The sequence below is a fragment of the Castor canadensis genome, chromosome 4 (genome assembly GCF_047511655.1).
Source record: "Castor canadensis chromosome 4, mCasCan1.hap1v2, whole genome shotgun sequence".
NCBI lineage: Eukaryota > Metazoa > Chordata > Mammalia > Rodentia > Castoridae > Castor > Castor canadensis.
This window is the reverse complement of record NC_133389.1, coordinates 169836671-169908759: the sequence shown is the minus strand read 5'-3', so window position 1 is coordinate 169908759 and position 72089 is coordinate 169836671. Positions and strand designations below refer to the sequence as shown.

Below are 72089 nucleotides of genomic sequence, written 5' to 3'. Positions count from 1 at the left end.
ACTCTACTCAGCAAAGCTGTAATTCAAAATTGAAGAAGGAATAAAAACTTTCCATTATAAACAGAAACTAAAACAATACATGAACAGTAAACCAGCAGTCCAAAAGTTTCTGAAAGGAAACCTACACACAGATGATGAAAATAAACATAGCCATGAAAGGATGGAAATTATTAGATTTCAAGATCAGACAAGTAATTAGAGAGTAGCATACAATTAGTTGCACACACACAAACCCTTACACAACAGAATCAACTAAATGGCAAGAATCATCACATACCTCTCAACATTAACACTGAATTGTCAAGGGCCTCCATTCTCTCATGAAAAGACATTGATTGGCAAACTGGATTAAAAAGGAAGAACTAACAATTTGTTGTTTATAAGAAACCCACCTGACAGACAGAAACAAACATTGGCTTAAGGTAAAAGGGTAAAAAAAATATTTACCAAGCTAATGGTGCCTGAAAACAGGCAGGAGTAGCTATACTTATATCAGATAAAGCAAACTTTAAACTTAAATTAGTCAGAAGAGACAAACAAAGTCTCTTCTTCATACTAATAAAAGGAGAAACACATCAAGAGGAAATAATAATTGTTAACTTATATGCACCCAATGTCAGTGCACCCAACTTCATTAAACATATACTACTGGACTTAAAAACATGGATAGACCCCAAAACAGTGGTAGGGAGAGATTTCATTACTCCTCTATCACCTATACATAGGTCATTCAGACAAAAAAATCAACAAAGAAATTCTAAAATTGAATGACACCATAGATCAAATGGACCTGACAGAGTCTACAGAGTATTTCATCCTGGGAAAGCACAATATACATTCTTCTCAGCAGCCCATGGAGCTTTCTCCAAAATGGACCATATTTTAAGTCACAAAGCAAGTCTTAACAAACATAAGAAAATTGTATACTGTCTAATCACAACACAATAAAACTAGAACTCAACAAAAAGGAAATAGCAGAAAATACACAAACACCTGGAGATTGAACAACACTTTGCTCCATGATCAATGGGTCATTGAAGAAATAAGGGAGGAAATCAAAAAGTTCCTAGAATTTAATGAAAATGAAAGTACAACTTAACAGAACCTATGGGACACAGTGAAAGCAGTGATAAGGGGAAAGTTTATAGGCATGAATGCATATATTAAAAACACAGAAAGATCTCAAATAAATGACCTAATTCTGCATCTCAAACTCCTAGAAAAACAAGAACAAGCTTAACCCAAAACTTGCAAAAGGAGAAAAATAATAAAAATAAAGGCTGAAATCAACAAAATAGAGACCAAAAAAACCATACCAAGTATCAGCAAAACAAAAAAGCTGGTTCTTTGAGACAATAAATAGACTCGATAAACTCTTAGCAAATCTGACTAAAATGAGAAGGTAAAACACCTAAATTAATAAAATTATAAACAAATAAAGGGGAGATCACCACAAACACCAAAGGAATCATTAGGGACTACTTTGAAAACCTATAAACAATTTGTAAAATCTAGAAAATATGGACAAATTTCTAGACATTTATCACCATCCAAAATGGAACTGAGGGAACTTGGGGTGTAGTTCAGTGGTTAAGTGTTTGCCTAGCATACACAAGGCCCTGGGTTCAATCTTCAGTACTGGAGGAGATTGAACTGGAGCCATGGTTTAAGTGGCAGAGAACCTTTCCAGCAAGCACAAGGCCCTGAGTTTAACCCCTAGCACCACCCAAAATTGAACTGAGAGGTTATAAATCCCCTGACTATATCTATAAAAAACAATGAAATTGAAGCAGCAAAAAAGAATCTCCCAAAAATATCCTGATTGATTTACTGCTGAACTCTACCAGACCCTTAAAGAACTAATAACCAACACTCCTCAAAATTTTCCATGAAATAGAAAGGGAAGGAACACTGCCTAACTCATTTTATGAGGGGTATTACACTCATGCCAAAACCCAACAAGGACACAACAAAAAGAATTACGCCAATCTCCTTAATGAACATTGATGCAAAAATCCTCATAAAATAATGGCAAACCAAATTCAACAGCATATCTAAAAGATCATACACCATGATCAAGTTGGTTTCATCCCAGGGATGCAGGAATGGCTCAACACACACAAATCATTAAATGTAATACAGAATATTAACAGAAGCAAAGACAAAAACCACCTAATCATCTCAATAGATGCAGAAAAAGCTCTTGACAGAATTCAAAATCCTTTCATGACAGAAGCTCTGATGAAACTACAAATAGAAGGAATGCACCTCAACATAATAAAGGCTATACATGACAAACCTATAGCCAACATTATAGTAAATGTGGAAAAGTTGAAACCATTTCCTCAAAAGTCAAGAATGAGACAAGGGTGTCCACTCTCTCCACACTTATTCAACATAGGCTTAGAATTCCTAGCCAGAGCAATGAGACAGGAAGAATAAAAAATAGCATATGAATAAGAAAAGAAGAATCAAACTATCCTTAATTGTAAATGACATGATCTTATACCTAAATGACCCAAAAAACTCCACCAAAAAATTCTTACATCATAAACACCTTCAGCAAAGTAGCAGGATACAAAATCAATTTATAAAAATCAGTAGCCTTTCAATATGCCAACAATGAACAGACTGAGAAAGAATGTAGGAAAATAATTTCATTTACAATATCCTCAAAAAAATAAAATACCTACACAATACACACGCACATACACACACACACACACACACACACACACACACACACACACACACACATACTTAATATAGGAAGGGAAAGACCTCTACCATGAAAACTATAAATCATTGAAGAAAGAAATCAAAGAAAACCACAGAAGAAGGAACGATCTACCATGCTCATGGGTTGGCAGAACCAATATTGTGAAAAAGGTCATATATTGCCAAAAGCAATCGACATGTTCAATGTGATCCCCATCAAAATTTCAATGACATTCATCACAGAGATGATGAACCCTAAAGTTCATTTGGAAGCACAAAGACTGTGAATAGCCAAGGCAATACTGAGCAAAAACAGCAATGCTGGAGGTATCACAATACCCAGCTTCAAACTATACTACAGATCCATAGCAATAAAAACAGCATGGTACTGGCACAAAAACAGACATGAAGACCACTGGAAAAGAATAGAAGATCCAGGTATGAATCCAGGCAGCTAAACCCATCTTATTTTTGACAAAGGTGTCAAAAACATATGATGGAGAAAAGATGGTCTCTTCAACAAATGTTGCTGGGGGAACTGAATTTCTGCATGCAGAAAACTGAAACTAAATCCATGTATTTCACCCTGCACAAGTATCAACTCAAGGTGGATTAAGGACCTTAATATAAGACCTGAAACTCTGAAGCTAGCACAGGAAAGAGCAGGGAATAAACTGGAATTAATAGACGTAGGTGATGACTTCCTAAATAGAACTCAAATGGCTCAGCAACTAAGAGAAAGGATTGACAAATGGGACTGCATGAAAATAAAAGGCTTCTGTGCAACATGAAGAAATGGTCACCAGATTGAAGAGGCAACCCACAGAAAGGGAGAAAATCTTTGCCAATAGTTTAATAACCAGAATATAAAGGGAGTGCAGACTCAATAAAAAAATGGGCAAATGAACTGAACAGAAATTTTTCAAGAAATACAAATTGCCAAAAAATGAAGAAATGCTTAACAGCCCTGGCCATAAGAGAAATACAAATCAAAATCACATTAAGATTCCACCTCACTCCTGTTGTTAAAATGGCTATCATCAAGAACACAACAATAAATGTTGGTGAGGTTATTAGGTGGAAAAGGAAACCTTTACACTGCTGGAGGGAATGTAAATGACTGCAACCACTATGGAGAACTAGTATACTATCCAGCAATACCACTTTTAGATATATACCCAAAGGAATGTAAGTCAGGATATAATGAGGACACTTGCCCACCCATGTTTATTGCAGAATTTTCACAATAGCCAAGCTATGGAAACAGCCCAGATGCCCTATACTAATGAATGGATTTTAAAATGTGATATAGATAGATAGATAGATAGACAGACATGAAATATTATTCAGTCATAAAGAAGAATAAAATTTTGTCATTCAAAGGTAAATAGATGGAATTGGAGAATATCATGTTACGTGAAGTAAACCAGGTTCAGAAAGACAATGGTCACGTTTTCTCCCATATGTGGAAGATAGATCCAAACACAAATACAAGCATTATCATGTGTGTGTGTGTGTGTGTGTGTGTGTGTGTGTGTGTGTGTGTATAGAACATGTTTCCAATAGTGGGACTGTTAGAGGATACTAGGGGAGGAGGAAAAGAAGAGAATGATAGAGAATGAAAGCTACCAAATACTGTTTGAAAAAGGGAGGAGGACAGGAGATATGAGAATATAACAGAGGGGAACTTGTGCAAAGTATACTGTATGCATCTATGGAAATATCACAATAACAGCCCCAAACTATTAATGAATGCTAATTTTTAAAATCCTGAAAGGAAAAACAAAGGACTGTGCTTGTGAGGTTTCAGATTAGAATAAAAATTCTATTAGGAATTAGATGTCAATCCAATCATGTTACATTCTGGTAAAGAATTTCTTACATTTTTTTCTGAATCCTGTGACTTTGTGGGAGACTGAGTTTAGAGGTGATGGACTAAATAACATGGCAGAGGAAATTTCAAAGCAGCCCAGCATTCAGGCTACTGTCTGGGTATTGCTAGCTGATTTTAGCCAGATTTACAATGAGAATCATGAGAAAAAAAGCAGAGTTGGAAGGTTTTAAAAACTTGCAGTTTGCCTATTTAAAAAGAAGCCAAGTCCTTTACACTGGAACAATAGTCAAGATGACTTGAGTATATCTCAGGAATCAGTAAGACCCCACTCGTCTTAGGCTGAATGGAGTAAAAGTGGAAACTGATTTAAAAGAATTTCCCTTGAGAAGAGAGCACCAGAACACCCTACTCACATAGGGTCATCTTGGAGTTGTTTTCCCAGACTCTAACCATGCTCAGCTGCCTAGCCATTCAGAGGCTTCTGCAGCTATGGTCCGAGGGACTCAGCCACTCCTTCAGTTGCTGGCAGACTTTGTCATGATCTATATGATGCTGGTTTTGTAGACATGCAGAATGCAAGACTTACGGGGTCATGCAGGCTTCCACTCAGATTTCAATGGAAAGCCTGGTAATGTGTGACAGCCTTGGAGTTCATTCAGGCATTCCCTGAGAAAGAAATGCATGAAGGTGTAAGGATGAATCCTAAGCTGTAATGGAGTTCCAAGAAATTAGAGATGCCAGGAACACAGACTTTCTGCCTAGGAAAATTGTGGACAGTGAGCAAATTTAACCCAGGAGAGAGATGGTGTAGGCTGTAGCCAGCAAGGCTGTAGGCTGGAGCTACCCAAGCCCTTTGCAGCTTACATCATACTACCACATGCCCCAGATCTCAGACATGGAACTACAGAATTTAATGTTTGTCTTGCTTGCTTTGGTTCCATCCTCCTTTTTAGGCACCCATTCTTCCCATTTGTAATATGAAGGTTTACTTTTTGGGCCATTGTATCTTGAAAGTATCAACATGTTTTTTATTTACAGGAGATTACAGATAAAGAGTTTGCTTTGAGCCTCAGAGTAGACTTTGAACTTGGATTTTTGAATTATCTTGAAACTGTTAAGGCTGGGGGTACTCATAGAGATGGACTAAATACATTTTGCACTTTGAAATGGACATGAGATTTTTGGAGTGCCAAGCTGGTACAGGCTGGTTTAGGAAGATGTGTTCATATGTTAAATTCACAAAGGGGTGGACTTAATTTGATTATCAACTTAATTGGATTGAGAGACATAGGAGATTAGTAAAACACACTTCTGGGTGTGTCTGTGAGTTAGGACATTTCAAGAGATGATTCACTAAGAACAGAAGGCCCACCCTGAATGTGGGAAGCATATCTAATAGGTAAGGCCCCCAGATGGAAGAAAAGAGAAAGAAGGAAGAAGCTGGTGAGCACAGGCATATTCTCTTTCTCTGCCTGGTCACCATGAGGTGAGCTTCTCTGCTCCACTGTGCCCTACCCATCATGGTGGACTAAAATCCCTAAAACTGAGCCAAAATGACCAAAATAAATTCTTCCTCCAAGTTATTTTGTTCAAGTATTTTGTCATAGCAATGAGAAACTGACTAATGCACTTTCCAAATTCTATAGCCTGATAAATTACCAAAATGATAAACTACCAAGATCAATAAACAGACTGATAAAACTCCTAAGCTACAAATGTGTATTATCCTTTATGAAAAAGGAGGGATGTTTCTTGTTTGAAAGCAGTAAGCCCAGAGTATGGTGCTATTTCTCAGAACACTAGAATAATACTCAAGTGGTAACAGTTTTCTAAAAGGTGGAAATTATATAAATACTGCTTTGGAGGCAAAGAAGCACATTCAGTTTTAATTAGAGTAATACATTCTATGTAATACAATCTACAAACCAAGGTCTTGACTTCAGTAATATAGTAGTAAAATTCACTTTGCCTTATAAAAATCTTGTATTTCTCCATAGTCCAATGTATACTATGTATTTTTAAAGACACAAAATTTGTCTAATTGATATTCTATTCTATTTATTTAATGAGCTAGATATTCATAATTTTATTAAAAAGACTAATACTTTTCAGGGTTTAATAGAACACTGTTCTCCTGGTATCTTTAGCTTATCTGGGTAAGATATGAACCTTGCTTATAGGAATTAATATTTCCTATTTCTCTATGAAGCTGACCCCAGAACCAAGCAAACTGACAGCAAGCCTTGTCTACTTCCAGTTATGAGCTTATACTAAATGATTTTAAAGTAACTTTAAACACCTCCTGAAAAATATTCTGAAGAAAGAGGTATAACTAAGGTCTGTCAGAGAGAAGCGAGCAAGGAATTCTAATTTTAAAAACAGTTTATTAAATATATATATAGTTCATGGTGGCTGGATCTTATATTGGTGGCTCTTTTTTAGTTATTATTATGGAACTCAAAGGCCAAACTCAAAGAAGAGATATTAGCTTAATTTGAATCACTCATATTCATATGCCAATGGACATGAATAAATCCAGTTTTCTAAGAATGACAGTAACTCACCAGGCTGTTTCTCATCGTAAAGAAAATAAAACCAACATCCTCCCAAAGAAGAGGAGTTTGGGAATATTTTTCTCTATAGCAGGAAGATATTCTGATCATTGATAAACTTAACAAAACCTGAAACTGTGTGTTACTCCCTCACACACAATCATCAGCTGAAGGGGAAAGGCTTAGGCCTGTACTATATGGATATGCTAATGAGATAGGGACACACAAAGAAGACGAAATAAAGAAATTCAAATATACTTTCCAAGGACTAAAATAGAACTTCTCCAAAAGATGGAAAGCATTTCTTCATCTCAGGGAGAGGCAGTGGTCCGTGGCATTGCCTACTTTGTGGGCTTGAGGAAATAACTCTAGCCTATTGTAACGTACCATGTAATCTGGCTCATTTCCCATACTGCTCTGTGATCTTAACTGTTCAAGTCAAAGGAAACCTGGATTCAGTGGTTCAATGTCATCTGATGCAGCCTTTCACATTTCCAAACGCACCTCAGTAACTTGCTTTTCTTTCCCCCCTTTTATAAAGTAGAGTCAATGATAATAAAATCAGCAAAAATGAATGCTGTAAGAAACATGTCACCCCAGTACCCCAAGACCTTTGGTTCCTTAGAGTGAGAAGCAGGTTCCTGACCCTTGAAAGCATAACTTCCAGTCTGCTTTTGTGGGATGCTTTACTCGGATCCTTTCTTGTTCGTAAACACTTCCCTTTCAATTACTTCTTCTTGTACTCTGTTTCTCTCTAAATTCTCCAGACCTTTTGCAGCCTTTCTGGTTTTGGTCAGGGTTCTTTCTGCCTCTCTCCTTTTCTCAGCCCCCACAGTGGCTTGTATTGCAAAGCCTCTAGTATCAAGGTTAGCGATGACTTACTTTTGGCTTTAACAGAAGGTCATTTTCAACAAAGGAGTTCTGGTTTGTGTTTATGGATGACATAGCTCTGCTTAGGAACACACACGGTTTGTTAGTCATGTGATGCCTCCCAGCTATGTGGTGCTCCATTTCGGTACACTAAACCTTGGCAGAAGGGGATCACAAAATCAAAAATGACCTCTAGGAATGGTGTCTGTCCCCGACAGGCTGTGACCTTGGCCACAGTCTTATCTTTGTAAATAAGAGAAAGGACTGAGGTGATTTCTAAAGCTGTCTACCTGGTGTTTCTATCTATTTTAGAGACTACCTCAGGCATAAGGGTGTCAAAAGAAAAAAATAAGTAGCGATGCTTCCGTGGAATGGAGATAGTGACTGTACCTATCCTCCCCCCTCAAAATTTTCCACGAATACTTTCCATAACTAAGTCAAAGCATTTTCATCAACCATGATTTGTCTGTTGTTATAATTTAGACGTTAGTCTGAGTCTTTATGGGAATAGGTGATTAGCAGAATTTCCAATCTCACTTTTAGAAGTTTAAAAAGTAATTCACTTCTGAGCTCTAAACTAGAGGTGCATAGGATATAGTCTCTAGATAGCAATACTAAAATGAGTGTTCCTATGAGATTTAATTGGAAAAATGTATTATTAAAAGATTGCTTTATATCATTTCCTGCCCTTAGAAGGACCTTCTATATCAAGACTGAAAAAATGTTGTATGTACTTGAATTAATTGCAAAAGAATTCCATTTTAAAAAAAGAGTCTGCATCACATATTTTGTCTCTTCATCAACATAAACTGCAGCCCCAAATCACTTTCCAGATTCAATTACAAGAGTCAGGACTGGATCCAGCTCTAATTGACTCCAGGAATATTTTATTGTTTCATTTACAAGATAATTTAATTCACTGCCATATGTTTACTGGGATGGTTCTCTGATCATGGTTCTGATGTTCCTCTCCTCACTACCAGGTGTGGTTTTCAAGGAACTCGGAAACTTACACTTTGCTCTCATCCCCACCATTTTTCCTGGCTTAATCTTCTTTTTCAGAACAGCATATATTCTTCTGTGGTTTTCCCCTCCAGTGTCTTTCTCTTTTTTGTAATCATTGAAGTATTCACGCTTGAATTGAAATAGTGAAGTCAGCTTTTAATGCTAGATCAAAAATATCAGAGAGAAGCTACCAATTTCATGGTTCACAAAATAATGGTATCAATCTGGACTGCTTAAGAGATACCAGAATCTTCTGACCCAAATGTAAACTCTGTTGGCCTTGAAGTAATTTTACTCATATCTGATGACTGAGGAGCCATTTAAGGTTTTGCTTAGAATTTTTCAGGCCAATGACTGACATCACTGACTTTTGTCCTTAAAGACGTAGAATTTGGGGATTGTAAGAGAACACTCATTTGAGTTTCAGAAGATTCAGGATTATATTTTTCTGAGAAAACAAAATGCTCTCACCAATCTTTTGAGAGCCCATGAAGCTTACCTTACAGAAATAGGATGGCTGTCTTTAGTTTAGGCATTAGATTCATCTTCCCTGCTGTGTCAGCCAGCTATTGTTTGTATGACAAACCATCCCAAAACCTAATGGCTTAACTAACAGCTATTTATTGCTTCTCTTGAATCTGTGAGTTGGCTCAGTGGTTCTGGGGATCTGGGCTGGGCTTGTTCTTGTGCCTGTGGTCAGCTGGCTGGTTGGTTAGGGGACTGGCTGGTCTAGGATGGCCTCAGCTAAAGACTTGCTTCTCCAAACATGTCACATATATTCCTCCAGTGGTCTAGCTCAAGCTCTAGTATGGTTTCTTTTTTTAGTGGGGGGGACAGTATGGGGTTTGAACTTAGGACCTTGCCTCTACCACTTGAGCCATGCCTCTGGTTCTTTTTGCTTTAGTTATTTTTCAGATAGGGTCTTATACTTTTTTCCCTGGCTGGCCTTGGGTCAACATCCTCCTACTTGTGTCTCCCAAGTAATAGGATTCTAGGTGTGTACCACCACAGGTATGATTTTTTTAAATAAGCCTGTATTAATTGTACAAAAGGGTTTTATTGCGATATTTTCATGCATGTATATAATGTGCTATGATCAAATTCAGCCCCTCTGTTACTCTTTCTTATCCTTCTTTCCCCCATTTTAAACAGTTTTAACAGATTCCATTTTTCTATGATCATACATGCATTTAAAGTACTTTGATCACCTTTTCCTTTTTGTTTCACCTTCCCCCATCATTGATTCTGACCCCTCAAACAGTTTCTATTTTATACTCTTGTCATTCTTTTTCTTTCTTTCTTTTTTTGTGGTACTAGGTTTAAAGTCAGGGCCTGTACCTTGAGCCACTCCATCAGCCCCCATTCTTGTGTGATTTTTTTTTTTTCGAGATAGGGTCTCACAAATTATTTGCCCAGGCTGGCTTCAAACCTCAGTCCTCCTGATCTCTGCCTCCTAAGTAGGTAGGATTACAGGAGAGAGTCACTGACACCCAGCTCCTGCCATTCTTTTTTAAAGTCCAGATTTTTCCTGTGAGACAGAAGAACATTGTGATATTTGTCTTTCTGAGTCTGGCTTATTTCACTTACTTTGATGATCTCCAGTTCCATCCACTTTCCTGCAAAAGACATAATTTCATTCTTCTTTATGGCTCAATAATACTCCATTGTATGTGTATGTATAGCATATTTTCTTGACCCATTAATCTGTTCATGGGAACTTAGGCTGATTCCATAGTTTGGCTATTGTGAACGGTGCTGCTATGAACATGGTATGTAAGTATCTCTATGCTAACCTACATTCCTTCGGATATAAGCCCAGGAGTGGTGCAGCAGGTTCTCGTAGTAGTTCTATTCTTAGTTTCTTGAGGAGCCTTCATACTGATTTCCATAGTGTCTGCACTAATTTGCATTTCACCAGCACTGAATAAAGGATTCATTTTCCCCCACGTCCTTACCAGCCTTTGTTGTTTATTTTTATGATGACGGCCGTTCTGACTGGGCTCAGAAGGAATCTTAGTGTTGTTTTGATTTGTGTTTCCTCTGTGGCTGAGGATGTTGAACATTTCTTCAAATATCTATCATCCATTGGGACTTCTTTTTTTGAGAACTGTCTTTCAGTTCATTTGCCCATTTATTAATTAGATTGTTTGTTCTTTTGGTATTTCATTTTGGGCACTCTTTGTAGGTTCTTGATATTAATCCTTTATCTGATGAATAGCTGGCAAAGATTCTCTTCCATTCTGTAGGGGTTTGTTTGATTGTCATAATTGTTTTCTTTGATGCAAAGAAGTTTTTAATTTGATGCAATCCCATTTGTTAATTCTTGTTATTATTTCCTGAGCAATTGGAGTTCTATTCAGAAAGCAATTACCCATGCCTGTGTCTTCAAGGGTTTTCCCCTAGCAATTTCAACATTTTAGCTCTTACATTAAGAGCTTTGATCCACTTTGAATTAATTTTTGTAGAGAGTAAGATATAGGGTCTATATCAGTCTTCTACAAGTGGATATCCAGGTTTCCGAGAAATTTTTGTTGAAAAGGCTGTTTTCTCTAGTGTATGCTTTTGGTGTCTTTGTCAAAAATCAGATGGTTGTAGCTATGTAGGGTTATTTCTGGATCTTTGGTCTCTGTGTCTGTTGTGCCAACAACATGCTGTTTTTGTTATGATAACTGCAGTGTAATTTGAAGCGTGGTGTCATGATACCTCCAGCATTGCTCTTTTTGCTCAGGATTACTTTGACTATTCTGGGCCTTTTGTGCTTCAAAATGAATTTTAGAATTGATTTTTCTATTTCTGTGAAAAATAATGGAATTTGATGGGGATTGCATTTATTGTGTAGATTGCTTTTAGAAGTGCTGTCATTTTCACAATTATTAATTCTACTGATCCATGAACAAGGGAGGTCTTTCCATCTTCTCGTGTCTTCTGTTTCTTTCTTCAAGCTTTTATAGTTTTCATTGCAGAGGTCTTTCATCTCCTTTGTTACGTTAATGCCTAGGGTTTTAATGTTTTTGAGGCTATTGTGAATAGAATTGTTTTCATGATTTCTTTCTCAGTCTGTTCATTGTTGGTGTACAGAAAAGCTACTGATTTTTATATATCGATTTTGTATTCTGCTACTTTGTCAAAAATGTTTATCAGATTTAAGAGTTTTCTGGTGAAGTCTTTAAGAACAAGATCATATCATTTGCAAATAGTGATAGTTTTTGCTTCCCTATTTGTATCCCTTTTATTTCTTTCTCTTGCCTTATTGCTCTGGCCAACAATTCTGGTACTATATTGAATAAGAGTGGTGAGAGTGGACACCCTTGTCTCTTTCCTGACTTTAGAGGAAATTATTTCAGTTTTTTCCTCATCTAATATGATGTTGGCTATACGTTTATCATACATGTCTTTATTGTATTGAATTATGTTCCTTCTATTCCTAATTTCTTCCAGGTTTACCTTGATGGGATAAAGGCTTTCTCTGAATCTACTGATATGCTCATGAGATTTTTGTCCTTTGCTGTGTTCATTGATTTGCATATGAAAAGCCATATGTGCATCCTTGGGATGAAACCAACTTTAGCACGGTATATGATCTTTTAATGTGTTGTTGAAATCAGTTTGTAAAAACACTGAAGAAAGAAATCAACAAAGACTACAGAAGGTGGAGAGATCTCCCATGCTCGTAGATTGGCAGAATCAACATAGTAAAATAGCTATACTCCCAAAAGCAATCTACATGTTCAATGCAATTCCCACCAAAATCCCAATGATATTTACCACAGAGATTGAAAAATCCACCCTAAAGTTCATTTGGAAACACAAGAGAGTGCAGATAGCCAAGGCAATACTTAGCAAAAAGAGCAATGCTGGAGGTATCACAATACCTGACTTCAAACTATATTACAAAGCCATAGCAATAAAAACAGCATGGTACTGGCACAAAAACAGACATGAAGACCAGTGGAACAGAATAGAGGACCCAGATAAGAAGCCACACAGCTACATCCACCTTATTTTTGAAAAAGGCACCAAAAACACACAATGGAAAAAAGATGGCCTCTTCAACAAAAGTTGCTGGGGAAAGTGGTTGTCTGCCTGCAGAAAACTGAAACTAGATCCATGCCTGTCACCCTGTCCTAGTATCAACTCAATGTGGATTAAGGACTTTAACATCAGACCTGAAACCTTTCATTCAGGCAGGAAAGAGCAGGGAATTCTCTGGAAGCAATAGGCATAGGCAATCACTTCCTCAGTAAAACTCAAGCGGCTCAGCAACTAAGAGAAAGGATGGACAAATGGGACTACATGAAATTAAAAAGCTTCTGCACAACAAAAGAAATGGTCTCTAAATTGAAGAGACCACCCACAGAGTGGGAGAAAATCTTTGCTAACTATACATCAGACAAGGGACTGATAACCAGAATATACAGAGAGCTCAAAAAACTAAACTCCCCAAAAATCAATGAACCAATGAAGAAGTGGGCAAATGAACTAAACTGAACTTTCTCAAAGGAAGAATTCCAAATGGCTAAAAAACACATGAAAAAATGCTCACCATCCCTGACCATAAAGGAAATGCAAATCAAAACCACACTAAGATTCCACCTCACTCCTGTTAGAATAGCTATCATCAAAAACACCACCACCAACATCTTGGCAAGGATGGAGAAAAAGGAACCCTCAAACACTGCTGTTAGGAGTGTAAGCTAGTGCAACCACTTTGGAAAACAATATGGAGGTTTCTTAAAAAAGTAAACATAGATCTGCCATATGATCCAGCAATCCCACTCCTAAGGATATACCTGAAGGAATGTGACTCAGGTTATTCCAAAGGAAACTGCACACCCATGTTTATTGTGGCACTATTCACAAGAGCCAAGCTATGGAAATAGCCAAGATGCCCCAATACTAACAAATGGATTAAGAAAATGTGGTATTTATACACAATGGAATTTTATTCAGCCACAAAGAAGAATGAAATTTTGTCATTCATAAGTAAATGGATGGAACTGGAGAACATCATCTTAAGAGAAGTTAATGAGGCTCAAAAGGCCAGAAGTCACATGTTCTCCCTCATGTGTGGATTATAGACCTGAAACAAATGCAGTAATATTACTGGACATGGGTCACCCACTAAGGGGAGAACGCACATAGGAGGAATAGGAAAAGGGAAGGAAACCTAAAACTTGAATGTGGTTGATGTGCTCACTGTAGAGGAGCAAATATAGTAATCTTAAACTGGCTGAGGCCACTGTGGAAAGGGGACCAGGAAGTAGTGAAGAGGACTGGCGGAGATGAAATAACATGGGTTGCAACACACAAGGACATGAAAGCAATGCTAGGAATCCCTCTGTATAACTATATTTAATCTCAAACTAGCAAAAATGCTATGTCCTTCTTATTATCTCTTATGTTTTCTCTTCAACAAAAATCAGAGAGAATAAGAGGGCAGAACAGGTTCTGCTTGGAGGTGGGATGTGAGGTTGGGGGGGGTGGCCCAAACAATATATACATGTGAGTAAATGCAAAAATGATAAAAAGTAATTTTAAAAAATCAGTTTGTAAGTATTTTATTGGGAATTTTTGAGTCTGTGTTTCCCAAGGAAAAGGGCCTACAATTTTCTTTTTTTGTCATGTCCTTACCAGGTTTTGTTATCAGGGTAATACTGGCTTCATAGAATGAGTTTGGTAGTGTTCTTTCCCTTTCTGTTTTTTAGACTTGTTTGAGAAACATTGGTGTTAGCTTTTTCAAGGTTTGGTAGAATTCAGCAGTGAACCTATCTGGTTCTGGATTCTTCTTTTTTGGAAGAATGTTTATTACTGCTTCAATTTCATTGTCTGTTACAGAATTCTTTATGCAGTTTATATACTCCTGGTTTAATTTTGAGGCCATAGTCACCTAGAAGTGTAATCATTTCTTGTGGATTTTCCAGTCTGCTAGAATATAGATTTTTTATGTACTCCCTAATGAGCCTCTAAATTTCATTAGTATTTGTTGTAGCATCTCCTTTTTCATCTCTAATTTTATTAATTTGGGTCCTCTCCTTCTTTCTTATGGTTAGTTTCACTAAGAGTTATATATCTTATTTATCTTTTCAAAGAAATAATTTTTTGTTTTACTGATTCTTTGTATTATTGTATTATTCTTTTAGTCTTTCTGCCCTGATTTTATTTATTTATTTATTTATTGTGGTACTGGGACTTGAACTCAGGGCCTACATGTTGAGGCACCCCATCAGCCTGTTTTCTTTGTGTGTTGGGGGGAGTTGTGATGGGTTTTTTCAAGATAGGGTCTCTTGAACTATTTGTCTGGGCTGGCTTCAAACAGCAGTCCTCCTGATCTCTGCCTCCTAAGTAGCTAGGATCACAGGTGTGAGCCACCAGCACCCTGATCTTTATTACTTCCTTCAATCTACTGCTTTTATGTTTGGTTTGTTCTTGTTTTTCTAAGAGTTTGAGGTGTATCATTAGGTAATTTATTTAAGATCTCTGATTTTTTAATGTAGACTCTCATAGCTATAAACCTTCCTTTTAGCAGTGCCTTCACTATGGCACAAAGGTTATGGTATATTGTGTTTTCATTTTCTTTTGATTCTATAATTCTTTGGTGCCCTCCTATTTCTTTGAGACCTACTAATCATTCAAAATCAAATTGCTTAGTCTCCATATGTTTGAGTATTTTCTGCAATTGATTTCTAGCTTTATTCTATTGTGGTCTGATATAATACAGGAATTTCTTTCTGTTTTCTCATATTTATTAAGACTTGCTTTATGTCCTAAAATATGATCAGTTGGGAGAAAATTTCATGGGCTGCAGACAAAAACGTGTATTCTGAAGCTTTTGAGTGAAATATTCTGTGGCTGTCTGTTAAGTCCATTTGATCTACATTGCTGTTTAGTTCTGAAGTATCCCTGTTGATTTTTTTTTTTTTTTTTGGTCTAGGTGGCCTATCTATTGGTTGAAAGTGGTTATTGAAGTCACCCATCGTTATGGTGTTAGTGTCTGAGATTTTATGTCCAGTAATGTTTCTTTAATGAAATTGGGTGTTTTGATGTTTGGTGTGTATATCTTTACAATTGTAATATGTTCCTGTTGGATTATTCCTTTTATCACTGTGAAGTGACTTTCTTTTCCCTCTTTCAACTAATTTTGTTTTAAAGTCTACTTTGTCAGATATATGCTTGCTTTGGAGCCACATTTTCTTGAAAAATCTTTTTCCATTCTTTCAACTATAGACTTATGCTTTTATTTGCCAATGAGGTGCACTTCTTATAGACAACAAATGGTTGAATCGTGTGGGGTTTTTTTTTTTTTTTTGGCAGCACTGGGGTTTGAACTCAGTGCCTCACACTTGCTAGGACGGTGCTCTTACCTCTTGAGTCACTCCAGCAGCCCTTTTTTTGTGATGACTTTTTTTGAGGTAGAGTCCAGCCCCAGGACTGGATTCAAACCACAATCCTCCTGATCTCTGCCTCCTGAGCATCTAGGATTACAGGCGTGGGCCACTGGTGCCCGGTCAGTTTTATTTTTTAATCTGGTCCACCAGTCTGCACATTTTGATTGGAGAATTGAGACAATGAATGTTCAGAGGTATTACTGAAGACCAAGTAGTAATTCCTGCCATTCTGTGGTTTTTGTGGTGTTTGATTCTTTCATTTGCTCATCTACTCATCTGGTGAGATTTGCTCTTTTCTGTATTTTCACTGCTGCATTTCTTCCTCTTCCATGTGTAGGATCTTGTTAAGTATCGCCTACAGTGCTGTAGTGGTCATGAACTGCTTTAGCTTTTGTTTATCATGGAAGGTTTTATTTCTCCTTTAATTGTGAAGGATAGCTTTGCCGGGTACAGTAGCATAGGTTGGTAATTGTCTTCTTTCAGGGCGTGAGTCCACACCTTCATTGCTTTAAAAGGTTCTGTTGAGAAATATGCTGTTATTCTGATGGGTTTTTCTTTACAAATGAGTTGCCACTTCTCTCTTACAGCCTTCCATGTTCTTTCCTTGTTCTGCGAACTTAATGTTTTAACTGTAATATGACATGGAGAGTCTCTATTTTGGTCTTATCTGTCTGGAGTCGTAAAAGCCTCCTGTAGCAGGATGAGTGTCTCTTTTCAGAAAGCTTTGGGAAGTTTTCTGCTATTACATTTTGAATATGTTTTCCATGACTTTCTACGACTTGCACCTGTTCTTCTCCTATACCAGGACTGGGAAGTAAAAGAATGGATATACCATTTCTTTCCACTGGTCTGGGGGTATAACTCAGCAATAACAAATTCAGCAGTTCAAAATCAAATCAGATATTTTCATGATGTAAAAGACAATTTGAGCCATCATCTACACCCAGTAACATATATGAAAGGGACTAGGGTTCTTACATGGTCTAGGGGGTTATGAAAGTTATTATGGGTGTAGGATTTAAAATTAAGTAGTAAAAATAAGGGTGTGAGGTAATTAAAAAGGAAGAAGGAAGGAGAAGAAAAGGAGGATGAACTGTGCAGGATAAAGGTAAACAAAATAATAGTGTGAGGAGTATAGTTTAATTATTGCAGAGAAAGATGTTATAATCAAAGATTACAAAAGGATAGAACAAGAATTTTTTTTAAAAAGACAAAAACCAAAACAAAACCAAAAAATGAGATAGAATAAAGTTTGAACAGAAAAATTTGTAAAGGAGAAATTTAAAAAACGAAGGTCAGTATTTGTCTCTTATTGGGGAGTGTGTGCCAGCTGGACTCCATCGGTGCAGTAGAGGTCCTCATCCGATCTGTGGTGCTTAGCATTCTGTCTGTGGCTCTCCTGCTGTGTTTACTCAAGTATCTCCTTTGGTCCCGGAATAACCTGGGCTTCTCAGCTGGGTGCAGCCTGGGTGCAGTGTTCTGTGGTTGGTTAAGGCTCTGACATTGGCTTGAGTGAGGTAGGACAGGTCCTGTGAGTAGCAGCAATTCCCAGGGGCTGGGCAATTGGGGGGCAGGGCAACTATGTCCCACTACATGGGTTCTTGTGGGGATGGAGCAGCTCCAGGCATGTGAGGGAGCAGCTGGGGGGATGAGATGGAAGGGACTCCTGGGCACAGCTAGCAGGTCAGGGGTCACTCTGCCAAATGTGCCCACTCTCAAAGCCTGGGCCTTGCCCTGCAGGGGGATCTAGCACAGCTCTGGCTTGTCCCCAGTCAGCCTTTTCCCTCCACCCAGGCCTCTGGTTTGATGTTCTGTTTGCAGAGTGGCAGGTGAATAGCTTTTACCACACATATGTACACTGGGGTGTTAGGTTTAAGAATGCAGACAGTGTTCTGTGCCTGCCCTCTGTTCTGGGTGGGGACCCAGGCACCGAGTGTCTTCCACCCAACCAGAGCAAGGCTTAGCAGCCTCAGATCAGCCCACGATGCAGAGAGACTCTCAGGCAGCCATCCATATACAGGGCTGGACCATGGGTTTAGGGATGTAGCCAATTATGGGGGACTCTGCTAGGCTTACTCATTTCTAATTCACCTTTTTCCCTGGATAGGTGACAAGTCTCAGTTGACTTCTTTCTGTCTGGGTAAGGCTTACTGGCTTGAGCTTAGGTGGCTCTTGCCACAAATGCACTGGCAGTGAATCTGGGGAAGTAGGTCAGGTCCTGTTTTCATGGGGCCACTCGGCTTCACCTAAGCAGTTTTCCCTTTGTTTTGTTGTTTCTCAGGTGACCTCCTGGGACTTGGGAAGACCACCAGGTTGCCTAAGAAGGGGTGAAATTGCCCATGTTAGAAACCAATCAGGTCAATTCAGGCTGACCTGATCAATAGTGGAATGGCACCTACCTTTTAAAAATGAACAAACAAACAAGCAACAAATAAATCTGGAAATGCAAATTCAAGTCATTTGGTCAAACAAGGGTCCAACAGCAAAATTGATCAAGGAAACCTTCATAAAGGTCATTTTACCCATGTTTGGAAGAACATGTGGGTACAAAATATTTGCAAATTAAAGGACATGTGGGGCGTAAGCTATATTAAGCTACCATTAAGAGAATTCAACACTGCCTAGGCGCTGGTGGCTCATGCCTGTCATCCTAGCGAAGATTACAGGGGAAGCTGAGATCGGAAGAATCACTGTTCCAGGCCAGCCTGGGCAAATAGTTCATAAGGCCCTTACTCCAAAATAAGAGAAAAATGGACTGGAGGTGTGGCTCAAGTAGTAGAGTGCCTACTTTGCAAGTTGAAAGCCCTGAGTTCAAACCCCAGTCCTACCTCCACCCCCTCTAAATAGAAGCGAATTAAGTTCCAGCACGTATTTGTGATCCCCAGCTATTCAGGAGGTAGAGGTCAGGAGGACTGAGGTTGCAGGCCAGCCCAGACAAAAAGTTAGCAAAGACCTCCACATGCACGGGTGGCAGTGGCATTGTAATCACAGCTATGCGGGAGGTATAGGTAGGAGGACTGCAGTCTGACTTTGGCCCAGGGAAAACAGAAGATTCTGTTGGAAAATAACTAAAACAAAAAAGGTCCAAGAGTGGGGCTTAAGTGGTATTGTGACTTCCTATCAAGGAAGCTCGATTTTCTCTGTCAAGAAGGGAATCTACACAACTCCCAAACAGGGTAGAACAAAGTCCTTAGAATAAACAATCCCATGTACAGTTTTAAGGTGGTACAATAACTTCCTCCTATTGATAAGTGCTGTGGCTGTCATTGGGCATGGGTAGATCTGAACTTGTAGGAGGGACATCTTCACTTGTCACCATTAGTGTCCTACAAACCCTAATGACTAAAGGATGACCTCACTCTAAATTCCAGATTAGATGCTAACTTGGGGGAGGATTAAGCAGGTGTCTATCTTAATCCACATCTTACCAGGTTTAAAAGTCAACCTTCTATTATGAACCTTCAGTTGTGACGTGATAACAGTACACAGATCATCTAAGAAGTGCCCTTGGTAAGACATTTCATCTTAGTTTAGTCATTTGTCTGTATTTCCTTTAGTTGTGTTTGTTGCAGAATTTCATGTTTTAGAACAATGGCCCTTCATTCTTCCTGATATGATCTTCTGGTCTGGGTCAACTGCATGGTTGAGATGGCTTCATTATCATATCAGTTGAAAGGAGGGGATGGCTTGACCACGTGGCTCTCCTTAACTAGCAGGTTACAGGGCTCTTGAGAGCACAAAAGTGGGCGAGCCCCAGTGCACAGCACATTTCAATCTTTTGTGTCACGTTGCTGATATCCTATAGGCCAAGGCAAGCCATATGTCCATACCCAGAGTTAAGGGGAGGATAAAGAGGTTGAACCATGTGGTAGGACAAATATTTTCAGTTTTGCAGTCTGACCACAGCATCTAACTTCTAGTTTATATAAGCACAGTTTGGAGAGGAAGCAGTCAAGTGATATCCTAAGGAAATAATTAGACAAATCCAAAATGTAAAACATCCTCTAGATGACTTGCTATTGCTTTCAAAAGCCTAACTTCATACGGAAAAAAAAAAATGTGATCTGAGGAGGGGCTTTTTAAAAGACTAGAAAAAAAATCATACCCAAATTCAACATATGAATTTTACTAGATTACTAGTCAGGAAAATTATAAAAACCATAAAAAATTTTATAGCTGTAGAAAATTAAATATGGATTAAATACACACATACATTTTCTTTTAGAGATCAAGAAAGTTTATTAGCAAAGCAAAGCAAGGATAGAAATGTAATACACAATGCAGACATGGGTGTGGAAACAGCTGATGATTACAGGTACAAATAGTGCTGTAACAACAAGGCTATTGTGAAAAAAGTGGGTTGGGGCTCAACTTTACCTCAGGATAAGTGCTCCCCTTTGTTCCGACGCCGGCATATTTTATCTTATCATTTTTGCTGTTACACTGTTTTATCATTTGGTCCCAGAGATTTCAAAGGATGCTCCTTTCACACAGTGTGTGTCTTTACAAATACTTCCTGTGCCCAGGGAAGTCATCTTCCCAGGTATTCTTTTCTAGGATAAGTCTCTTTCTTTAAGTCATCCTGGCTTAGTTTCCAGAGCACCCTAATTATTTGGGCAAAGCAGGCAAGGTGAGAGGGAGAGAACTACTCTTTTTTTTTCCTCATTTCTTTTTTATTAAGTGTTGCAGTTTGTGAAATTTAAAGCAAAGAAGCCTTGGTTTTAATCAAACTACTCATTAGTACAATGCTTATCTATAAATTCTTGCCTGCTGTTTCCCAAGCCTCATTTTCCTTGATCTATCCTGCCTCATAACCACATATCATGATTAGGTTTTATTTCAGTTTTTATATATCTTCGACCATTCTCTCCAATGGAGTCACTAAATTCCCTGGTGACAAGAAATATGTCTATCATATTTGTTTGTTTGATCATACAGATTGAACATCCCTAACCTGAAAATCTGAGATTCAAAATGTTCCGATTTCTGAATGTTTTGTACCACTGACGTGATGTCCCACATAGAAAATTCCACATCTGACCTCATGTGGCAACTAGCAGTAAAAATGAAGATGCCCTAAATATAGGTAAAATTCCTTGAAAGCTTTATGTATAAGGTGTATATGAAACATAAGTAAATTTCATATTCAGACGTGGGTCCTGCTATTGTTTGAATAACTCTCCCCGCAAAGGTCCATATTAAAGGATTAGACCCCAAGTGGAGATTTTGGGAGGTAGTGGAAACTTTTAGGTGGTGAGGCCTAGTGGGAGGCCCTTACGTCACTGCCCTCAAAAGGGATCGTGGGACCCTGTGTTAATGCCATTAAGGTTATGTAGGAGATCATCCTCCTTCTCATGAGATGTAAGTGACACAGGAGTGGGAAGTCATTGCATGTGTAACAGATTTTCAAAGGGATCATCTAGTCAATATACTGCATCTGATGGAAAGCTATAAAGCCAACATAGTGTTGTGGGTTGAATTGTGTCCTCCAAAATTCATTTGTTGAAGTAGTAATCCATCCCCATTACCTCAGAATGTGGCTATATTTGGAGCAGGACTTTAAAGATGTGATTACATTAAAATGAGCCTGTAAGGATAGGTCTTACTCCCATCTGTCTGGTGTCCTTATAAAAGCAGATTAGGATACAAGCATACAGAGGGAATGTCATGTGAAGACCCAAGGAGAGGACAGACATTGAGAAGCCAAGGAGAGAGACCTCAGAGCCATCCCCAAAGGCACCTTGATCTTGGCTTCTAGGCCCCCAAACTGTGAGAAAATTAATGTTTATTGTTTGCACCACCAAGTCTGTGGTACTTTGTTACAGCAGCCCACGCTAAGTAATAAGCATGGCAGAATACCGTCTGTTGTGAACTCCAGGTGAGGATGCAGAGATGCTCAATAGGTCATTTTTTAAAACTCTTCTGCATGTTTACTTATTAAAAAATAAGGGGGGGGTGCTATGACTGTTGTATTGACTGTTATATCACTGCAAAATTCACACGGTGAGCTCTAATCCCCAATATAATGGTATTAGAAGCTGGGCTTTTGCGTTATGAATGTGATTAGTGCCTTCATAAGAGAGTGAAGAGATCAGAGTTTCACCCTTCACCCTGTGAAGACAACACGAAGGCTCTGAACCGGGAAGTGGGCCCTCACCAAACACTGAATCAGCTGGTGCCTTTATCTTGGACTTTCTAGCCTCTAAAATGGTCAGAAATACATTTCTGTTGTTTGCAAGCTACCCCATCCATGTTATTTTGTTTTAGAAGCTCAAACTGACTAGCACGAGGAGGCAAAGCCAGTTGGGTGTCAGTGGCTCATGCCTATAATCCTAGCTACTTGGGAGGCTGCAGTTGGGAAGATCGAAGTTCAGGCCAGTCCCAGGCAAATAGTTTGTGAGATTCCCACCTCCAACCTCCAACTTCCAACCTCCAAAATGGACTGAGTATGGTTCAAGTGGTAGAGTGCCTGCTTTGTAAGTGTGAAGCCCTGAGTTCAAACCCCAGCACCACAAACAAAAAGAAAAGAAGAAGAAAAAGTTAACTGGCTCTTAAGAAACAGCATTTTCAATCAATCACAATTGAATTCTAAACTGTAGAGGTTTAGCTGTGATTTTTGCTTAGAGAATAGAAGAGTAGGTCAATGTTTGACAAATTAGGTGAGAAAACCATTTCTCACCATACCAGCAGTTGGCTGGTTCCTGACTTCAGGCCATTAGATCTAGACAAAGACTCTGTGATGTGATAAATTTGGAAAATCATTTTGTGCAACAGAATAAAAGGGTGATGTGGAAATTGCCTTGGGTTCCATCTCCAACTCATTTCAAAATAGCAACAGTGGTTATTGGTCAACTTAGGAACACAGTAAATGAATAAGGGACATCAATGGTGGGTCATCCAAATAGTGCATTTACTCTGTCAACTTGCCAACAGCTCAAACAAATTTTTCTTGATAAAGTTTTATTGCTTCTTTTGCAAACACTTTAGAGGGTTTGATCATTGGATTTGATCCAAGCAGAAAAGTACATTTTTTGCATATATTGAGTATCTCTTTTCTTCTGCTCTTCCCAGCAATTGTTCAGATACCCAGTGACCTGGCTATTTCTCTTCTCTGCAGCATCAATGAGGTATAACAAAAAAATCATGTGTGCAGGAATCATTACTTTCAATAGTGCTTGCATTTTAAAATGACATCAAGACCCCAAGAGAGTGGTTCTCACCCCACAGCACACTAAGATCCACTGGGAAGAGTCACTGAGTCCAAAAATTCTGATTTAATTTGTTTTGAGGTGGGAAGGACCTCAGTATCAGGTCCTTGGTATCTAGGTAATAAAATACAGCCAGGCAAGAACAAGAACCCATACCTAAATTAATTCTTAACTACAAGCAATCCATGTACTTCTGGGGAATCCTTGGAGAGCCTTTAAAGTGTTCTTTAAGCCAGGTGCCAGTGGCTCATGCCTGCAATCCTACCAATTTAGGAGGCTGAGATTGGGAGGATCATGGTCTGAGGCCAGCTTGGGCAAATAATTCAGGAAGCCCATCTCCAAAATAGCCAGAGCAAAATGGACTGGAGGTATGGCTCAAGGGGTAGAGTGCAAGTGTGAAGCTCTGAGTTCAAACTGTAGTCCCATCAGTCAATCAATCAATCAAAAGTTCTTTAAATTATCTCCAAAAAATCTTCATTGAATTTTAAAATGTATAATAAAAAATACATGTGAGCATGCTATTAAAGTATCATTTCACTCCAAAAAATGTTACAGCATGTTTGTTGGCATGGGATGCTGTTGTGTACAATAGGGTAAAGTGTGACTGGTGTAATTGCCAGGCTATGACATCTAAAATAGCTTTCCCCATTGGCAATCCCATAACATGGAATTCCATTCATGCCCAGACCTTGATTTCTACATAGTGTTTCTACTAAAGGGAATCAGGTCTTGGAGAAATGTGCAATTTCACATCTGCAGCATGGAAAATACATGATGAGCCTTAAGATACTTAAAGCAAGGATGCTCAAAATCTAATGAGATTCTTTCAAAGTGACTCAAAAACCAGAATGAAGGCATTTCCAATGGTTAAATCTGGTACAATTAGGACATCAGAAAGAATAGTGACCATAAAGTGATTATAGCATAATAAATAGAAATCTCCAGGCTACAATGACACACAAAATTAAATAAGAGCAACAGAAAAGAAGAAACTCATTGGCCACTATATGAATTAACTATTTCCATTGTGAAAGAGAGGAAGAATTAGACATTAGCTCTATCCTTATGGAAGGAATGGAAACTTTATAGATGGATGTTATCTAATTTTTTAAATTTAGATTTAAAAAAATCAAACCCCCATGAAATAATTGATTAATGTACTGATAATTAGTGGATAATGAAAACACTAGGTAAAAAGGATGGAGTAACAGAGACATGAAAGGCCCTTCTACCTGACACAAGTAAAACACCAGACAAAGTGTGGAAAATTATGACATTCAAAATGCTGGACATTGGACAACAAAGAATAGTGATGTCTGAGAGATGGAAAACATTGAGGTGAGCCCTCTGAATGCTCCAGTTTATTGCTTGGAGTTAGATTCCTGGTTGAAGTTTAGGGAAGGGGAATCCAAGCAAAGCTCAGCGATCTCCCTGAATTGAGGAGATGGAACTAGTAGTCTAAAGAAGCAAAGAAGGGGCTGGGGATGTAGCTTGGCAGTAAAAAGTGTACTTAGCAGGCGCAAGGCCTGGGTTTGATCCCCAACACTGCATGAAAAATCAAACAGAAGAAGCCAAGATGCCCAGACTGTTTTGCAAGGCAAAACAGAAGACATCTCCACAAAGAAAACTCTGGAGAGGAATCTCACTCAAGTTTTCAACTACGTACAGTTGTAAACTGTACTGTAATAAAATCTGTAGGATTTTATTAATTTTTTTTAAAGTGAAAAGTTGGGCATGGTGGTCCATGGCTGTAATTTAATCATGAGTTAGGGGTCAGCCTGGATTACATCAAAAACATAAATGAATGAATAAATGAAAAAATAAAGAAAGGAAGGAAAAAGAAAGAAAAGATAATTATGTACCAATATTCCTTATGAACATATATTCAGAAAATTGAAGCAAAAGTTTAACAAATTGAATCTAACAAAATATAAAAATCATGACCAAGCAGGGTTGTCTCAGGAATGCAAAGTTGGTTTAACATTTGAAAGTCAAGTGTTAAAGAAAAATTAGTAAACTAGCAGTAGCAGAGAATCTCTTCAACCTGATAAAGGCATCTCTCAAGATAGAGTTTGCATCATATTCAGTACGTTTTTACTGCTATCAGCCAGTGCAAGAAGACAAGGAAAAGAAATAGAAACTAAGATATAAAACCCATTATTCTCAGATAATGCAATCATTTATATAGATGAGCTAAGCGATCTACTAAAAAGTGATTAGAAATAACAAGCGAGTTAGGCACGCTCCATAACAGTTCAATATAAAAAGGTCAGCTAACCAGGTGCTGGTCACTCATGCCTGGAATCCTAGCTCCTTGGGAAGCTGAGATGGGGAGGCCAGCCTGTGCAAATAGTTTGAGAGATCACCACCTCCAAAATTACCAGAGTAAAATGGACTGCAGGTGTGGCTCACGCAGTTGAGTTTCTGATTTGCAAGTTTCAAAGCCCTGAGTTCAAACCTCAGTTTCACCAAAAGACCTTAAGAGTCTCCATGCCTATTGTTATTTCACGGAGACCTTGGAACTTGAACATCTTGTGAGTCTCAATTTATCACCAGGGGCCATGCCCTAACTGCCTATGCTTCCTCTACCTCCTAACCTGTTCCAATATGACAATAAAACTGATTGATAAAATTTAAAAATCAATAAATTGCATGTAATCAAAATTAAGCCCTTTTGTTTGTTGAAGGACACTATTAAGAAAAACAAAAGACAAGCCTCATTTGGGCATGGTGATAGATGCTTTTAATTCCAGCATTTGGCTGAGGAAGGAGGCTCTCAAATTCAAGGTCAGCCTGGGCTACATAGCAAGATCCTGTCTCAAAAACAAACAAAGAACAACAACAATAAAAACAAGCCACAGACAAGGAGAAAATATCTGCAACTTACATGTGATAAAGGTCTTATACCCAGAACATATCAAGAATTCTCAAAACTCAATAAAAAGAAAAAAATTTAGACAAATATGGGCAAAAATTTTCAATTAGACAACTTTACAACCAAAGATGGCAAGTAAGTCCATGAAAAGAAACTCAACATCATTTCTCATTGGTGAAACGCAAATTAAAATTGCAGGTAGATACTACATTCTGATTGGGATGACAGAAACTGAGAGGTTGACCTTGCCTGGTGTTAAGGATGTGCCAGGACTGGGTTTCTCACATTGCCAGTCAAAATGGAAAATGGTACAACCGTTTTGGAAATAGTTTGACAATTTCTTTACATTTTATTTAATTATTTATCATGTATAATCCAGCTGGGTATTTTCTGAAGAGAAAGGAAATCATTCATCTATGCAAAAACTTGTATGTAAATATTCATATCAGCTTTAGATATAATAGCGCAAATTAGAAAATATTCCAAATGTCCATGAAACATGGATGGATAGAAACATATCTGTGCCATGCAATCTATTTAGCAATAGAATGGAATGTACCATATCTCAGAATAACTATCTTGAGTGAAAGAAGCCAGGTCCCCCCAAAAAGAAAAAGAAATAAGGAGTGTTCACTGTGGGATGTCATTTATATAAAATTCTGAAAAATGCATACTTATCTGTACTCATTTCTGTGACAGATAGCAGACCTGTGGTTGCCTTAGGATGAGAGGAAGGAGGAGAAGGCAATAAGAAACTTTTGGAAGCGGGGCAATAAATATAGTCATTTCTCTTACCATGCTGATGACTTCACAGTTACAGATATATTTCAAAACTTACCAAATTGTCCACTTAAACATGTGTGGTTTGTTACATGGCAATTATAGGTCCATCTGCCTGAGAAAAGTTGGTCTGATGTCTTCATGTTATTAAAGTATTCATCTACCTGGCTCACTGATTAATCTACTCCACAGATTAACTGCTAATTGAACAGGCAAAGTAAATCCATACAAAAGAGAGAAATGACTGCCACCATGGTAACCAGCTGGTGGAATGTAACATCAATAACAGTGGGACAAACTCACATTAAATGCCTCCTGTTGTAATTCAATAGGTTCTGAGCATCGCCTATGTTTACATGAGAGGTCTAACCTTAATCTTGTCAAATCATGAGCAACTAACTTCATATTTATAGAATATAGTAGGGTTAAAAGAGGTTAAAAAACCCACTGAAGCAATCAGACAAATGCAAACTGTGGGCAATTTGCCTACTCTCTTCAAAAAGTCAGAACAGGGGAAAATTGAAGAGAGATAGCAAATGACATGTGTGCAACTTGACTGGATTCCACTTTAAAAGGAAAACAAAGCAGGAAACATTCTGAAAAAGATTGATGCTAATTCAGTTAAAGATTAAAACTCTATCCAAAGTGTCTTTGCTCCAGCACAAAAATCTCTCTCTGAGCTTGCTTTCCATGTGTCTAAGTAAAAAGGAAATTGCCTACATATGATTGCAGAAATCTTGGGAAGCCATGTGTCCCAGAAGTGGTAGAGCTGCTTGTGGCCTGATGCACAGGAAGATAACCAAGGTGGTTCCTTAATGAAGTGATACCACCCCCTCCAGAATTCCTGCCTTTCTTCTAATATTTTGAACAAGATGGCAGAGGGATTGTCAGCTCTACATTTAGCCCTTTGGGCTTTCCTTTCTTGTGCTGACTTGACCATTCAAGACTCTGTTTTCTTTTGGACCTGCAAAGGTCATTGATAACTTCAGAACGGAATTCCTAGAGTAAAACTTCCACTAAAAAATGAATCTGAACATTTTGGGAAGAGATGGAGCCTGTGCCTCTGGACAGCACATCTGAACCTGCAGCTTTGGACCGGCAACATGTGTGTTCTGTGGCAGAACACACAAGCAGACAAGGATGGCAAAGGCAGTGGCTGGCCTTTCTGCAGTAAATCCAACCCAGTTCCATGAAAGATATGAGCTCCACCAGACTCGGGACCTCAAGTCACCACTTCCTCAAGATTTTTTTTTTTCAATCAAGGAAGGACAATAGAATATACTTTTTCTATAGACAAAAATTTTCTTTTCTAAAAAAATTTATTTATTTTTATTGTTATTGAACTGGGTGTACATTGTGACATTTACAAAAGTTCTCACAGTATATCATAGTTGAATTCATCCTCTCCATCATTCTCCTTTTTACCCTCTCTCCTCATTCCTGGAATAGTTTCAATGTGTCTTGTTTTTCCATTTACATACATGCGCACAAAGTATTTCCACCACATTAATCCTCATACACCATTACCTTGTATCCTCCCCCTCCCACCGTACCTATCTATCCCCCTTCAGACAGGACCTGTTTTGCCTTCCTGTTCTATGTTTTTGTATAAAAAAAGACTTTTTGTTTGTTTAAGATAGCTATACAGGGTGTTTCATTGTGACATTTCCATGTATGTATGTATTATAACCCAAATTGGCTCACCTCCTCTATTTTTCTCCTTCCTACCTTAGTGCCTTCTTATGGTGACTTCAACAGGTTTAAAAATTCTATATTCATTCTTGTATTGGAAATACATCAGCCATATTTCATCGTCTTAACTTCCTTCTTTTGCCCTCCCTCACTCATATGTGACCTTCGTATAACCTGTTTTTCATAATATTGCTGTATTTGTATTAGGTCTGTATTCCACACATGAGAGAAAACACGTGATGTTCGGCCTTCTGTGCCGGGCTAACTTCACTGAAAATGATGTTCTCCAGTTCCATCCATTTACCTGCAAATGACAAAATTTCATTCTTCTTTAAAACTGAATAAAAGATCTAAAAACTAAGCATTAAGCATTTGAATCACTCACACAAATATACACATAAACACACACACACACACACACACCCCGAAAACAAACACGCACACACACACACCCCAAAAACAAAAGCAGGGAAGGATAGGGGATGATGATAATAAAGGAACATTTACTTTGGACAATTGGACATGGATGAGTTTTTTCATGGCTTGACTTATGTTGGTAATTCTTTCCACTCAAAGCTGTTATTAGGAAAGCTTCAGAGCCACTGTGAACTCTTCTGTTCAATCTGCTGCTCTGGAAAAGGAGACAGGAGGAGGCAACTGTATTAAGTTTTCAATGAAAGAAAAAAAATGTCCTTAGTCTGAGGCTGAGAGTCGCCTTTTTTTTTCATTTTTTTGTAGGCAAAAATGTGTAGACACCTGGAACCCTGTAGAAACCTTTTGATGGATATTTCTGCTCCACTGATCTTGAAATTAAATATGTGTTCATGATCCTTAACTTACTGAGATCAACCCCTCACACTGCCAAAAAATGACCTCACAAAGGACTTAAAGGTACATGGCTTAAGCTGAGAGAGGATGGGAGAAATCTGGATAGAGTGCAAAGTGCACCACGGGAGTGCATTCCATTACTGCTCTTGTAACTGTCACTGCAAATGAGTTTTTTCATCACTTGTCAGCCAAAGCAAAGAGGGAACTCCACTGGCTGGCAAAGATGACATTAGCATTTCATCAAACAGCGCTCCACAACTTCATCCTGTCATTCAAACTAAGCAACAGCAACTTTCCTATTAAATTCACATTGAACAGATTAAAGTAAACTTTTTGTTTTTTATATGGACAGTTTTGGATGTTTTTGCATATCTTTTCAACAATTTTGCATATTGTTTTCAAGAATGGCCATTAACTTTTGCTTAAAAAGTAAGAAGGAAACCTAACCATAATGATCGCTTTTATATCCTGTAGAAATAAAAAATTAATTTCCTTTATTGAAAATAGTGTAAAATATTGTGGACTGATGTTTATATGCTTTTCCTGGGGTATTTATATATCATAATTTCCCTTGGCTTCTCAAAGTGGTACTGTAACCTAAAATGGTAAGAAACTATGCAGAGTCAGGGATGGTGGTGCAATTCTAGCATTCAGGGGGCTGAGGTGGGAGGACCTCAAGTTTGAGGCCAGCCTGGACTATATGGGGAGATCATGTGTCTGTACAAAAGGAGGGGAGGAAGGGAGGGAGGGAAAAGGGGAGGAAGTAGGGAAGGAAGGAAGGAAGGAAGAAGGAGAGAGGAAGGGAGGGATGGAAGGAAAGAGGGAAGGAAGAAAAGAAGAATGAATGAAAAGGGAGGAAGGGAGGGAAAGAGGAAGGGAAGGAAGGAGGAAGTAAGGAAGGGAGGAAAGAGGGAGGGAGGGAGGGAAGGAAAGAAAGAAAAGAAATTTAACAGTGAAGTTTCAGGAATTTTTCAATAACAAAAGCAAGATTTGTGAAGTATCCAGCTCTAAAACCTCACAATACAAACTTGCAGAATACACTTGAAGAAGTAAAAAATCCGATGTTGCCAGGTGCTGGTGGCTCATGCCTGTTATCCTACTGACTCATGAGGCAGAGATTAGGAGGATCATGGGTTGAAGCCAGCCCAGGCAAATAGTTTGTGAGACCCTTTCTCAAAAACACCCATCACAAAAAAAGTGGGGGCTGATGGAGTAACTCAAGGTGTAGGTTCTGAGTTCAAGCCCGAGTACCTCAAAAATATCCAATGTCTAAACTATAAATTTCTCCCTCTCCCTCCCTTACCCTCTCTCTCTCTTTCTCCCTTCTTTCTATAACAGGGTCTCATGTGGCCCAGGCTGGCTTCAGATTCATGATCCTCTTACCTCAGCTTCTTGAGTGCTGGGATTGCAGGTGTGAGTCACCTGCCCAGTTGGAAAACTATAATTTTTATTGAGGGATAGCTTTTTTTTTTTTTTGCATTGCTGGGGATCAAACCCAGGACCTCTCACATGTAAGGACAGCACTTTACCGCTGAGTTACATCTCCAGTCCAGCCATAATTATTTTTAAGCTATGTAAAGAAAGATGTCATGAATGAAATTGAAGAGCAAATAGTAGATCACAAAATAATTACCTCATATGTAACAGGCCATGTGTTATTTCTGCTTGCACACAAATTCCTCCTACTAATCCTTAAGAGAAACAACCAATGAAAGAATAGACAATTTATAACAGAGAGAGTGTAGGTTATCAAGAGACACTTGCAAATGTGCCTAACCCCATTAGTAGCATGGAATGTTAATTAAGGAAGACAATTTTTCAATTCAGATTGTCATCATGAAGAGAACCACAGGAGCTACTATGGTTGAGCACAGGCCAGAAGTTGGGACTCTAATAGAAAACTGTGGAGAATGTCATTTGCTGCAGTGTTTTCTGAAATTAATCTGGAAACATCTGCTGAAATTAAAATATCCATATGCTTTCAGGGATTTCACTTAGAAGAATGTACCCTATGGAAAGAAAAATCAATAGGTAAGAATACGTATTTAAGAATTTTTAGTACAATACTTGGTATATTGGCAAAAAAATCTACCTTCAAACAATGTGGATGTCCACTGTACAGAATGGGTGGATAACAGTGAGCTCACACTGCATGTTACTGTGCACACTGTGGTTCCGGAGATGTCCAGGATATACTACCAAGAGAAAAAGACAACGTAGAATAATGTGTGTGGTAGAATTCTATTTAAAAAACCAACCAGACTCTCAATGTGTTTATATATTTACTTTTAAACACAGCATTAAGAAAGAGAAATCTATGCATCAAATGTTAGCACCGTTATCAGGGTGGGGTAGATGACTCAACAAGAGTAGAGAACAGGTTATTAAATTTTCTTAAGTGTTTCTGTATCATTTGATTTGTTAAAACATGTGTCAATTTAGTTATACAATAAAGTTTAAGCAAAGCACTGATAGGGAAAATATTCCTTACATCACTACTGACTCATTTTCTTCAGACAGTTCTAGGAATAGAGCCTTAAAAAACCTAAATATCATTAGCAAAAAATGAATGCATCCCCAAGACTCTGAACTCAGCCTCTTCTGCATGCTGAAGTAAATTCCATGCATCTTAAATGGAAATATGTAAATTTCATATGAATTAAAAAGATTTATAGTAAGTGGTTGTTTAAAATGAGTAGACAGAGGATCCAAGATGGTGACGGGGACACAGAAGCAGACAGTGTGAGCTCCATGACTCCAAAACCTCACTGAGACACTGGAGCCACACTTGGCAGAAATAAAGCAGCAAGGAGAATCAAAACTTTGATACCCTGAACCCCTAGCCCATGGAAAGCTTCTCCATGCCACGTTACACTGAGAAAACAGGAGGTCTCCGACCACCACCAAACACCAGCTCCAAACCTGTTTGGGAGACATTCAGCAGACCAAACAGGTGAGCACCAAGCATCATGCACTATTCCCCCCAGCCACCCCTGGGATAAACCAGCATAGCCCCCTGGACAGACTGACCAACCCCCCCTCCACAAAAAAACCTGAACAATATTCAGTAAACAAAAGCTGGAAAGGCAGATGGGCCAACAGCGGGTGGGTTATAAGCTGCTGCCTGAAATAGGGCAGGTAGCGGTCCACAAAGCTCATCTCCTGAGCCAGTGAGCAACATCCAAAGACAAGTGACACTGCAAAACTGAAAAATAATCAGCAAACCATCACAACATGCTGACAGCAGGAGGTTGGCTGATGGATCACTGACCTAACCCCAGAGAAAGGGGGTGAGGCAAAGAAACAAGCCCCCAGTAATCAAGCATGGTGAAAACCCAACTCCAAAGCAGGACAGCTGGTGGGCTACAGAGCTGATTCCGGAATCTGAGGACAACATAAAAACTTAAACTGCCACACCTCACTGAGGGAGGAGCTGACCAAGCAGCTGCCTCTGAAAGGCAGAAGAAAAAAAAAACAAAACACTAGCCAACCACCTGGTGAGAATATGACAGAGCTTCTGTTTAAATACCAACACCAGAATTGGATGCTGAAGGAGTAACACCAGAACTTAAACTAAGACTGAAATTCTATTGTTCCTGAACCTGGAATTTTTTGTTTGTTTGTTTGTCTCTTTGTTTGTTCTGTTTCTTGTTTGTTTGCTCATCTCTTTGGGTTTTTTTTGTTGTTGTTGTTAGTTTTACTATTGTGAATTAGCAAATATTAAATTACATCCAGACCAACACACATACTTAGCTACAAACCCAATACAGCCACAAAACAAAATTAAACCAAGGGAAAGAAAACAGGTGACTGAAACCACCAACTAGCCTATCAAAAACATAGTTGCACAGTACCAAGTGGAGTGATGGGAAGATGAAAATGGGTGGAAGCCATTCTCCCCCAAAAAATAATTTAATATGGGATTCAGGGGAAATAAAGAAAATGGAAACAGAGAACACTATAAAGAGAGATAAATGAATTAAAGACTAAAAATAGACATACCCATGGTATGGAAACCCTCAGAAAAAAAGAATGAAACAGGAATACAAGTCACAATGGAAAGGCACTCCAGAGAGGGTGAGGGCAGGGGGGAGAAATGACCCAAGCATTGTATGCACATATGAATAATAAAAAAAATTTTAAGGAAAAAAAAAAGAAGAAAGAAAGGCACTCCAGGAGACTAGAACAAGCGGAAGACAGAATCTCAGAACTTGAAGATAAAATGGAAATTAAAGGAAAAACTGAAGAGCTATTAGTCAAACAACTCAAGACCTGCGAAAGGAATATGCAAGAACTCACTGACTCCATCAAAAGACCAAACCTGAGAATCATGGGCATAGAAGAAGGAGAAAAGATGCAAGCAAAAGGGATTCATAATATATTCAACAAAATAGAAACAGAAAATTTCCCAAACTTAGAGAAAGCTATGCCCATTCAGGTACAGGAAGCTGCCAGGACACCAAACAGACTTGACCAAAATAGAACTACCCCACGACATATTATCATTAAAACAACAAGCACAGAGAATAGAGAAAAAATATTGAAGGCTGTAAGAGAGAAAAAATAAATAACATACAAAGGTAAACCCATCAAAATCACAGCAGATATCTCAACGGAAACCTTAAAAACAAGAGCATGGAGTGAGGAATTCTGGGTACTGAATAAAAATAACTTCAATCCTAGGATACCCTACCCAGCAAAACTATCACTCAAAATAGATGGAGCAGTAAAAGTCTTCCATGATAAGCAGAAACTAAAACAATATATGACCACCAAGCCACCATTACAAAAGATTCTTCAAGGAATTCTGCACACAGAAATTAAAAGCAAACAAAACCATGAAAGGACAGGCAGCACCAAACCACAGGAAAAGAAAAGACAAGTAATCAGAGAGTAACATTGATTCAGCTGCACACAATCAAACCCTTAAACAACAAAAACAACTACATGACAGGAAACACCACATACCTATCAATACTAACACTGAATGTTAACGGACTTAACTCTACCATCAAAAGACACCATCTGGCAAACTGGATCAAAAAGGAAGATCCAACAATCTGTTGTTTACAGGAGACCCATCTTATTGACAGAAATAAGCACTGGCTTAGGGTGAAAGATTGGAAGAAGATTTACCAAGCCAATGGACCCCGAAAACAGGCAGGAGTAGCAATACTTATCTCAGACAAAGTAGACTTCAAACTTACATTGATCAAACGAGATAAAGGACACTCCATACTAATAAAAGGGGAAGTACACAAAAAGGAAATAATTATCAACCTATATGCACCCAATCTCAGTGCACCCAATTTCGTCAAACATACTTTAAAGGACTTAAAAGCACATATAGACTCCAATACAGTGGTAGTAGGAGACTTTACTATCCCCCTATCACCAATAGATAGGTCATTCAAACAAAAAATCAATAAAGAAATTCTAGAACTAAATCACACCATAGATCAAATGGACCTAGTTGATGTCTACAGAGTATTTCATCCAACTCCTGCACAACATACATTCTTCTCAGCAGCCCATGGAACTGTTTCTAAAATTGATCATATCTTAGGGCACAAAGCAAGTCTCAAGAAATATAAGAAAACAGAAATAATCCCATGCATTCTATCTGATCATAATGCATTAAAACTAGAAATCAACAACAAAAACAACAGTAAAAAGACATGCAAACAACTGGAAGCTGAACAACACATTGCTCAAAGATCAATGGGTCATTGATGAAATAAAAGAGGAAATTAAAAGGTTCCTGAAAGTTAATGAAAATGAAAACGTGATCTACCAGAACCTATGGGACACAGCAAAGGCAGTCCTGAGAGGAAAGTTCATAGCCATGAGTGCGTATATTAAAAGGACAGAAAGATCTCAAATCAATGACCTAAGGCTACACCTCAAACTCCTAGAAAAACAAGAACAAACAAAACCCAAAACAAGCAGAAGGAGAGAGATAATAAAAATAAGGGCTGAAATTAATGAAATGGAAACAAACAAAAAAAACCATACAAAGAATCAACGAAACAAAAAGATGGTTCTTTGAAAGAATAAACAGGATTGACAGACCCCTGGCAAACCTGACTAAAATGAGGAGAGAAAAACCCCAAATCAGTAAAGTCAGAAATGCAAATGGGGAGATAACAACAAACACCACAGAAACGCAGGGAATCATCAGAGACTACTTTGGGAACCTATAATCCAATAAATTTGAAAATCTTGATGAAATGGACAAATTTCTAGATATTTATGACCACCCAAAATTGAACCAAGAAGATATTAATCACCTGAATAGATCTATAACACAAAATGAAATTGAAGCAAAAATGAAGAGCCTCCCAAAAAAGAAAAGTCCAGGACCGGATGGATTCTCAGCTGAATTCTATCAGACCTTTAAAGAAGAACTGATACCAACCCTCCTTAAACTGTTCCATGAAATAGAAAGGGAAGGGACACTGCCTAACTCATTTTATGAAGCCAGTATTATACTCATCCCAAAACCAGGCAAAGACACCTCCAAAAAAGGAGAACTGTAGGCCAATCTCCTTAATGAACATTGATGCAAAAATCCTCAACAAAATAATGGCAAACCGAATTCAGCAACACATCAAAAAGATCATTCACCATGACCAAGTAGGCTTCATCCCAGGGATGCAGGGGTGGTTCAACATATGAAAATCAATAAACGTAATAAACCACATTAACAGAAGCAAAGACAAAAACCACTTGATCATCTCAATAGATGTAGAAAAAGCCTTTGATAAGATCCAACACCACTTTATGCTAAAAGCTCTAAGAAAATTAGGAATAGAAGGAAAGTACCACAATACTATAAAAGCTATATATGACAAACCTATAGCCAACATCATATACTTAATGGAGAAAAAGTGAAACCATTTCCCCTACAATTAGGAATGAGTCAAGGATGCTCACTATCTCCACTCCTATTCAACATAGTCCTGGAATTCCTAGCCAGAGCAATTAGGCAAGAAGAAGAAATAAAAGGAATACAAATAGGTAAAGAAACTGTCAAAATATCCCTATTTGCAGACGACATGATCCTATATCTTAAAGACCCAAAAAACTCTACCCCAAAACTCCTAGACTCCATAAACAGCTATAGCAAGGTGGCAGGATACAAAATAAACTTACAAAATCATTAGCTTTTCTATACACTAACAACCAAAAATTTGAGAAAGAATATATGGAAACAATTCCATTTACAATAGCCTCAAAAAAATCAAATACCTACGAGTAAACTTAACAAAGGATGTGAAAGACCTCTACAAGGAGAACTACAAACCACTGAAGAAAGAGATTGAGGAAGACTATAGAAAGTGGAGAGATCTCCCATGCTCATGGATTGGTAGAATCAACATAGTAAAAATCGCTATACTACCAAAAGCAATCTACATGCTCATAAAAATCCCAATGACATTCATCACAGAGATTGAAAAATCCACCCTAAAGTTCATTTGGAAACATAAGAGACTACAAATAGCCAAGGCAATGCTCAGCAAAAAGAGCAATGCTGGAGGTATCACAATACCTGACTTCAAACTATATTACAAAGCCATAGCAATAAAAACAGCATGGTACTGGCACAAAAACAGACATGAAGACCAGTGGAACAGAATAGAGGACCCGGATATGAATCCACACAGCTATGCCCACCTTATTTTTGACAAAGGTGACAAAGATATATGTTGGAGAAAAGACAGCCTCTTCAACCAATGTTGCTGGGAAAAGCGGTTATCTGCCTGCAAAAAAACTGAAACTAGATCCGTGTTTATCACCCTGTACTAGTATCAACTCAAAAATGGATCAAGTACCTTAATATCAGACCCTAAACTATGTAGTACAGGGAAGAGCAGGAAACACTCTGGAAGCAATAGGTATAGGCAAAGACTTCCTCAATAGAACCCCAGCAGCTCAGCAATTAAGAGAAAGGATGGACAAATGGGACTACATAAAATTAAAAAGCTTCTGCACAACAAAATAAATGGTCTCTAAACTGAAGAGACAACCCACAGAGTAGGAGAAAACATTTGCTAGCTATACATCAGACAAAGGACTGATAACCAGAAAATACAGGGAACTTAAAAAACTAAACTCTCCCAAAATCAATGAACCAATAAAGAAATGGGCAAGTGAACTAAATAGAACTTTCTCAAAAGAAATTCAAATGGCCAAAAAACACATGAAAAAATGTTCACCATCTCTAGCAATAAAGGAAATGCAAATTAAAACCACACTAAGATTCCACCTCACCCCTGTTAGAATAGCCATCATCAAAAACACCACTGACAACAGGTGTTGGCGAGGATGTGGGGAAAAAGGAACCCTCTTACACTGTTGGTGGGAATGCAAGCTAGTGCAACCACTCTGGAAAAAAATATGGAGGCTCCTTAAAAGTCAAAACATAGATCTGCCATATGATCCAGCAATTCCACTCCTGGGGATCTACCCAAAGGAATGCGACACAGATTACTCCAGAGGCACCTGCACACCCATGTTTATTGCAGTGCTATTCACAATAGCCAAGTTATGGAAACAGCCAAGATGCCCCACCACTGACAAATGGATTAAGAAAATGTGGTGTCTATACACAATGGAATTCTACTCAGCCATGAAGAAGAATGAAATCTTATCATTCACAAGTAAATGGATGGAACTGGAGAAAATCATCCTGAGTGAGGTTAGCCAGGCTCAGAAGACCAAAAATTGTATGCTCTCCCTCATATGCAAACTTTAGATCTAGGGCAAATACAGCAATGTGGTTGGACTTGGGTCACACGCTAAAGAGAGAGCACATACGGGAGGAATGGGGATGGGTAGGAAACCTGAAACTTGAAAGTGTTTGATGTCCCCACTGCAGAGGAACTAATACAGAAACCTTAAAGCGACAGTGGTCAATATGGGAAGGTGACCGGGAAGTAGGGAGAAGTCAGGTAGAAGTGAATCAATTCAGGTTGTAATACACTTGTGCATGGAAGCAATGCGAAGAATCTTTCTGTATAGCTATCCTTATCTCAACTAGCAAAAATGCTTTGTCTTTCTTATTGTTGCTTATGTCTTCTCTTCAATGAAATTGGAGAGAAGGTCTGCCTGGAAGTGAGAGGGGTGGGAGGTAGAGGGAGGGGGCAGATGGTGGGTGGTGGGGGTAGAAATGACCCAAACGATGTATGCACATATGAATATATGAATAAAGAAAAAAATTAAGTAGGCATTTTAAAATAGTAAAATATAGATAATAGGAAAATATCTCTATAATTCTAATGAAGACTTACTAAAAACTATCCAAAGAATAAGTGCAACAATTATTTAGAAAGAATTTAAATTTCCTGTTAGAAATGATAGCTATGTTACTATAATAAATGAAATATTACTATGGTTGAAATTATATTTGTGAAGATTGTATAAAAACTTGGAAAATGAAATGGCTATAATATTATTTTTTAAAAGTAGGATACAAAATTCTGAATTCTTGTTTTCACAAGCAAGGAAAATAACATCAATAATATCACAACTTTTGTATTAAAAAAAGAACAAAAGGAAATTGACTAAAATGTCAAGAAGAGGTTGTCACTGGGAGTTGAATATGTGAGATTTTTTTCCTATTTTCTGTATTTTCCAAGTATTCTGAAATAATTGTTATAACTATATTATATTATGTTATTATAAATGTATTCGAGCTTTATGTAGGCATATTTAGGGATTTATTTGTTAATATTTTAGGAGAAATAGTACTACCTTATTTTTATGGCATATAAAGTATTATGTATATATATATTATATATATAATATATATATACAATGATTTTATTTAAACCCTTACTAAATGTAGTATGTTTGAGCCTAAATAACATTTTTTGGTAAATGATTACTAAGTACTAGTACTGCTAGCACTAAGTACTGATGCTATTAAATAGCAACAATTATTTCGAGGTAAAGTGCTCTATATTGTAATGCAAGGAACAGTGCATATATAATTTAGGTTGTTCACATTTGCATTTTTATATATTTACTTTATATAATAAAGTTATGTATAGTATGAATAAATGATTTTGTAGCATGATTATTACATATAGTCCTTTATCCTTTAATGATAGCAACTTTTACTTGGTAAATAATAATTTTGAGGGATAAAGTGCTAAATATTTTAAAATAATAAATAATATCTGAACAGTTAATCTTATTTTATAATTGTATGAAATATTTATTTCATGGAGCTCAGTGCTGTAACCTCACCGATAACCCACTACGATTCATTAAAAGTGTGGAATTTCAGCCTCCACTAACTAACCTTGCAGTTCTGTGTTGATATTCCTGTGCAGTCAGCTAAAGCAGTTTCTGTTTACACCATCTAAGACCTTTGAAAAAGCCACTGTGTGGCTTTTTCAAACGGGGAGGGGCTCAAGTGGTAGAGCACCTGTCTTGCAAGTGCAAGGCCCTGAGCGCAAACCCCAGTATGGTAAAAAAAAAAAAAGCATATTAACAGTCAGGGAAGAAGCATGATTCTGTAATTCAGCATACTCTACCATTAATATCATGTTAGGGTAAAAAAAATACTATGAGAACTGATATAATACAGAAGAAAGTAAGGAGAAATACACTTTTTGCTTATATCCAAAAGGGGGTCTTCCAGCCCTCTTCCCAAAGCAGATACCAAAATCAGCAGATGCTCAAGTGTGTACAAAACGCAGTGGCTTTTACATACCATGTACATATAGCTGTGTTTACATGCTACATGAATGTAGTCATCTGCATACTACATACATGTGGTATCTACATACAACCTGTGCCCACCCTCCTGTACACTTTCAGTCATCTCTAGAGTGCTTGTAATACTAATTCAACATAAACTCTATGTAAATAGCTGTTATACTATATTGCTTAGGGAATCATGACAAGAAGAAAAATTTGTACATGTTCAGCACAGACCCAATTTTAAAAAATGGCATTTTCCCTCTGAGGTTGATTTTATCTACAGATGTAGAATCTGTGGATCCTAGGACCTGTGGTGCTGTCTTTTACAGTTTTCCTGGACTATCATTTGACGTTTCTTCATTCCCCACAGTGTAAATAGAGACCATCTCTGTAAATGATCATGGTATTTAGAAAAATAATGAAAAGATAATAGAAGTATTCCTACCTGATCCCTGTATGTATGTATGTATGTATGTATGTACGTATGTTGAACATTGGTGAGATCTTTATCACGCCCATTTGCCAGCAAAGTCAGCAATGAGGAGATGGGTGAACTGATGATACAAGGTGCAGGTCCCTTACCAGCACCTCTCCAAGACTGTCTTCTTGCTTTTTCAATATACTTCTAATTCACTAGAACAAGAGACACTGATATTAACATGATGTCTGGGTTCTCACCAGCCTCCAAGAAATAGATTCCACCTTGAGTCGACAGGGAACCCAGTAAAGCATCCTCTTTTCTCCATGTAGCCCTTTCACGCATCACAGTCTAAAGATCATCTCCTCCTGGTCCTCTAAAGCTCCAGTAAGGAAAGCTCCATTCTCCATTTCCCTGGGTATGATGCTGGATGGAAACTGCAGTACACCATCTAGAATTCCATGTTGCACTTCTTGAGTGACCAGAGTTCTATTCTAACTCAGTACAGAGACGCTGACAATTTCTACTAAATCATAGTGTAGTTTTTTGTTTTGTTTTGTCTTTCTTCCACTGCTCAGCTAGGGGGACACAGTCCAGGTGCAGCACTTCCTATCCTCATGGCATCTTTTATCACTGGGCTCGTCTCTGATGAAAGCAATTTCAATGGCTAGCATCATCTGACCAGGACGTGACTGGGACCTTCCCCAGGTGTACAGATTCTCTTTCTGACCTTGATTTAAATATCAAGCATATCTGGATTTTGCAGAGAAAAAAGTCAGGAGTAAATGTGGCTTTAATATTTGAGTGTAGGGCAGACACTTTGGCCAATTTATTTTAAAAAGTTAAGCTGAATATTGGTAGAATTCATCTCACTCAGTCAAGTGACTCAATCAAGTCTTTCCTTCATAACTAACTGTAACAAAGAGATTCTATTTTGCCCAGAAGTTTTCATCCTTTCTTTGACTATTATAGGCTAAATACCAATTCTCAATCTATAAATGTAAAAGGTAAAAGTACCTTAAAGGGTTTTTTTGGCTTAATTGAAAAGCCATAATGAGGACAATAATATTAGCTGATAAAAATCTCTACATGAAGACCTCTTTGTTCTAAGTTTGTAGAGACAGCCATTTCACATCTGGCAATTATTTACATGAGTAATTAAAGGAGCAAGACAAGATTTATTGCTTATTCTTGACTCCCTTGAAAACTGTACCACTTGAGGCAGAGGTGTATTACTTCTGCCTCGATGGGTTTTGACTCCCCTGTGTACATTGGTCATCCTGCAAACTGGAAACCAGCCATCTCCATTAAAGAGCCACATCATTCCTTCTTGTCATAATAACGTCTCTTCCTCTTGAACACACATTCAATTTCAAGAGCCACGGGTCTTGAGACCTGTCACATTTGTATATGTGACAGTCATTGTCATTGAAGCAAGCTTTAAAAACAGTAATAAATATTTGATTTCACTACTCCACAAAATGCCAGTCTTTTAAAACGTCAGGAAACTAGAGGAAACGTGAGATCATTATCAGTAAAGCAGTTACATCTTTAGAAAAAAATCAGGTGACTAAAATCATTTGTCAGTATGGTTTGCATTTGTAGCAATGATTGATGAATGAGTTGCCCATTACTGCCGTTCCATAGGATACTCCTACTGTGTTCTGAGGCGTTCGATAATGCACATTTTAATCAGTGATTTCTTTTCTCTGAAACTGAAATGCCAATATGATTTGAAGTGTGTTTGCTGAGGATAGAATTCATCAGAGCCTCTCAGTAGCAGAACTAACATAGAAGGTGACAGTCTGCTTGCCATGCAAGACTTGTAGGTCAATTAAACCAGCTGCTGTGCAATGCTCAGTCTTCAGGAGAGAGAACTGTCAAGAGTCCCCTCTACTCACAAATAACTTCCTGGTCTCCTATATAGTTCATGTTGAGTATGGCTATTATCAATTTAGATAAATCTAAATTAACTGATACTTCAGTTTTTATTTTATGCTCAGACCTTGCCTCTCTTGGCATCACTCACACTTTATACCAGCTTTGCTCCTTCATAGCTAACAAGCACAGTATAGGAATCAGACAGTTCTGTTTGAAACCAAATTACCACTTGCTAGATGTAAGACTCGATGTAAATCACCTAACTGAGCGTCAGAGTTTTCTTTAACTGTAAAATGAGTATTCAAGGAAGCGATACCTCCAAAGTTCTAGGAAAAAAAAGGAATTCATCAAATAAGAACCATTCTTTTGTCTTTGGAGACCCAGATCCAGCCTAGTTCAATGTCTGGATTATTTTATATTTAAGGGATGTACAAGTTCATCTTTGTGTGCTCCTTTGGGAGAAATATTCCATAAACCTTCTAGCTTTTCTGTAATAAGTCTTTATAAGTTTTTAAATGAAGCAGGCTAGAAAATCCTTACCTTCTTTATTATCCAAGATGGCATCCACATGTCAAGCACACATTTCTTAACCCCCCTCCAGAAATTCCATTAAAATTATAGAATAGGAATGAAAGGGAAATAAAAGCTAAGCTATCCAGAGGGAACCTTCACAGATGAGAGAGCAACAAATTTCTAGAAGACAGCAGCAAATCAAAGGGGATTAAAAAAAAAAAAAAGCTAAAGGATAACCCTAAGCAAAAAAGGGAAATGCTAGCATCACAATACCTGATTTCAGAATTATATTACAGAGCTACCATAAAAAAACCAGCATGGGACTGGCACAAAAACAGACACACAGAACAATGGAAATGAATAGAAGACCCAGAAATAAACCCACACAGCTACAGCCACATGATTCTCGACAAAATTGTCAAAAACAATTACAATTACATTGGAAAGAAGACAGACTCTTCAACAAATGGTGCTGAAAAAACTGGATATTTGCTTGTAGAAGATCAAAACTAGAGTTCTAGCTCTCATCTGTACAAAAGTCAATTCAAAATGTATCAAAGATCTTAAATTAAGGCCTAAAAATTGAAACTACTAGAGGAAAATGTAGGGAAAACAAAGTTTTGTACAGGCAAGGGCTTCTGAATAGAACTCTAGTAACTCAGGAAATAATAGCAAGAATTGACAAATGGGATCGTGTCCAATTAAAAAGCGTCTGTACAGTAAATGAGACAGTTACCAGAATGAAGAGACAGCCTACAGAATGGGAAGAAATATTTGTTGGCTATTCATCTGGCATGGGATTCATATACAAAATATACAAGAACTCAAACAATTAAGCATCAATAGAACAAATAATACAATTAATAAATCTCAAATGAATTGAACCAAGAATTCTCAAGAAGTACAAATGGCTAATAAATACATGAAAAATATTCAACATCCTTAGCAAGTCAGAACTACATTGAGATTCCATCTCACCCCAACCAGAATGGCTATCATCAAGATAACAGCAACAAATGCTGTAGAGGATGTGTGGGGGAGAAGGTGTGGAATGAGCCCTCAAACACCATTAGTGTAAACTAGTACAGCCACTATGGAAATCAGTATGGAGACGTTGTTCAAAACACTAAAAATAGAAATATCATATGACTTGGCAATACTGCTCCTAGGTGTAAATCCACAGAAATCTAAGCCAGCTTACTATGGAGACACCTGTACACCCATGTTTATTATGGCACTGTTCACAATAGGTAAGTTATGGACCAGCCTCAGTACCCATTACAGGATGAACAGATAAAAAATATATAGTATATATATACACTACTGAGTATTATTCAGTCATAAAGAAGAATGAAATTACGTTATCTGCAGGAAAATGGATGGAAATGGGGGTCATCACATTAAGTGAAATAAGCCAGACTCAGAACAACAAGTACGGTGGCACATGTATTCTGTTATATGTGGAATCTAGATTTAAAAGAGAGATGGAAGGTAGCAGGAGGATTACTTGGGAGGAGGAAGAGGATCAATGAGGGGAGGAGGCAGGATAAGAGCAGGTGATAGGGCCACTGAAGATGATCATATATCATGAAAAGGACATCACGAAGCCCATTACTCTGTTCAATTAATATATGCTGCTAACAAGTAGCTTGAAGAGACAGCAGCCTAAAGTGTCACAGGAGGCCCCTGCACTGCAGAAGCAAGCCAGTCTCTTCAGCAAGGCTCCAGTGTGGCTCCAGGCTAAGGTATGATAGGTTTGTGAGAAGACAGAGAAGAGCTGAAAACATGAGCTGAAACAAGAAGTTAATTCCTCACTTACCTCTTCTCCCTTTCACAGGCAGTAGATGAGCCATCTAGCATTTGTCCTCAGGGGAAACCCAGACAATTTTCCTCTAAGCGAATGATAGTCCAACCACAATAGAGATGGTCCACATGTTGTAGCTTGGTGTCCCATGGAAAAAGCCACTTCTCACCAGTCAACGATCTTCACATGCCACTTAGTCTTTCTATTAGTTGGAAAAGTTGATCTCGGAGAATATAATTCAGAAATTATAATAATTCAGGTACTGTAAAAGACTTCACAAAAATCTCTGTTCCAGGTGGGATGTAACTCAGTGGCTGAGCACATACTTAGCATACTCAAGGGCCAGGGTTGGATCCTCAGCACTGCAAACAAACGAAATAAGACAGACAGACAGACAAAAAGCAAGAAAGAGCTTTGGTAATATAAATTTAAAAATCAGTAGAATAGTTGGAAGAAGTCAAAGAAACCTCCCAAAAAAGGATAGCAATCATTGCAACAAAACTTCAAAAAATAGGAGAAAAAAGGAGATACAGATCACCAACCTATTCAACTAATAAAAATTCTCATAAGGACCTCCAAGAGCCAAGAAGACTACGTGAAAAAGTGAGGAAGGGAGGGAGGGAGGAAGAGAGGTATGGAGGATGGGAGAAAGGGAGGGAGGGAAGAAGGAAGGAAGGAAGGATAAAGGAAGGAAGGAAGGATGGAACTGTTCCATGCTTTGTTATCAATGTATTATTGCCCCCTCCTCATATTAGGGATTGAGCAAGAACTAAGCGCTCTACCACTTGAACCACACTCCTAGTCCTTGTGCTTTTTTAGTTTGCTTTTTAGATAAGATCTTGTGCTTTTGCCTGGGCTTGCCTAGACCTGTGATCCTCCTATCTCTGCTTCCTGAGTAGCTGAAATTTTAGGCATGAACCACCACACCTGGCTCCAATGTATTTATTTATTTTTTCATGGTACTAGGGCTTGAACTTGAACTTGCTAAGGCCTTATGCTTGCTAGGCAAGAATTCTTCCACTTTAGCCACACCTCTAGCCCTTTGCTTTAGTTGTTTTTCAGATAGGGTCCTGAGTTTTCATCTGGGGCCAGATTCCTCTTACCTGCTCTTCCCTTGTATCTGGGATTACAGGTGTGCTATTACCCAATGCCCAGCTATAATCTTTATGTCCTTTCATATTTCTTAGTTTGGACTCGGGGTGTGTGGCTCAAGTAATAGAGCACTTGTCTAGCAAGTGCAAAGTCCTGGATTCAATCTCTAGCACTGAAAAAAAAATTCTTAGCTTAACCATTTTAAAGACCAAAGCTCAGACATATTATTGGGAAATTTCAGAGCACCAAGTGTGAAAGAATATTCTAAGTCTTCCTGTGAGAAACAACAGTCGCTCATAAGAAATGAGATTCCACTTCTAAGAAAAACAGTTTTGAGCCAAGAGCACCATGCAGAAGTTAGTCTGTGTATCAGTGGGAAATGCTCTTCTTCCTTTTTTGACACTCAAGAATGAAGTTTGCTTTGCATCAATTATTTCTGAAGAATCTGCTAGAAGAACACTAAGAAAAGGGGTAACACAGAATACCAGCAATGAGCCATTAGCCAGAAATATAATGAAAACAAATGTCAAGATGAAAGCTGAACAGCTGTTCTGAAAAAGATCAGTCCAAATTAGAATGGGAAATCAGAGGTTTCCAGGCAGACACTCAAGAAGAGAAGTAAGGAAGGAAAAGAAGAGAAATGGAATAAAACCCAATTCAAGAATGAAGATATTTGGAATACAGGACAGAGTGTATCATTTCTTTTTCATCAGCAAGAATAATAATAGAAAAAGCATTCAAAAAGTAGGATAAATAAGAAATCAATAAAAAATCATAAAGTTCAGCCAGGCATGGTGGTGCATGCCTCTTATCCCAGGAGGAGGATCAAGAGTTTGAGACCAGTCTGGGCTACCTAACAAGTTCAAGGGCAGCCTGAAATTACTAGCAGGACCCTATCTCAAAAAAAAAAAAAAAAAAAACCCAAAACCAAACAAACAAGGACTGGGGATGTGCATGCCTACCACACTCAATGAATTGGCTTCAATTCCCAGAACTGAAAAAAAATTGTCCAGCAACTAAATTGACACGTGGTTTTGAATAATTGATAGAATATTTTAAAAGAGAAGACATTGGTCTTAATGCCTAGAGCACTCTTCCTTTGAGAGTTACAAGGCTCATGACAGCGAACCCACAGAGGGTGTGTGTATTTACAGTACACTAAGTGACTCTGTAATAATACTTCATGGGTCTTTGAAAAACCAAAGGCATGAAAACAAAACTTCTTCCTAAAAGAGTAAAGACTGTTTTTTAGATTTCAACACATGGACTCAACTTTTAGAACAGGCACAAGACTTGGCTTAATTAATGTTCTCAAAACAGAATATAAATTTATCAACATTGACAATGAAAAAGTTGAAGAAGAACAGTAGAAGTCTTCCTTTTCTCACCCACCACACATAACAAAAAGTCAACATTTAATGTCCAAACTTGACAGATCGAGAAGTACATAAATTAAGGATGCCTTAGGTAATCACCAATGGAGCTTAAAATATGGATGATTGACAAATGGCTACAAATAAGGAGGATGACATGGAGGTGGTTCTTTCTCATTATAATTTTTGTCAACTATTTGAAATTTTCAACTATGCCCTTTATACTTGGAATAAAAGAGTATCAACATTTTAAAAATTTAAGTTATCACTTAAAGAAAATAAATTAACAGAGACTCTAAAAATCTTTGGCCTTTGTTAATTGGCTACTTGCCATAGCTATAATGAAATAAAAATGAGGTTCGAGTTAGTTGTGCAGATGTATGTTGAGATAATTCGATAAAGAATTGAAGAATAATACTGTTTTAAAAAGTGTGTGTCAAGTTTGATTTTCTTTTAAATTTATAAATGTTGGTTTAAAACATGGTGAAATGACTCCTTGCTACCTAAGCCTCTGACTAAATGAGATCTTTGCCTTCCCACAATTTCTCTTAAATTTATATGACCCTCAAAGTTTGGCAAAAGCAGTGAAAGTTTTCTGCTTTGATTCTTAAGAGAAGCCAATAAAAAGAAATAAAGGTGTTATTTGAGGGTAAGTGGATGGAATTGGAGGGCATCATGTTAAGTGAAGTAGGCCAGATTCAGAAAGACAAAGGCTTTTCTCTGTGGAAGATAGATCCAAAAGATAAACATACACACAAAATGAAACATGATCATATACAAATGTATGTGTAGAACATGTTTGTAACAGTGGAACTACTCCATGGAACTCAGGGAGGAGGGAAAGGAAAAGAGAATGGCAGATATGGAAATACATAACATCTGTGCAGGTAGATGACATAATGATACATACTGAAAACTGTTGAATAATAGCAGGTAGGAGGGAAGGTGTGAGGGAGAATAATAGAGGGGGCTGAACTGACCAAAGTGCAGTATATTCACAACTGTGATATATTGAGAAACCCCCTTGAACACTCACTTTGGAATAAAAGTGAAAGACAGGAATGTAAAATAGGTACTAAGGGCAGGGGGAAGGTGAATGAGGAGAGGAAGGTGAGGGAATGTGGTTGATGGGGTTAGTGTACAAATATGAAATATAACCATGAGCCCTCTTGCAACTGTGTTAAGTGGGGCAGGGAAGATGTTGAGAGGAAAATGGCGGGGGCGATCTAACCAATGTACAATGTAAGGCTATTCAGAGGTGTCACAATGAATCCCCCCTGCACAATGAATATATGCTAATAAAAATGAAAAAAAAAACCTTCATTGAAATTGTTTCAGAAAAAGTAATGTATTATTGAGTCTAAATAACTATAAATGAACTGCCTACTTCATTTTAAAGCCCATTAAGATAATTTTTATCACAGATTTTTTTTTTTGTGGTAGTAGGGTTTGAACTCAGGGTCTACACCTTGAGCCACTCCACCAGGCTTTTTCTGTGATGGGTTTTTTCAAGATAGGGTTTCATGAACTATTTGGGCTGGCTTTGAACTGTGACCCTCCTGATCTCTACCTCCTGAGTAGTTAGCATTACAGCCATGAGCCACTGGCACCCAGCTTATACCAGGATTTTTAAATCAACAGATTCCTTAGTTGATTCCAATTTAACAATGCAATAAAAATACATTAAAATATAATTTTAACCAAAATAATAAGAAATAAAGGAAAACAGTCTCCACTTTAAAATTTTTTATATAAGAACTATATTAATGTAGAATCAATCCCTCAATGTTACATTTGCCAATTCTGCAAATAAATAATTTAAGTGTTTAATATGATACCCTTAATTTGTTTTTAAGGAACAAAAAAAGAACCTAGAAAGAGTTATATCTTTTTCATTATTCATAAAATAATTTGCATGTTCAATGCTTTGTTTTCTTTTCAATAGGCCAATGATACTATAAGCTATTGCTACTGATCACAGGTTGGATTTTCTGGAAGCAGGTGCTGAAGCTAAGTGTGGAGTTTATTGGAAATCAATAGCCATAAAAGGAGAAAGAAGAGATCGCTTCTCGGCCTTTTGGCTAAGATCAAGTGTGGAGAAAGAAGAGGCAGAATTGAGGGGCTGGGATGTGACTGAGTGCTAGAGCACTTGCCCCGCATGTGTGAGGCTCCAGGTTGATCCCCAGTAACCACCTCCCCCCAAAAGAGTAGCAGAATTGGGCCGAGGGAAAAGATGAAATGCAATTCAGGCCTAGAGAGCCCCTGGCCCAGAAGAAAGTATCATCCACTAAAGTCACCTCCTTCCACACTGAAACGGCTGGCCCTGTACCTCCTGCCTCTAGGGTCAGGCTGCCGGAAAAAGAGCATGAGCCGTGCAGCCCAGAGCAGGAGTCATCAGCTGGAGCCAGGAGCTGATGCCTTCCCCACCCCACACCCCTCAGCTAAGCAGTGAGCCTCCCTGAAGGGAGACAGGGGTGCGCATCTCTGGGTGTGCCACATCACACCACTGATCGGTGATAGTTAGGTGCAAAGTCCACTTAATAGGAAGCGGATCTCATTATGGAGACCATGACTGACAAACAGCACGCCGTGAGCTGCTTTGCAGCTGCTTTGCAGCTACTTTTGGTCATCCTGCTTTCCATCAAGACGTTAAGGATCCAGACCCTCCATGCACTTGGAAATATCCTCTTGTCGGCTCCTGTTGGTTCTCCCTCTTTTGACTTTGGCTCGTCTCTTTGGCTTATTTTGGTGTTTTTTGTTTTTTGGGTTTTTTTTTGAGACAGGGTCCTGCTACATAGCCCGGGATGACCTTTAACTGACTATGTGGACCAGGCTGACCTTGAACTCGAAATCTTTCTACTTCCCCCTCCCGAGTGCTGGAGTTAGGCATGTGCCACCATGTCCAGCTTGTTTTGGCTCTCTGCCTAGCCTGATCTGACTGCAGACCTGCATTTGGACTGTTAGGCTTAGCTATGAGTGCCTGCTTACAGCAGCCTTGCCTAAGCAGTAAGCAGGCTGCAGATCACCAGATGAGTTCCTTAGCGCCCCCTACTGTCCCCTGTTATCAGAAGCAAGGCCTCAGACACGCATGACCCCAGAGGCTGAGCAAGTCACAGAATTCAGCAAAGATAAAGGAAGTCCAGCGCTGGTTAGAAGCAGCCCAGAGATCATGGAATCCAGACAGGCACCCATCAGCTGTTTCTGCCTATCACCCAATTATCCTTAGGGAAACTACCATCCTTCTCAAGTCACGGGGTCAGTGGGGATGGCCAAACTCCTGTGTGCCTGATGGATCACGTGACCCAGTGCTGGCCAGCCAGTCAATCTGGATAGAGTGATTGGGTCAGACATGGACACTTGGCCCAGTAGGGCAATAAAACTGTCCTTCACATCTTCTATCAGAAATTATTGAAAGGGAAACATTTCATGGGAAATGTTCAGCGTGAGTCTATTTTAAGCCTGAGTCTAGCCATGCCTGAAATGGACATTTCAGTCACAGGAGCCTATACCCTGCTTTCTATGCCTAAATTAACCTGAAACAGGTTTTTCTATTTGTGCTCAAAAAAGTTGGGCCAACACAGATCCCTCGCACGATGCTCTTACTAGGGACCAGTCTAGTCGATCTGATGGGGAACTTACTGCTTCTCCATACAGCAAGGCAAAATCTCTCTGTGGTTTATTCTGCCCTGTGGAACTTCTTGGGCACAGGCGTTCGTCCAAATACATCATCGGTTCTCAAACTTGGCAGCACTCAGAATCAACTGGGAAAGCTTAACATTGAGGATTCCAGGGCCACACCCAGGCCTACAGAATCAGAACTTCTCAGTTTATAGCCAAGGAATGTGTACTTTTTAAAAAAGCCACATAGACTAATTTAATCCACTGACAAATTTAAGAGTCACCCCACACATCTAATGCCAAGTAACTGTTTTATTAGATTTAATAAATAAGCCATGTTCATGTGTCCTGTGTGTTTCATTGCATTTTCTACATATCTGGTCCTTAAGTTCAGAGGCTAATGCACATCCTTTTGAAAGAAACAACAGCATGTCTGGTGGGAGAAAATTTGAGTTTAAACTACAAGTAGATTTACCATGAAATGAATGAAGCCTAAGTTTCGAAGTCCTTCACTTGAACTTGTAAATATTCCCGTGGTCACATGTTCTCTTAATGTTTATAGGAATGCGATATTTTAAATGCAAATACTTGAGACCACAGTCTCTTTCTACTTCAGCTTCCCCTTGGCTCAATGTCTCTCTGTGTTGGTGGCATGGGAGCAGCTATGAGCAGTTTGGGACCATGACTAAGGAAGTGGTTGGAGATACATGTAGCTTTAATTTATTGTAGGATGTTTATGTGGTTCCTAGCCTCTTCTTTAGAATTTAGCTACTGCTGGCTGTCCTGGTGCAAGAATAGTTTCTAGTAACAATCCAACCATCTTCGAGAAATGAAATTGCCAGGTTCAACACATTACCTTCACAATATGCCATATCAGGGACAAAAAAGATAAACTGGCTAGTGAACGTCATCAATTATGATTCCTCCTTGCCACAAACCCTGGGAAGGAAAGGCCTAGAAATTTTCCAGCTCATCTACAAAAGACACTGGAAAGAAGTTTCCCTAAGAATGATAACAATCCTAAAAAGGTTTATGCTGATACCAACAACAAATCGTGACAGCAGAAGGGATTATTTGATCCAACATCCTAGAGGACAGATTGATTTCTCCTGCCAGTCTCTCTACACAAAGTATGACAGAATCATTCTTGCATGAAGAGGCAGTCAAATAGTATGTAGACAAATAATTTTACTGAGGAATGTGTCTAATAGCTAATTAATAAAAATGTATTTTTCTGGAATTTGAGATCTTTCCAGTATTTGTCCACTTTAAATGTTTTGTTGGGATGGTGGTTTATTTTAAAATTCTAAACGAATCTTTCATGTTTTTTCTGACCAGGTAATTTGAATTCTTTTTCTTAAAAAGGGCGTATGGACTGTACAAGCTTCAGGCCTATGGGCTTACCCCCGGTCAGAGTGAGCACCTCACCCCACACTGAGATAATGGATGTGAAAGACTATAATGGATTTGCCCTTTACAGCTGCCTCAGTCTCCTGAAAACCAAATCTGCTTATTATTAAGTCAGCAAATGCACAGTTGATGGATTGTAATGACTCTGAAGGAATCTGTGTGGCCAAAAAGATAAATAATACATTGTTTAAAGGATTTCAAACTCATAATGTTTTAGAAGAAGTCTTCTTTAGAATACAAGAGAAATTGGCGGGGAGACTAGGCCATGGGCTGGGGAAAAAACAACTGTGATTAACTGTGCTAAACGAAGGGGATTTATCTTTTATCTATCCCTAGAAAAATAACAAATCATCTTGTGAAGTCAGTTAAGTTGATCCCCTCTCAGAGTGAGTCCCTCTGGCTTGGCTCTGTTCACCTTTAGAATTCTGTTTGCAGCTCTTCGGCAAGGACACTGCTGTAAGTGAGGTGGCACATGGCTTCCTGTAGCTGATACAAGTAGCACAGGGAAGAAATTGCCCAGTTTTGTCATTGCTAGTGCATCAGATCTCCATGCACATGGAACCTTTCTCCAGCTTTCATCTCTTAGAAGACAGACAAAGGCAGAGGTCAATGCCACCTTATTTCCTGTACCACTATGAACAATCTCAGTAAAAACAATCCAGCATCTACAGCCATTCACTTGAAATTCTCTGCTCTAGGTGCCCTAGTCATACCTCTGATTCATAAGGTTTGCTAAAAGCAATTGTTTGTGGCTGTAAAAGTTCAGTATATGCAAACACTGGACTGATTTCTCTGTAACAATACTTCTCTGAGTCTTTAAGCGCAGACTTACAGAATATAGCTTGGAATGCTTCCTAAATTGTTTAATCACAAAACCCTTTTCTGATGAATTAATAGTTCAGGGACCAAACTTTGGGAAATGCTGCTTCAGACCACAATAAAAGGTGATAATGAAAAGTGAATGCTGTCATCACATAAAAACTAAGCAAATTGTGTGATGATACGGTAATAACTTTTGTCATTATTAAGACAATGATGGTCAAAGGAATTCATTCTACTGGAACCCATTTAAACTATTTGTGAAGATCTGAGAAAACCATATAATAAGACAAATGTGGTTATGTGCATGGTTATCTGCTATGGTAGTTTTATTTTACAAGGAGATTGAGAAAAAATATACATGCTGTGTGTGTGTGTGCGCATGTGTGCATGTGTGCGTGTGTGTGCGTGTGCAGTGCTTGACTGAGGATGGACCCCAGGGCCTCACACTTGGTCGGCAAGCACTCTACTATTTGAGCCACACCCCAGTCCTTTTTGCTTTGGTTCATTTTTCAGGCAGGGTCTTGCTTTTGCCCAAAGCTGGTCTCGGATCACAATCCTCCTACCTTCAGCTCCTGAAAAACTGGGATTAGAGAAGTATGCACCACCATGGCTGGCCTGCTATCAGCTTTAATCTGCTGCTTCAGCAGATTTCACTATATTTTTAGATTCTCCACTGCATTTACTGAAGAATAGAGATTGCCAATGTAATCTCTATCAAAATCTCAATGACATTTTTTGCAGAACTAGAAAAAGTGATCCCAAATTCATATGGAACCTGAAGGGACCCCAAAGAGCCAAAACAATATTGAAAAATGACAAAATTAGAGGATTCAGGCCACATGATGTCAAAACATAGAGCCACAGTAATTAAAGAGCTACAGTGTGGTACTGGGCTGGGAGTATAGCTCTTGCCTAGCATGCATGAGGTCCTGAGTTCAATCCCCAGCACTGTCCTACCCCAAAATGTGGCATTGTCATAAAGACAGATGAATAGGCTGATGAAATAGAATATGGAGTCCAGAAATAAACTGGCATGTGTGTAATTAAATAATTTTGACAAGTTGCCAAGACCATTCCGTGGGTAAATGACAATCTCTTCATCAAATAGTGCTGAGAAAAATGGATATCCATATTCAAAAGAATGAATTTGGACTCTTATATCATTACAAAAATTAAATTAAAATGGACTAAAGACCCAAGACTTTACAATTTCTAGAAGAAAACATGAGAAAGGCTTCACAACATTAATCTTGGGGATGATTTCTGAGATACAACACCAAAAGCAAGGCAACAAAGCAAAATAGATAAATGGGACTACTCCAAACTATTCTAAGAACATTTGTGAATCAAAAGACACACTCAACATAGTGAAAGGGCAATCCACAGGAGAAAGTATTTTCAAATTACATACCCAATAAGGGGTTAATATCAAGAATATATCAAGAACTCCTATAATTCAACAAAAAAAAAATCAAATAACCCAATTTGAACATAGGCAAAGTCCAGGGATAGGTATTTCTCCAAAGATGATACATAAATAGCTAACAAGCATATTAAAAGATGCTCGACCTCACTAACTACCAGACAGACACAAATCAAAACCACAATGAGTTGTCACTTTGCACCCATTAGGATGGGGACTATTTAAAAAAGTTAACAACAAGTGTTGGCAAGGATGTGGAGAAATTGGAACCCTTCTATATTATTGATGGCATTGTAAAATGGTGGAACCACCATGAAAAACAATATGGAGTTTCAGCAAAAAAATTAAGAATAAAACTTCTGTATGATATAGGAATCGAAATCAGTATGTTGAAGAGATATGTACCCTCCCATATTTATAATTGTATTATTCATAACAGCCAAGAGGTTAATCAACCCAAAATGTTCATCAATGGATGAATGGATAAACAAAATGTGATATACACAGACAATAGGGTATTATTCAGACTTAAAGGGAAGGAAATTCTGACATATTTATAACATATGAACCTTTAGAACATTATTCTAAGTGAAATAAACCAGCCACAAGTGGACAAAACCAGTGGGATTCCACTTATGGGAGTTATTGAAAGTGGTGAAGATCACAAAACATGTAGAATGGTGATGACCAGGGGCTGGAGGAAAAGTGGGAAAGAGCAGGTGTTGCTCCATGGGTACAAAATTTCAGATTTACAAAATTTGTAAAAGTTTTGAAAACTTGTTTCATAAGAATGTGGATATACTTACATTGTTGACCTGCATATTTAAAAATGCCTTAATGGTAAATTTTACGGTACGTGTTTTTACCCAACACACACACACACAGACCAGTAGTCAAACTCATTAACATCTGGATTTCCTAGTGCTTCTCCTCCTGTTTACTTCTGATCACATGTTGGAGCCAGAATATTAAGGAGTTATAAATGGATGCAGATATGCAGAAAACAAAAGACTAAGAAGCTGACAGTAGTCTGAAATATTTTCATTTGAAATTCTCTTTCCTTAAAAATTTTGGAGTTGGTGATCACACACATGAAGAACTTGCTTGACCATACAGTCTGTGAAGTATTTCATGACTTAGGTCTTTGGAAAGTATCAGAGAGACTAGGGACTCAGAAGCTAGGCCCTCTCCTTACCTCCTATATCCCATGAGATCCTAAGACGCTTTTCGTTTCATAGAAGACATGGTTAAATATTGTGTGTATAGCCTTACGTCATCTTTGGCTTTTATGCTTCCTCCAGGTTGAGAATATCCCTGGTTGCTCTCATGTTGAAAACTGGATTATCTTCAATATTTCACAGCACCTGGGCAGCCTTTAGAGTTTTGGGAGTCATTGCCTTGATAGAACTTTCAGAACAAATGATGATGGTAAGAAATGCAATACAATTGCAGCTTTCTTTACTCTTTGTGCCATCCAAGAAGCTGCTTTTCTTTTTACTTAAAAAAAAGTCTATATCTTACTTTTGTCTCTCAATTCCATAGCTCAAAGAAAAAGCACTTTTGTAATTTTAACATACCTTTTCTACATTTTCCTTCAAGGAAAGAATGACAGACTTAGAAGAGGGAAAATAGTTTTTGGCAACAATGCAGATTTGATTCAAGCAATCCTAGGATGTAGAAGATATTTTGGAGAAAAATACATTGCGTGCATATCCAGCCAATGCTTCCTTTGCCACAAAAGCATGCTACACGATGACATGAGGGGAAGAAACTGTTTTAGAATTGAGCCTGGAGCTCATTGGCCTTAAAGCATGAAATGTTGAATGACTCCTAGACATTGTGGAGAGACCGTCTTAGCTCACAGATTTTCTCTGGGGAGGACATGGCCACACCCTACAGACCTGCTGCCCTCTAAGACTTTGGGAGGCTCTGGGGAGCAAAAAGCTTCACAGCCCATGCAAAGAAGAGAAGCAGGTATTTAAATCCCCTGCAGAGCAAGCTCCTGTTTTTCCATTCTGCTCACAGAGCATCAGTAAGTGCCTATATTTCTTCTTTTTGGTACCTTGATACTCTCATTTCAGGATTTAGAGCAATGATGTCACTATGTCTGGAGTGATAAGGGCAGGGCTCTGACTCTGAGGCTATGCAGTGCCTGGACAGAAAGGAAAGAAGGAGGACAGGATCCAAGGTCTGGAACTGGACAGTGAGCTCTGAAAGCCTTGAATTTCTTCCCTGTTTCCATGGGGACACCTGGGCTCCTGCTCCCTTTAGTGCCTCGTTGATTTCTTAAAGGAGACAGAAAAGAAAAGAGCAAGGTAAAGTAAAGCTGGATTGGAAACCATTCTCTCCAATCCTTTTACGTGAAAGTGCTTAGTCAGGCTTTCAAAAATGTAAGTACTATTAGTGCTATTTTTATAAAAATGGTGCCAATTTTGAGTTCATCCATAAGATGACTAATACACACATTTTCAAAAGAGCAGGATAACAAACACCCATATTGCTATCACCCAGCTTCAACCATATCATACACTATCTCAATCTGATTTCTTCTGCATCCCTACTTCTTAAAAAGCATTCATCTATCTATTTTTGCTGGAGTATTTGGAAGCAAATTCAAGATATCACACCCTTTTTATTGTAATGTTTTAGTAGCACTTAGAGACAAGAAGAACTTTTTTCCCTTTAACCACAATGCTATTATTAAAAACAAAACAAACCAGGTATGGTAGTACATGCCTGTAATCCCAGCTACTTGGACTGCTAAATAAATAAATAAATAAATAAATAAATAAATAAATAAAATGCATTCCTTTATATCACCCAATAAGTTTTGGGGCTCCACCTTACCTATCTGGGTTCACTGGCCCAAGGAAGGGAGCCAGGATGCATTACTCTGATACCTTCCTTCCCCCACTTTCTTCTTCTTACAGTTTTCTCTCTCTCTCTCCAGCTTTATCTGACTGCCTCATGATATTGGAGCCTCATGGGTTGTTCTCTTTTCCATGGTGGTTTTCACCATCTCTCTTCCTAATTACAAGGCAGAGCAACTTAGGGGAACATGAGGTATGAACACACACGTGTGTGCATGCACTTTGCACACGTGTGTGTGTCTGTGCAGACTGGGAAATGTATTCATTTGGGTTTAATATGTTTGTGTTTTTCCTCATTATCTAACTCATTTGTTCCTAGGGCTATTTCCATGGAGCCAATGTGAATGAACCACAGTTCAAACAAATATCAGCAAATGAAATACTTTCTCTACCTAGATTTATGAACTCCCCATTTCACTTAAGTGACAGCAAAACTACAAACTTATCTTGCCAACAGCTTAGTCACTTCTCTTCTGCTCAAGAGTCACTTTTGGGGAGGTTAACTGCTCAGTTAGCTCAAGGTGTGGCATTCTCCCTCTCTGGATGGCCTCTGGGCTCCTGGAAGGCAGGGATGGGAGGAGGGGAGGAAAGAGTGGGTCCTTGTGGCCTCTCTCAAGTGACCCCCGTCTCACCTTTGGACCTGCTCTCCTTAATGCTGCTCTGTATAGCTTCATGGCCCTTGGAACACCTGCTTCCTCCCTCCTCAGCCATGACCCTTTCTAGAAGCTCTCAGATACTTCTACTCCCCACTCAGGACTCAGGAAGGGTAGAATGCCCTGCTGGAGTGCTTTGGAGAATCAAGGGACTGGATACTTGATGGTGAATGAGCTGTGGCCCATCCTTCTGTCTGGACGGGCCCTGCCACCATCATCATGTCACCCTCCTGGGCCTTTTGAAATGTAGCTTCTCTATGGGCTTCTACTCTCCCCCCAGAGCACGCGCTGGAAGTGAGACACCAGCCTTCATGCCCTAGAGTCACCTACAAAATGTCTATGAGTTACTATTACTGCTGCCCCTGCCCCAGGTTTTACTTCAACCAGGATTCAACAAGAAGAGCTTTTTCAGACGTGACTGGACATTCTTTTTCTGATCTCCTCCATTTTCAGAGATTTTTTTCCCCCAGACCCTAACTTGGGTCTTCCTGAACTTGACCCTGAGACAGAAGTGATCCCAAGGACCGGGAGGGGAGCGAGAACACAAAGCATGGAAAGTATTAATGAGTGCCCTGGTGAGAGAGCCAACTGTGTGTGTCTGGGACTTAATTTTGCTGGGGAAGCTCTGAAGGGAAAACACACATCTCAGAGTTAAGTCGCCTGGACCGGGGAGGGAAGTGGGGTATTTATACACCAATTTCCATCTGCCACAGGTGGAGGATTGCTCCTGGAGGTGCTAATCCTCAATGCTCCAAGTGGACAAGGAGACTTTGATTTCAGGAGAAAGTCTTCAAGGAAAGAAATGCAGTGCTGGCAGATGAAAGTCAGCGAGGTGCATTGAAAGTGAGAAGGTCAAGGGAATGTGGGCGGGGCTCTGCCATTGCTCACTATATCCAGGTCTCAGAACAGCTTCTTTTCTCTTCTTCCTGGTGCAAAATATCTGCTTTTATGTTATTATCCATTCCTGACAAAGTTTGCTCCTGGGCCATAAATGGACATGGGAATATTGAACACTTTGGTCTCTTTGCAGCTAAGAGGGACCTAGGCAGTTCAACCAAGGGTTGGTCACTTCATCTGTGAGCAGCCTTGGTGGGCTGCAGAGCTTCTGTGGCTGACAGAATAATGGTCTCTGAAGATGTTCACATCCTGATCCCAGGAACCTATGACGAGCTTACATTGTCCCCTTGCCAAAGGGACTTCACTGATGGGATCAAGGTGTAATATCAAGATGGGGAGAGCATCCTGGAGTATTCACATGGACCCAGCGTAATCACAAGGGTCCTTACAAGATAGAGACGGGAAAGTCAGAGTGAGATGCCAGGATCGGGTGATGTGAACCAAGAGCCAAGGAGTGCTATAGTCTCTACAAGTTGGAAGAGGCAAAGGATGGGTTCTCCTTAATATCCTCCAGAAGGAACATGGCATTGGGCTTTAGCTGAAATTACCATGAGATAGTTTGAGAGATTTGGGCCTCTGTGTCCTGTAGTTGCACCGTCTCAGGAAATGGGAGTAGAATAACAAAGGAATTGCCAAAAACTGCTGTGAAGACCTGCTAAGTCAGAGCACAGAAAAGCTGCTTCGCCTCTAGAAAACACTTTTAAACACAAGAGTCTATGATGGTCTTACCCATCTTCCATCATGCTTAGACTTGGTTCTGTTTGGCTTTCACATGAAGATACTTGATGGAAGCTGGGCATAATGGCACGTGGCTCTAATCCCAGCTACTCATGAGGTGGAGATCAGGAGGGTAGCAGTTTGAAGCTATCCCAGGCAAAAAAGTTAGCAAAACCCTATCTCAATAAACAAGTGGTTGTGGTGGGGGCACACCTATAACCCCAGTAATGGAAGAGGAGGAGGTGGGAGGATCACAGTCCAAGTCTGATCATGGGTAAAAAACGTGAGATCCTATCAGAAAAATGACTAAAGCAAAAAAAGGCTGAGGCATGGCTCAAGTGGTAGAGCACCTGCCTAGCAAGTGCAAAGCCCTGAGTTTTCAAATCCTAGTATGACAAACAAAACAAACAAACAAGCAATAAAGACACTTGGTGGCTCTTGCTGAATACCACCTGACAAAATTCAGCCACAGAACCAATCAATCTGCTGGACGGCAAAAGTGCAGAGCACTAACAAAATAGAGACGATCACAGTCACTGGAGCTGTTCTTTTTGGTGGCGCCTCTAATAGTTATGTTCATTTTCTAGATCATACTGTGCTGCTGAGAGCAACTCTGTGTCACTCAGTCCCTCTCTTGCTGTGTGACCTGTGCATTGCACTGGGTTGTGGGCAGAACTCAAGTCACCATGGAAGTCTCAAAAGATGCCACTGACCTTTGAGAATGTTGCTGTGAAATTTACCCTGAAAGAGTAGGGCCTTTTGGATTCATCCCCCAAAAAACTCTACAGAGAAGTGATGCTGGAAACCTTCAGGGACCTGTCCTATATAGAAAGAAAAAAGGGAGAAGAAAATGTTAAGAGGATTGTAGAAATCCCAGAAGAAATGGGAGAAATGATGTGTTAGGCTGTGTAAACATAAACAAGGTATTTAATGTGTAGAATACCTTCAACAGAGTCTAGAACATAGTGTAAACAAGGAAAATCTTCCAGTAATTATTTTAAAAAGTAATTTGTAATCCCTAGGGAGCAGGGCAAGCAAGTTCTATCTTATCCAAACTACAGTGTGAACAGAGAAACACAAAGCAGTGACAAAGTATTGGAACAGAATAACTCCAGTGAAACCAGAAGGCATGAAGGAACAGCAGGTGCTTATTAAATAAATGACAAAACTGACCAAATTATTCTTTCTCTCCTGATAGATCACTAAAAGAAAATTAAGACAGGCAATAGAAAAAAAAATGGTTTCAATATTTACGATGGAATTCTTACAGAGAAAAATATTTCTTTATAAACATGAATGTGAACAGAATAAAAGCACTTTGTTGGGTGACAAATGTCAAAGGATAGTTAATATGAAGTTATCTTACACAGCCAATTACACTTAGCAAATTACGTTTTTGGAAGACAATGACCCACACAAATCAATTTTCAAGAATGAATCCAAGGATGGGGAAAGTGGTATGGTGAAAGTATTATTACCACCTGATTTATTGTAGCAAAATATTTTACCTGAATATCCACTGATGGCAGAATGCCTAAGCAAATGCTTGTGGAGTAACTTAATAAAATGCTAATGAGCTATTACAATAATTTTTTGATGGTACTGGGGTTTGAACTCAGGGCCTCATGCTTGCTAGGCAGGCACTCTACCACTTGAGCCACACCCCCAGACCTTTTAAAATACTTTATGTGTTTAAAAAATTTACTACCTGAGTATCTACTATGTGCTTTTTGCTTTTTGAGGCATTGGGGAAATGGCAGGGAAGAAAACAAAGGAACTCAAGCCTATGTGAAGGAGTAGACAGAAAACAAATTAATTAAATACAGGACATGAGGATGCAAGGCTGGCTTCACAAACGTGTGACAGGCTTGTGCCCAAAAGGGCCAGGCACTGGCTTTAATGCTCTGCTGACAACCTCCTTAAAATTCTTAATTTTTTAACAAAGGCCCCATGTTTTAATTTGCACCAGACACAGCCAATTGTGCAATTATGAAATAAAACTCAATAGGGTAAGTGACAGGAAGTGGGAGTGGTGGAGTTTGATATTGGATGGTCAGGGGAAGGCCCACTGATGTGGTGGTCAGGCAAGGCTGTGGAGGAGGCCCTAGTTATAAAAACTATTGACATTCTGATTACTACTGAGTAAAAAATACATACGCCAGAGGTTTGAAGATTCAGGTCAAAAATCTTGGAGGTATCCTTGGGAATTGCTCTCTCCTCCACTGGCTATATCAGTGAGCCCTGCTGGCTTCATCCTCAGCTCATTTACAGAATCCCAGCAGCTTCGCCTTTTCTCTGCACTCACCTGGTGCAAGATACAGTCCTCACTGATTTGTCACTCCATCTGCCTATCCAGATTACCTGTGTCTAAACTTCCCCTCACCCTACTTCACACAGCAGCTACAGTGATTCTTCTAAAATTAAATCAGATTCTGCACTTTTCTGCTCAAAGCCCTTCACTGGCTTCCATCCCACTCTAATTTAAGATTAAAAAATCATTAAAGTAATCTCTAAGTCCTTATGTGATTGTCTCTGCCCCAGTGCCCTCTGCGACCTCTCCTATCACCTATCCTGGTGGACTCTGTTCCTGCCATTGGCCTCTTGTGCGCTGTTTCCAGAGCAAAGTAAAAACAGTCCTGCCACGGGATATTTGCAAACACTGTTCACCTTGCTTAGGACACTCTTCCTTCAGGGTCACATGGACTTATCCTTCATTTTTTTAAGGTCTTTGCTCACTTTATTAGATGGGCTTTCCTGGCCACTTTAGAACAGCAAACCACCTCCTCCAGACACCAACACTCCCCATCCTATCTTGCTATATTTTTCTCCTTAGCACTGTCCACTTCTGGCCATATTACATATTCATCCATTTGTTTATTGCCTATCTCGCTCATAGACACTAAAATATACATTCTGTTAGATCAAGCATTTTACTGTTTTGTTTACTGTCTGGTTTGTGTCCTCAAACCCAACACACGGTCTGAAACATGTAGACAATACAATTGGTAATTTTATAAATCAAACTAGCTAGAGTGAAGCAAGATGTGTGCACTGTTACTAAACGGTATAAAAACATGCTTCTGAGAAAAAACTCAATGATGGCAAGAGCTGTGCAGGAGTCTTGGGATACGGGGGATTTAACTTTTCTTTTCTGAGGGCTGGGGATGTAACTCAGTGGTAAAAAGCTCTTGAGAGCCCTTGCCTGGCTGCACAAGGCCCTGGGACAAATGTCTAGCATTATAAAAAGTAATCTCTTCTGAATTGTCTTTAAGGTAATTGCATTATATCTATACATTTTTTAAAATTACTATTATTTGGATATTATAATAAGTAGTATGATACCGTAGTACAATAAAAGTTGCCTTGGAAAGGTTTTAAAATCTGCTTAATGGATTTACTTTAAGGCACAATGCAAATGTGTAATGGAGCAGGTATGCCTTAAAGGAAAACGCTTAAGGAATTTTAGTGGCCTTGTGACTACAAATTCCCATATATTGTCCACATTTTTAAAAAGTAAATTTTTCTTTAAAACCTCATATTTTATCCTTACTGTGTACCCACGTGTTAAAGGCTGGGGCCTGTGGTTCTATTGGAAAGTGGTGGAACCTTTAAGGGGTGGGGCCTAGTAGAAGGAGGTTAAGCCTTGGGGGCCTGTCCTTGAAGATCAATATTAGGACTCTGGCCCACCTGCTTCCTCTTTTTTGCTTCTGGTTACCATGGAGTGAATAGTTAGCTGCGAGGTACTGCCCAACACAGGCCCAAAAGCAACTTCACCAACCAGCCACGGACTGAAACCTCCAAAACTATGAGCCAGAATAAACCTCTCCCCTTTATAAATTGGTGTTTCAGGTATTTTGTTATAGTAATGCAAAGTTGACTATCATAACTCCACAAACATATATAATAAAAAAAAACCTTTTATTTTAGAATATTGTCAATTTACAGAAAACTTGCCAAGATCCCCACTGTTCTTAAATATGCCACACTCAGTCTCCTGTATTATTTGGATCTTATATTAATATACTTCCTGTATGATATTCACTAAAATTCATGCTTTTTGAGATTTCCTTAGTTTGCCCCCAGTGCCCTTTTTCTGTTCCAGGATTCCCTGCGGAACATCACAGCACAGTTAGCTGTCCTGTCTCTTTGGTCCTTCCCTTGGCTTCTCTATTAAATTCTTGGTTTCTGGAGGCCAGGTGTCCTCACCAGCCCCAATGTCTTCTGAAATAAGAACTCAATAAATATTGAATTGAATCGATCCAGTTTCTATTTTAAATGTCAACTGTTTGATCAAATGATTTAACGCTTGCTTCTGAGTGGCATTATCTACCCCTCCAATATTTATTTCTCTTTGTCCTGATGTTTTATTCAGGGCTTTATTTATTACAACTGGCAGATCCATGATGTATGGTTAAATTCATAGGCCAGGACGGGTCTTTGTGACTGACATGCTATCTGTGTCTCTTTGAAATAGAAGAAAAATTGGGTGAGAACCACTGTTACTATTGGCTGCTCCACCTTGGGCTAGTTATATAAACTCACTGGCCTCTCTCACAGGGTATTTGTCAGGATGCCTAAGGTTAGGAATCAGACATAACATAAATAATAATGAGCATTCATAGGGGTTAGGGGATTATTTGGATGTAATGTACATGACACAGTCAATCCTTACAATAGATTTATATAGTAACTACTCATTCCCATTTTGCAATTTGGGAAACTGAGGCACAGAGCTGCTAGACAGCATATCTAATACTACAGAAAGGGTGAGAACTAGACTCAGGATGGTTAATTCACGTTACGTGAATATTTGTTCCCCACTAAGTCCTTTGTGAGACAGAAGCTCCCAAAAGTAAAACATTCTTCAGATGGCCAATGCGGGGAATGCAGACAAAACATTACCCAAAACTGTGGCTGTATCTTATTCCTTCAGGTCCTCAAAATTAACCAAATAGTATACTTAATATGTTTAAGGCATGAGCAAGAGAGGAATGAGGAGAGGGGGAATAAAGGAGCATGCTGGAGGGTGTGAATTCAACTATGATATAGTATAAGAACTTTGGTAAACATCACAATGTATCCCCAGTACAACAACAATAATAATAATAATAATAATAATAATAATAATAATAAAGGAAATGCATTCTTGCAAAGCCAATTCAAATACTCACATGAATACCAAGTTCCTTGTTCCTGCATAAGATCTATTTCAACACATTTTTCTTGCTGAGGAAACCCTAATTCCCACACTAATGACCGAGCTTCAGTACTTACTCCTAAAGGGGACACAGTGGGCACTAGGCCATACTGTGTATTAGGACACATGCTTTTGGTCTACATTACACTCTTTAGAAATGTCCTGGCCCCTCATTGCATCAATGGAATCCCCACAAGAAACCTATGTGAATCCAAAAAATGAGAGACAAGTCCCAGGATAAAAATAATTGGAGATGCCCTTCAAAAAACTATCCAAGCACAGAAAGTAAGTTTTAGCACGGTTACCCAAATTCTAAGAATTGTTTATGAAACCATCAATAGACTCCATTATAGACAAAAGCCACACTTGGCCACTCCAAGGACAATGTGGTAGGACCTAAGTTACCATGAGCTGTAGAAGACATGCCCGTCACTGACAAATGATGACTTGGGGACTGCTGTTTGCTTGTACTAGATAGGACTTGGAAGATGTTGCTGGTTTTGCTTTCACTTCAACCAAATCTGACCAGGGATGGTGCTAAACATTTAACATGCACAGAACAGCACCTCAAAATGTCGACAGTGCTGAGGGTGAGAAACCCTGGTGCGTGGTGAGAATACGTAGTGGAACAAACCTGCAAAAGCTTAAATGTTTTCCCCAAATGTATGCTGTGGCCAAACACATAGGCCTGTGGAACTCTTGTTAAGTTGCCTTTTGGTTTCCTTTTGGCACAGAGGTTGCACACATCTTGGGAAGTGGGTGGGTGGGAAGAACAACACAAATCCACACCTGCCTCCCTCGGTCTGTGCCTCTCTCCCCCTGTGATGCTCTGTTTGACACTTTCCCTGCATCAGTAAGCCTAAGTCAAGGCTTACAACAGAAGAACCCAGTTTAAAAGTGCATAAGACACACATTCCCAGGCTCTTCACAAAGAGGAGGACAGAAAGCCTAAGCCTAAGTCAAGGCTTACAACAGAAGAACCCAGTTTAAAAGTGCATAAGACACACATTCCCAGGCTCTTCACAAAGAGGAGGACAGAAAGCCTTTTCTTCCAGTCAGCTTTGGGTCACTCAGCAACAGTCCAAGGCCATCAACCCACCCTCTCTCTGTTCACATCCCCCATTACAAAATGAAATACTTTCAACAAAACTAAAGGAGTATTTCATCAAATCATAATTTAAAAATTTGAAATCGGGAAATGGGAAATTGATGGTTTTTAGAAGCTCCCCTTAAGGTGCCTTAAATGTATGTGATTCTTTACAGAGTAAAAGTAAACTTACTTTCAAACAGCCCAGAAACTACTAGTTATGACTCTTCTACCACTTGTCTGTACATCAGTAGTTTAGTAGTTCCTTCTGTCCTGTCCTTTGGTTTGCCACCCTCCAATCCATCCTTTTCACAAGCATCCCTTAAGGTGTCTGAACAGAAAGTGAGAACTTCCCCAGTCCTGGGAATCCAGAATCTCACAATGCCACGCTCGGGTCTTCCCTGTTGTGTGGATGGGGGTGGTTCTTCTTTACAGGGTAAGGCCTCACCTGGAGAACAGGGGAATGGACTTTCTGTTAGGAATATCTGAACATCACACCTCGGAAGGTCTCCAAGTCCACCACTCCTTATCTTGCCCTACTTCTTGCTTTCCTGCTCACCTGGGTTTCTATTCGTTTTGGCTCTCTACCTTTGGGTGCTAAACGTTGAAGTAGGTAGGGGGAGGAAGCAAGTGAAGGATGGAAGTGAGGCTAGGTTTAGACTGAACCTCTGAAAGTCTGTGAACTTCTTTGACAACAGCACTCCCTCTTTGCCTCTGTAAGTGACCAGGCACTAACGAAATAGTTCCATCTGTTGTGGTCAGTGCCAGGAAATAGCAAGACCCTCCTTAAATCTCAGGGAGCAGTACTTCAGAGGGGGAAAAAAAGGCACCATTCAGCTTCAAATTTTCCTTCAAGTGGTGAAAGGAAAATGCCAGTAACTCCTCTTCCACTAGGACAAGTGCGCTGCAGGGCCGCCCAGGGCTCTGCTAATAAAAGCGCAAAGCATAAATGGCTTGGTGATTATTGGCTTTCGCCCTTGGAGGAGAAATGAGATCACGATTTTCACTAAGGGAAGGAACTACCGCTGCCAGGCTGCTGAGGTCGCCGCTTCCTCTCCCTGCGTGGGTCCCTCATTACATCACCGGTGAGCTCTTGTTGGTGAGGGGGAGAGAAGGCTTCTCCAGGGACCCAGCCCCAGACAGGGGAGGCGGAGGGGGGATGGGGGTGGAGAAAATGTTAAGGAAGAGAGAAAAGGAAAAAACAGGTCCCAGTTTCCCACCATCGGGTGTGGGGGAGCGGGGGTGAGGTGCTCAGACAAAACACAACAGCCTTAAACTGCTGCGACCCCAAAGGCGTTCCTATCCTGCCTCCCAGCTGCCTTCAACTCCCAATCCCAAGTCCAACAAAAACCGGTACCCAAGTCTGGGAGGAGAGCTGCCTTGAGGGGGCCTAGTGGGATGACCGAGAGGCTCCGGGGGACTGGGAGAGATCGAGTCACCCGTGCCAGGGGTGTGGTGGGGTGGGGTGGAAGGAAGGGAGGGTTGCCACTGCGCCCCCGCCCGCCCAGCCAGCGGTGCCTCCCTCTCCAGGCGACAGCAGTCGGAGGGGGGAAGGCAGAAGCGCCGCCTCCCGCCCGGAGCCCAGGCTGCAAGCAGGGGGAGGAAAGCGCCTCACCTTGCCCCGGATGAGGGGCGGATCATGCCATGGCAGCGCCGGCGAACGACAGCGGCGGCAGCGAACAGAGCCCGAGCAGCAGCCCCGGGAGCCGGGCGGGTGCCGGGGGCGCCGCAGCAGGAGCTCGAGACGGCGGGGACGCTGGAGCCCGGGACGCAGCGACGACGGCCCTTGGCCTCCCTCCGCTGGAGGACTATGAGTGCAAAATCTGCTACAATTACTTCGACGCGGATCGGCGCGCCCCCAAGCTGCTGGCATGCCTGCACACCTTCTGCCAGGAGTGCCTGAGCCAGCTGCAGCTCCGCGCCGCCGCCGCCGTTACCGGCGCCGCGCCTGAGCGCGCGCCGCGCCCGCCGCCCTGGCACAGCCCGCCTGGCGCCATCGCGTGCCCGGTGTGCCGCCACCGTACGCCGCTGCCGGACAGCCGCGTGCACGGCCTGCCCAACAACACCAAGCTCGCCGAGGCTTTCCCGCTGGCGGTGCGCGCGGCGCACGATCCGCTACCGCAGGACCGCCTTCCGCCGCTGCCCGCGCGCCGCGCAGCGCCCGCACCCAACCCACCGCCAGCCCCGGCCTCGCAGCCTCAGCCACCCACCGAAGACGCAGCCCCTGGGTCTCGCGTCCGCCCTGGCCTGCGAGCCCCGGGCGCCTACGAGAGCTGCCAGAACTGCAAGCGCGCGGCGCTCACCGCTGGCTGCGTGTGCGTGGTCTTCTCCTTCCTCTCCATGGTGGTGCTGCTCTTCACCGGCCTCATCTTCGTCAACCACTACGGTGGTGGCGGCGGTGGGGCACCCCCAGGAGGCGGGGCCCCCTCTGGCGCTGCCCCTGCCTCTGGATCGCCCTCGCCCTCTCCCGTGGGGCCCATCTGCTTGTCGGTGGCCAGCATCCTGGCGCTCTTCTCAGTCGTGGTCACTTGGGTCATATGCTGGCTCAAGTATCGGCCTGAGGGTGCGGCCGCGGGAAGCGGTGGCGGCGGCCCGAGGGTGCGGGCGGCAGCGGCACCCGGAGGCGCGCGGAGGAGCGACACGTAGCGGAGCAGCTCACTGGGCTCTCCGCCCGCACTGCTAGCACTGCGCGACCCAAGAGGACGGGGCCTCTAGCTCAGTGCTCGCGAGCTTCTCCTCCTTCTCCCTGGGACCCTTCGGATGCACACCCTCCTCCCGCCCGGCCACAGCAGAGCCTCGGTTTCCACCCCTATGGCTCTTCGGGCCCCAGCTCCTTGGCGCTGGGCCAGAGTGGCAAAGAGAGGAGGCGGGGATGCTGATGGGGTGTCCCTTTTCCAGGGCTGTGCAAGGTCGTTTTCCATTTCATACCTCTCCCCATTCTGGCCAGCGTGGTGGCCGTCCCTTCCCAGAGTCTGAGGATTTGCAGAGAGGAGGAAAGAATAGTGGAATCCCTGCCAACTATCCTGAAAGCTTGTTTTCTAGTGGCTGAGATTTGAGAGTTTCTTTGAGGGAGCGGGCGTGCGCGCATAATATCCGCAGTTATTGCGATTGCGAATGGACTTGAATTGCCTAAAGGAAGAATGGATGAGATGTAAACGTGAATGGTTTACCTTCCTCCCGACGGTCCTGGAAAAGCAGAGATCCTGAGCTCTGAGAGTGACGACCACTCCCTGCGGGAACAGCGCGGGCTAGCGTGTGGCTGCTGCGCGTACCAAATGCCCGCAGGTGTGAGCGCTTGAGCAGGTGCACAGCGCGCTTGCGCTTTCTGGGCCGCCAGCGGAGGTGCAGCGGTGCGCGCGCTTCAGGCAGTGTGATCTGCTGCCCACCGCCTGGCGGCTGGAGCAGAGCCCAGATGTCCCATCTCTTGGTAGCTTGCGGTTATTTTATTCACGGTGTTACTGCCAGGAAGTTATTTCATCTTCTGTAACTGGACTCAGATTGCTTGAAGAGCCTGATCTCCCTTCTCTCAAAACTGACTTACTGTTGCCCCCACCTGGAAGATGCTGAAAGCAATTCACGCAGAATATAAACTATAGGCTTCTCCTCTGACTTTTTAAATTTCGTTTTAAAAATAATTTATTTTTGAATATATATATGGAAACTTTGCACATTAAGATTTCCAGAAAAGTTGTTTTAAGCGGAGGCATTTCTCTTATACCTCCGATCCAAATACATTTCAAAATTAAGAATAGAAAATAAAAATGTGTTAGTAATTGATCCAAGATTTTATACTGTGAAACAACTAATGACTTTCAATTATATGTTGAAATATACATATATATATGTAATACCCAAAAATGAAACTAACTGATAAGTATACAAATGATAGTATACATTTATCATTAAAATATTATTTTGATTTAGCTGTTTGCTCAATCATTGGAATCACTGCAGTGTTCACATCTGGTCACATGAGATGAAACAGAATACATATTTATCCGATTTTGTAACTAAGGGGTGAATTATGAGTGTATATGGCAAGTGGGTTAGGTGCCTTTTTAAAGAAAAAAATTCCAAATGTATTTTATATGAAAACATTCCTTATTCCTATTCCATCTTTTGGAATTTGGAAAAAAGACAAAGTTTTCATGCTGAGAAATCACAGAAGTGGCTGCCGGTATGCTATTATTCTTTGTGTATTTATGCAAGCTGTCTGCATGATATCCTGACACTGTTCTATTAGCTGCACTTGAATGGAGCATTTGTATCTATCATATGAGTGAAGTAATTTATTGGCCATTGATAAGTGGTGTGGCAGCAATTTAGGAACTACAATATGGTGTGTTATCTGTCTTCATTGTCTTAATAATAAAACAAGAAATGTTTATAGAAAAAATATTTTTATGACATTTATTTCCTAGTGAAATTGCTCCAACTTATTTGCATGGCTTCTCTCTTCCTTGATAACGTGTTCCCATCCAAATCCCAATTTCATGTTTTGAATGGAGGCTAGAGTTGTGGGAACGTATGTTGCTTAGATATTCATTTTATAGCATTATTTTTAGGATTTAACAGGAGTTCCTGAAGGCTCAGTGAGTTCTCGGAGGAGAAGCAGCTATACCCATAACATCCACTAAAACTAAATTCTGTTGTGACACTTTGTCCTTGGTTTCTATGAAATGCTTTCCACTGTCTAATATAAGGAATCATATTTCAGAGATTAGTTTTAATTAATTTATATTCCCCAACATCTTGTGTTACTTCTATATTCATTTTTATCTTTTATTCACTGTTTGTTTATTTCCAGTAAAGATTCTGTTTACAATCACTTTAGCTGCAGAAATACACCTGCATATGTGTGGGTTTGTGTTATGTATATGGGTGTATATATATATATATATATATATATATATATATTGCATATTATTTATGCATACTAGTAACAGAACTTGGCTTTGTGGAGGTAACCATGTGTACATGTGTATACAAACATGTGTTTGTTATTTCATTCCCTTACACTGGCAACTTAGAGGTCTGTCTAAAGTTACTTGGGAACCAGCTTGCCTCTTATGGTTTATTTATATTCCACAGAAGTACACCAGTGATGTAACCTAACTTATTCCTCATAAATGAGAAATACATCTTTGAATTGCCTCAGTCACAATGAAAGCCACATTTTGCTTCTTTTATGGATTGCACATGTAAATTTCTTGTGATGAGAAATTTGAGTTAGAATGCTTTAAAAATTATAGAGACAGTCAGGAGCTTAGTACTTAAACATGATATTTTTTTTCTTGGCTAACCTTGCCTTATTTCTAATTTCTAACTTGCTAACTTTTTAACCAGAAATTGAGTGGCAAAATGGACTGATGAAAACCTTTATGGGGTTTCCCATGGTATTTTGGCATTCAGGTGTGCATCTCCTATCCACCATTTTGCAGACTTAATTTAGTAATTCCTATTTCATGTGGAGGGGTCTGACATAACAGCACTTTACACAAAGTGGGAATTTGGAAAATAATTTCTGAAATACTGGTTGAGTTGTGTAGAGGGCGCTAGTGAGAATGGAGGGGCAATTCTTCTTTTCCATGACAATTCTAATGTTCTTGGAAGAGTTTGACTCAATCCTGGACACATTTTCCAGCTCATGGGTGTGGCTTACCTCAAAAGTCATTCCTAGTCTGTCCTAGAAATGACCTTCTGACATCTGTCAGAAACCAGGGGTTCCCATGGCTCCAGTTCAGTCTGATTCTGAAACTATAGCTTAGACTTATCATGCCTCCATAGAACAGGAATTTCAAGTGAAACTCATCGTGCAAGCAGTGGATTAAATGCCCAGCCTCGGGATGCAAAT

The 72089-nt window shown here is 39.7% G+C and overlaps 1 protein-coding gene and 1 long non-coding RNA gene across 3 annotated transcripts; one reads left to right on the top strand and one right to left on the bottom strand.

Moving 5' to 3' along the window:
- Positions 1-28537: 28537 nt before the first annotated feature.
- On the bottom strand, positions 28538-68609 carry LOC109678817 (uncharacterized). Of its 2 annotated transcripts, none has more exons than XR_012447390.1 (6): positions 68539-68609; positions 45092-45438; positions 31840-31942; positions 31381-31756; positions 29427-29550; positions 28538-29223 (listed from the first exon to the last, which is right to left on the bottom strand). It is a non-coding gene; the product is annotated as an uncharacterized lncRNA (long non-coding RNA). The 2 variants fall into 2 exon arrangements; XR_012447391.1 differs by lacking the exon at positions 68539-68609 and adding an exon at positions 66429-67484.
- Positions 67057-70686, top strand: Rnf228 (ring finger protein 228). The gene is made up of 2 exons (XM_074071834.1): positions 67057-67320; positions 67766-70686. The coding sequence occupies exon 2, from the start codon at positions 67880-67882 to the stop codon at positions 68879-68881; it is 1002 nt and encodes a 333-aa protein (XP_073927935.1). The 5' UTR covers positions 67057-67320; positions 67766-67879; the 3' UTR covers positions 68882-70686.
- Positions 70687-72089: the final 1403 nt, after the last annotated feature.

Bases quoted from the DNA above. Each gene is read 5' to 3' on its own strand.
- Rnf228 (XM_074071834.1), top strand. From the start codon at position 67,880: ATGGCAGCGCCGGCGAACGACAGCGGCGGCAGCGAACAGAGCCCGAGC.